The sequence below is a fragment of the Bombina bombina genome, chromosome 3 (assembly GCF_027579735.1).
Source record: "Bombina bombina isolate aBomBom1 chromosome 3, aBomBom1.pri, whole genome shotgun sequence".
NCBI classification, from domain to species: Eukaryota; Metazoa; Chordata; class Amphibia; order Anura; family Bombinatoridae; genus Bombina; species Bombina bombina.
Genome location: NC_069501.1, coordinates 732,921,724 through 732,993,812, shown reverse-complemented (window position 1 = coordinate 732,993,812; position 72,089 = coordinate 732,921,724).

Genomic DNA, 72,089 nt, shown 5'->3' with positions numbered 1-72,089 from the left:
ACTGACGTTGCTGTAAGGCTAAAAGGCTTGCGGTACAGCTATACTGACAAGACTTGTAATGGCTGCAGTGCGGTTTTAACGCCATTTTGGTTCTCATGAGGGAGAGGAGATCACGCAGGCACGGGTAAAACTAACGCTACAAATAGATACCCAGACAACAACACATACCCGTAGTCTGATATTACCAGATGCACTGAAAAGCCTCATACGAACACACGCAGGCGGGGATCGGAACCCTCTGGGGGCGCCATAACTTTATCCCTCTGACAGACAACGCTTACACAACTGCCATGTGAAGAGAAATGCATGCTAGGTGGGAGCTGTAACTGAACCCCTGACCAAGGTAAACAGTCTGACACTTAAGCTTGAATGGTGAAGATACACCGGAACGCTATCTGAGACTGACCTTCTCATCATAGAGCTTAGAATATTAGGCCCTGCTGCGCCACGCGTTCAGACAAAATTGAAATACTTAAACTTCTTCACATTTAGAGTGTGGTGATATACTTGCCTCTGGAGCCCGGGTTGTGCTGACTTTACGGTATTGACTGTTGAGATATAGTTGTCTGTGGGGGACTTGAAATCCGATTGTGCAGGGTTTTGGGGAGGCCATAAGTTACCCTAGTGAACATAGCTACCCTCTGACATGTCGCAAAGAAAGGGGCTGAAATGGAGAAAGGCAAATAAAACAGCTGCAGCTACACCCTCAGTAACTGCATTTTTCCACTCTTCTGAAACACCCCCATCCGAACCCCCCCACCATAAAGGGGATACTTCTCAAGACCCTCTAACAGAACCTCTATATCAAATCATAATACACTACAACTGCTGCGTTCACAGCTCGCAGACCTACCATCTAAGTCTGATTTTGCCTCCCTTAAGTCATTTATAAAGAGGAGATGAGAGACCTTAAGAAAGATTTAACGTATATGGGTGCACGCATGGATTACCTCGAGGAAGGCCAAGAGGCCCTCAATAATCTAGTTAGTTCCAATACAACCCAATTGTCTATACAAGACTCCATTGTTCAAAATTTGCAGGAAAAGCTAGAGGACTTAGATAATCGCGGAAGGCGTAATAACCTCAGGATCCGAGGCATTCTGGAAGAGATTCAACAAGATCAATTAAAATCTTACCTAAAAGACCTATACGCCTTTCTACTACCAAGATCCCCCAGCCTCCAAACTGAAGACATAGAAAGAATACACAGGGCTCTTAGACCCCCGACTAAACCACCCGCCACCTCCCAGTTTTTCCAAGGACACTAAACATCAAGGTTGTTCCGCCTGAAGACAACGTGCTGAAGCACCCTCCTCGCTCAAGAGCCACTAACCCTGATAACCCCAAGGAGCAATGCCCTCAATGGACTAAATCACAGCACAAGAAAAGAAAAACGGGACCCTAAACCACCAGAGGCTGCACAGCACTCTAGCTAACTGTCTTCACTATAAGTGTCTATGATCTAATGATCAACTTTACAAATATGGTTTATTATCTTGCTTGTAGCAATGACCTGCTGAGGGCCCTCTCGCAGGGACAAAAGGACATAAAAGTTGGGTAAGACGGTTGAACTCACCATTAAGTAATTTGTGGTTTTGCTTTGCACACTCACTGTCTTAAAGTATATTACGTGATACCACTATATTTGAGTTACCTAGTGCTGCACACTAATCTAACTAACTGTCTTCACTATAAGTGCCCATGTAGGCGTAGGCCATTGCCTTTGCTACCTTAAAGATTAATATGCGATTATGCAGTATTGGAAGTAACACATTGGCCTAGCTAACTGTCTTCACTAAAAGTGTTCATGATCTCATAGTCAACTATCTTCACTATAAGTGCCTTACATCTCGCAGGTGTGAGTTAATTTCTTGTTGATATTATTGTACTGATGTTGTATTTAAGTCACTGTAAAATTTTGTCCACCCTGTTGGTGTTTATCCCACAATTATGTACACATACAGGTCATTCCCTTAGGTTAGACCTCCAAATTTTTACTAATCTGACTAGTTCATATGGGGTCCATTAAATATGGAGCTAAGCCATTATAGATTTAAAGCCTTGGCTAGATTTTATTCTGAAGTGACCCTCCACTGTTCTACATTTTAAAATATACATATCGCTACTAGAGCATAACTACGGCCCCGTTTCCCCCCAATGAAGGTGTATAATTTCAGAGATACACTAAGTTTCAAAAAAAGTTTGTTATAGTTTTTCATATTATTGTTTCTTTTTAGGTGTTCCTAATGTCTCATATGTTTCAAATGTGATGCTGTGCCAAGAACCTATAGTTTTGTTTGCCACTACACTGTATTCATGAACGAGAGCCCACATACCTATCCCCCAAGATGGCACTGGATAAGTCTACTCTTAAATATTGTATCACATAATGTTAAGGGTCTTAATATCCCGCAGAAGAGGTCCATAGCTATCAGAGATTATAAGAGATTACGTAGTGATGTTGTAATGCTCCAAGAGACTCACTTCAAAAAGAAGGTCACAAACTAAATCTTCCTTTTTGAAATTTGGCCATGCTTACTTTGCCTCAAAAAATACCAACATAATGGTGTATGTACCCTGAATAATAAAAATGTCCCTCTCCGAGTCGATTCAGTCATCAGAGACAGGGAGGGAAGATACCTAATTCTTTCTGGGTCTCTCCACCATAGATGTATTACCTGTGTAAATGTATATGCCCCTAGCACTGACTCTCCCGATTCTTCCAAAATATCAGTAAAGATTTTAGAGACAGCCAGAGGCAGTTTGATAATTGGGGACGGACTTTAATATAGCTTCAGATCCCTACCTGGACTGCTCTACTGGTACCTCATCAACCCCACCTAAAGTTCTTCATAAAGTAAAAACACATCTCACTTCACTAACAGTCCACGATGCTTGGCGCTTAGGTCACCCGAATGATAAGGATTACACATTTTACTCATACCCACATCGACACTATTCTAGAATTGACATATCTTATGATAGATGTTACAACTCTTGCCAAGTTTTAGACACAAAAATATACCCCATCACATGGTCAGATCACGCTATGATTAGCTGCACGTTTTAAACTATCACCACATACTCACTGGCAACGCACCTGGAGACTAGATGAGACCCTACTAAAGACACAAGGATCTGTATCCAAGTTGGAAATAAATTAGAGGAATATTTTAATTTGAACGACACTCAGGACATTAAACCCCCAACACCTATGGAATGCCCACAAATGTTACATGAGAGGTGAGATAATAGCTCTGAAAGCGCTAAAATCAAGCAAAACAATATATATCTGTCATCACTTCTCACTGACTTAAACAAATTACAGGACCTACATAAAGTCCACCCCAATGACCGCTCCCTACTAGATAGTCTTGAACACAAACGACAACAGCTGATTTACTACTTTGGACTGATGCTAAAAGGAATGCCCTGTTCCTCAGGAGAAAGTACTATGAGGGTGCAAACAAACAAGGAAGAATGTATAGCTAGACAGCTTAGAAGAAAGATCCTTAATAGATACATATCCCACATTAAAGACGACAAGGGGCAAGGATTGGAACTCCTCAACTGACATAGCTGAAAATTTTAGACAGTATTATGAAATCATTATATAACCTAAATCAACATACTACCACACCGACAGAGGACACCATACAATCTTATTTGTCACAGCTGGGCTCCCTAGAATTACTCCTGAGCAGGGAGAAGAAATGGACACCCCATTTACAATGTCAGAAATACTGGGAGCAAATCAAGTCCTTAAAAAGAGGGAAGGCATCCGGACCTGACGGATACGGTAACGAATACTATGTCGCATTTTGTGACATCCTAACTCCATATATTTAAGATACTTTCACACTATTGATGAGAATTCACTCGTTTCCCGCGGTAGCCCTGAGAGCAAGAATTACCCTAATCCCTAAACCAAATAAATCTCCCCTACACATCCAAATTATAGAGCAATTTCGTTATTAAACGTAGACATTAAAATTTATGCAAAAATTCTGGCAAATCGCTAACAAATTATTACCCTCATTATACATTTGGATCAGGTGGGATTCGTCCCTTATCGGGAAGCCGAAGTCAACACGGTACGAAACCTGCACCTGATGTGGCACGCAGACGAACACTAAACATCCCCTCGGTCTGGCTGTCCACTGATGCGGAAAAGGCCTCTCGAGCGAGTGGGATGGCCTTTTCCTGCAAGCTGCTCTACGCACATATGGGTTCGGAGTAAAGACCATACATAAAAGTTTCGCCTATATAAACAAACCAAGTGCATACATTGCCCTTAAATGGCATTATACTCCAAAACCTCTACAAATATCAATGGAACAAGACAAGGTTGCCCCCTTTCGCCCTTGCTGTTTACCTGTTTGATTGAGGCTCTTAGCAGCCAAAATCAGACAAAACAGACAAATTCAGGGCTTCCCGCATAGAAGGGGAGACATATAAGCTGTCATTATTCGCTGATGACATCCTTTTTTCGCTAACTGACCCCACTAACTCTATCTCACACCATTACTAAATGAATTAGAATTGCTCCAAACATTAACAAATTTCAAAATAAATGAGACTAAATCTGAAATGCTAGGTGTTGCTTTAGACCGACAGACAGAACTATTGATAGCACGATAGTTGTGCGTTCAAATGGTGTAGAGGCCCACTGAAATATTTGGGAGTGTACCTTGCTGATAACATAAACACACTTTTCAATGTTAATTATATTTCAATTATAACAGCCCTGATGAGGGATCTTTCCTCATGGACAGACAGAAACCTCTCTTGGCTTGGTAGAATACATACAATTAAGATGAATGCTTTCCCACGGTTGCTTTATATTATGTACACATTACCCATTCCCATACCTAATAATTTCATTCCTCAGATGCAACGACTATTTTGGTCGTTCATATGGAACAGACGACCCCCCAGGATTAGCAAGCAGATAATGTCCCGCCCTACAAATCATGGCGGTCTGGGAGTACCAGACATTGAGAAGCTTGATCTATATTTATACAGAGAATATTAGATTGGAGAATACACAGGTCTCATAAAAGGTAAATTCCACCTGGAGGAAAGTCTTAGCCGTGAGATCACCTTCCATCTGTCTGCTGGCACTATAATCCTCACGGAGCCCACTATCAGTGTTACCAACCCCTTCACACAGGAAACCCTTAAAATATGGCATCAGGCTAATAGAATAAATCCATACCTGTCTTCCTGTCCCGGCCCACTGACGTCCCTTGTCCACAACAATGAATTTTCTCTGCTGTCTCTAGCCAGAGGTTGGGTGGAGGGGAGGGGGGGGGGAGACCTAAGATTCAATTTACCTCAAATGAACAGCTTTGCAGTCAGGACCAGCTGTTAGAGAAAGGGTCACTCATGGGCCACCAACTGGTTTTTCCTATAGGAGGGTCCACCACTACGTGACAACTCACAAGCACTACCTAAACATGACTAGACCATTGACGTTACTTGAGAAGAGTACTCTCCTCATCCCACCCCCCACTCAGACATGGTCTATCTTGTATATACAGAATTCTTACACAGCCCCCACCAGGAGACTTCATACGCTCGATAGGGACGTGGGAAGTAGAACTAGGGCTGACAATTACACCTGCTACTGCTAACAATATCTTCCAACACACCAAAAACCAGCTCTCATCATCCAGAATTAAAGAAGTAAACCTCAAAATATTACACTCCTGGTACTTAACACCCAGGAGATTACACAAGTTATTCCCTAGAACTAGTAACACTTGCTGGAGATGCAGCCATGTTGGGAGTGGAATGGGCCACATGTGGTGGTGGTGCTCCCTCTAAACATGGAGTGAGAGAGACCTAGGCCGCTGCAGAGCGTGATGCTGGGGGGGAGAGTCCGATGCTGCCTCAGCTTGATAGGGTAAGTTCACACAGCCCCATGAGGTGTAATTCTGGCGCGGCTAAGCGCAAGCCGCAGAAGTCAATAGAAAGAAAAAAATGCAGCACTCGTGGGACACTTTCGGTAAAAAATCCAAATTTTATACATATTGTTAAAAACACAGGTTAGGATCAGGGAATTAACCCCTCCCATCTAAACACCCTCTGGAGGAAATAATAGCTGAAATAGAACGTATTTTTTGCATGTCCCTCCCTCTAGATCCTTTGGTGTGGCTTCTCAATAAATCTATCAAACTTCCCAAATCACATTTTTAGACCCCTCTTGAAAATTATGATAAATAGTGTCAAAGTCTGGTGGCACAAAATTGGAAATATCCAGATGTTCCTTCTCTCAACATGTGGCAAAATAAAGTTACGGAACTTATTGAGTTAGAGGAGTACGGTTCTTACCTCTCAAACAATAGAGATAATTTCATTGAATTACAGATCACTTGGGAGCAATACTTAAAAGCTTAGGACAATAGGTCTTGGCACAATGAACAATGCATCAACTGCTTTCGCTACGCTCTCATTTCTTGGTAACATCATTTTTATACTTCATTTTATTGAAACAATGAGACTATGTTATTGGTTTGATTTAAGTCAATTTTGAGTTAAGATAAAAATTAGAATTCTTGGTACGAGTTATTATCTGTAAATCCACTTGACCATATATGCTGTATAATGTACATGAGCAATTTACCAATCTTTGTAGCTTCCAATATGCAATTGTTATAAAATTGTTTTATGTACCTTAGAAATTCTCAATAAAGTATTTGAAAAAAAAAAAAAAACAAGAACGCACAACTCATAATCTAGGTGAATGTTAACTGCATTAAGAAAAGGCCTGATTCCTGAATATCTTTATTTTTTATTTTAATTTGGCATATTTTATCTTTGAATGCATCTAGCATCCCTACTACATAATTGGGATTTATTTATTCCAATTATTTTACTGAGCGCGTTTAAAATTGATTTATTTTATCTACATTTGTGATAATCTTTTATTTTTTATCTTTGTATTCTATAGAGGTATACATAACTTCATGAGGTATTGAGAGTAATGTGCCAGTGATATTGAATAGTAGTTAGTATACCTCCTTTATGTTAATGTTTGTATACTTTATGAATCTTTGCTCAAATTTTTCATTGTTTGTTTATATCTTCTATCCTATGCGAGAAACTTGTATTACAAATGAGAATGAGTCGAGTAGTGTTCATGGCTTATATTACCGCACAATGGTTTCCACTGTAGAAGATATATTGGCATATATGAAGACTTTTGAATGGCCACCTTTTAGAAGTCTACATGTGCCACAGGGTCCAGAATTGCCCTGGACCTGTATGATGTGACTAAGCAACACCTGCAGGCAACCCCAGAGGAGACACCACTTGAGATGCAAGGTGAGTGCTTTCCCCAGAGTTTGCATACTGAACTGGTTGCTGAGCTTGTTGGGGGAATGCAGCTTTGGATATATTTATCGCGATATGTCTTGACCATAGAAAGGAAGTAGACCAATAATCCATAGTATCCTTTGCCACTTATAGGTTTGCAGGGCAAGAGGATGTGGTTGAATCAACATCACAAATATTTTTGGTGGTCATTATGAAGCTTTGCACTGCATCCTGCTGCTGAGATCAGTTTATAGTGTCAATTGACAATATTCTTGTCAAGAATCAATAAATATGCTTTCTTCCAATTGACAATATTCTTCTCAAAGCTTCCAATTAATGGGATTAAGGAGAGCTGTCTGCTTGTATTTGGTTTGTAGTTAAAGGGGACAGTACACTGTGAAATTGTTTTATATTAATGTATTTTTAATGACTTGTTATAGCAGCTGCAGAGTATAAAATGTATGAGAAATTGCATTTCGAGGTTTATTTGTGTATAGAAGTAGCTGGTTTTGTTATATCTCATTATATTATCACTTTGTGTACATACACTTGCTTCCTTTTCTTTATTTGTCTGGAAAACTAAGCTCAATACATAGAGAGAACAATGGAACATTATCAATGTATTATTTAACTATCCTGCCTACCCCACTGTGAGTTTAATTTCTTCTGCTGGCTGTGTTTACTTAGGCTATTCAATAGCTGAGACTCCAGACTCAAAATTTTCAGTATAGGTTGGGATACCACAAACTATATCAGCTATTTCAAAGGCCAAAAATTGGGGTAAAGGAGGCTACTTGTAAACAATTTAATACATTCCAGCAGGTAAACTGGATCATTGGGAAAAATTTAAATGGGAGAATATTTTTGGGGTGAACTGTCCATTTAAGGCCCATTAAAAAGAAGTGCGAAAATGCAAACAGAATGAGAACAGCAACAAATGCTTAGAAAGAAGTGGGATGACAAGCTATTCTAATTGCTCATGGAGAGAGGATGAAATACTCTCTCTGAACCATTTAATGGTTGTACTGTCTTATATTGTCTTGCTAATGTATACATTTTAGTCTGACAGGACATTTGAACATTGCTTTGTTGTACTAACCTTTTCAGACATAAAGTAGCGATGCATCACATCAGTCTAAGAAAATTCCTATTCTCTATGTTATTGCTTTACTGCCTTTGAGCTAGATTACGTGGCACGTTTAACTTTTGAGCAAAATTTATACTGTTTTTTTTTCCAGCTTTTTGCCCAAGACGGAATAGCATCTTGTATTACAAGTGAAAGTAAATGCACTAGTTAGGTTAGCACAACTGAGATAGGGGCATTGAGTTTAAAAAAACGTTCCATTAAACACAACTTAAATACGCTAAAATAAACTGTTACACACTCATATAAACACTATCTGATACAAAATATTCATATACATATTCATAAACAATATTTATAAGGGTTCAAAGGTTTTAGGTATATGGTTATCTATTTGAATGCAAAGGACCATAATATTATGTGTATGTGTACAAAAAAAGTAATTCCGTAATAATATTTATTAAATGTGTTTTACTGTGTATTTTACTATAAATTTTTCACATTCCTATGTTCTTCACATACAGGATAATTTAATTTTTATTGTAAATACACATTTCTATATATACCTATACCTGTATATCCATTCCTATTGTTATATAGGTATACATATGATGTTTTTATATAAACATTTTCAGATATGTAGAGAAATATATATTTAATTATAAAAAGTATTATTTTTTTCTAATGTGAAGAACATAGGAATTTAAAATATGCATAATACACTTTTCGTTCCGTGATTTAGATATAATGCAGTGTCAGGTTAGCGCACATGAAAAAATGTATCTTAAAGTACATAATTGAAATATTAAATATAAAATATTAAAATCAATTAATAATGATTATTAAAAAGTATTATAGACTACTGTAAAAATTCTAAATAATTCATATCTATATTTTTAATAATTATTATTAATATTTTTTTAATATAACAGATTTCTGTTTTCCTGCGTACTATCCTGACACCCACGTTTAGACCTAAGTCGCAAAACACGAAGCTGTTACACATATTTTACATTCCTATGTTCTTCAAATAGAAAAAAAACACTATATTTTTTTTTATTCAATATATATTTCTAAGTATATGATAATGTTAATTTAAAATATATATTTATACCTTATATATATAGGAATAGATATACAGGTATAGGTATATAAAGATATATATATATCTATATATATATATATATAAAAAACACGGAAGGGAACTGCACTCTCATACAGGACCGGGTACACATCCCATGACCCTGCAAACATGCTCAGCCTGGGTGCCACTGGCAACTCACAGGAAGCTGTGCTGTCTCCAGAGCCACAAGCAGTTAACCCCAGAATGTCTGGTGCAAGAACCATAGGGAAAATTACAAAAAAAATTAATACAACACACAGAGAAAACCCAGCACTCCACTTACAAGCTCTCAGCTAAGATTTAAAAGCAAAAATGGAAAGGTAGTCACGCATCTGGCCAAATGGGACAAGCTCAGGTACCACGTCAAGGTCCTTTCCAATACCTGAGACCCTAAAAACAGCCACACAATGCAAGCTTTCAAATCCAAACAAACTGAAAACAAGGGAAGGGTGCACAGGAATATGTAACCACCCTAGACATATACAAAACACGGAAGGGAACTGCACTCTCATAACCGGACCGGGTACACATCCCAATGACCCTGCAACATGCTCAGCCCTGGGTGCACTGGCACTCACAGGAAGCTGTGCTGTCCCCAGAGCCACAAGCAGTTAACCCCCCGACAGGTCTGGGTGCAAGAACCTAGGGAAAATTACAAAACAAATTAATACAACCACACAGAGAAAACCCAGCACTCACTTACAAGCTCTCAGCTAAGATTTAAAAGCAAAAATGGAAAGGTTAGTCACCACATCTGGCCAAATGGGACAAGCTCAGGTACCACGTCAAGGTCCTTTCCAGTACCTGAGACCCTAAAACAGCCACACAATGCAAGCTTTCAAATCCAAACAAACTGAAAACAAGGGAAGGGTGCACAGGAATATGTAACCACCCTAGACATATACAAAACACGGAAGGGAACTGCACTCTCATACCGGACCGGGTACACATCCCATGACCCCTGCAACATGCTCAGCCCTGGGTGCCACTGGCACTCACAGGAAGCTGTGCTGCTCCCAGAGTCACAGGCAGTTAACCCCATATTCCTAGTGCACCCTTCCCTTGTTTTCAGTTTGTTTGGATTTGAAAGCTTGCATTGTGTGGCTGTTTTAGGGTCTCAGGTATTGGAAAGGACCTTGACGTGGTACCTGAGCTTGTCCCATTTGGCCAGATGAGGTGTGACTAACCTTTCCATTTTTGCTTTTAAATCTAAGCTGAGAGCTTGTAAGTGAGTGCTGGGTTTTCTCTGTGTGTTGTATTAATTTGTTTTATAATTTTCCCTATGGTTCTTGCACCCAGACCTGTCTGGGGTTAACTGCTTGTCGCGCTGGGGACAGCACAGCTTCCTGTGAGTGCCAGTGGCACCCAGGGCTGAGCATGTTGCAGGGTCATGGGATGTGTACCCGGTCCGGTATGAGAGTGCAGTTCCCTTCTGTGTTGTATAGCATGCGAGTGATAGGTTTTATTTTTTTTTCTACTTTTGAATACAAGTGCTACCCGATGCACGCAAAAAGCCTACTCTTGCAAAGTTTATGCTTGAGCAGGAAAGTTAAATAGTGCGCCACTTTGTGAACTAGCCTTTAGGTATTGTTTTATTGCTGATATTTTTTTGTTTTATTTGTGTTAAGCATATTTATGCAATATTCATTTTTAATAAAGTGTTATACTGTGTATTTACTGTAAATGTTCACATTCCAATGTTCTGCACATAGCAGAAAATTTGTTCTATGTATTTTTAAATAGATATTCATTCATATATATATATATATATATATATATATATCATATCTGTATATATCTATTAGGGATGGGCGGATGTGCTGAAATTGTAATTCATTTGGTAGAGCGAATAGTCCTGTGGACATTCGTTTTGGACAATCAAATCTTAATAAGTATGAAATTCCATTAAAATTTGATAATCTAATGTTATTTCTGTTTTTTGAATGCTACATTCATTTTTGAATGTTCATAATTAGATCGAATATCCTCATTTGAAATTTGAATGTAACATTTGATTTAAAAAATACTATTCAGAAGTTTAGGGAATTTAGTAAATTGATACATAATATATACAAATATTGCATAATTTGAATATAACATTAAAGAAAGCATTAGAAATACTATTACAAATATATAGTTTTGAATTTTCGAATTAGAATATTTCATAATTCAAATCAAATTATTAGAAAAAATTTGAATCGAATATTACATTTAAATAAAGCATTAGAAATACTATTTCATTAAACGAATTATAGAAATAAATGTGTTTAAATTTGCTTTATTTTTCAAATGTTGCAAAACATTCACCCATCCCTAATATCTTTACCTATATATTATATATATATATATATATATATATATATATATATATATATAATATATATGAATAAATAGAACATATTCTGTTATGTGAAGAACATTGGAATGTGAAATATTCATATTTTCATGTCGGGTTAGCGTACTTGAGAAAATTCCAATCGGGTTGTACATAAGTAGGGTGCTTTTTTCACCTTTCGCACTCCATTGAAGTCTATGGGGGAATATGTTAACGTGGTCGAGACATTCTATCTTCAGCTTTTTGGCGAGCGTCGGGTTAGTGCTCAAGCGAAACATTTTACTTTAAAGGACAGTCTACACCAATTTTTTCTTATTTAAAAAGATAGATAATCCCTTTATTACCCATTCCCCGATTTTGCATACCAACACAATTATATTAATATATGTTTTACCTCTGTGATTACCTTGTATCTAAGCCTCTGCAGACAGCCTCCTTATCTAAGTGCTTTTGACAGACATGCAGTGTCAATCAGTGAAGACTCCCTAAATAACTCCACGGGGAGTGAGCACAATGTTATCTATATGACACACATGAACTAATACTGTCTAACTGTGAAAAACTTTCAAAATGCTCTGAGCTAAGAGGCGGTTTTCAGTGGTTTAGAAATTCAGTTTGAGCCTAGCTAGGGTTAGCTTTTCAAAAATACCACCAAGGGAACAAAGCAAATTTGATGATGAAGGGAAATTGGAAGGTTGTTTAGAATTGCATGCCTTATCTGAATCATGAAAGTTTAGTTTGACTTTACTGTCCCTTTAAACTTGTAATATGCACGCGAAGCAAGCAAAAAGCTTACTTTTAGCGCAGTAAGTGCACGAGCAAGAACGATAAATAGCTGTTACCACTCATAATCTAGTCCAAAGTAAGAATCAAGAAGGGGAAGTCAAAATGAGAAACCAGTGCTGAAAAGTTAGAAAACAATAAATCTGAGAAATTTCTCTATTGTCAAAAAAAATAACTTTTTATGAACGTACATTTCATTCCTTATAATAACAATATATATTTAAACTGATGTATATATGAAAAGAAAAATGTTATTATGGAGAATCATTTGAAATTCACTGATCAGAGAAGCAGGGAAAAGGAAATAGTATAGAGGAAGAGGAGTATAGAAAGGACAGTTCACTGCACAGATCTATCTTGAACCCATTTATGGAGCTAGATGGATTTTTATTGTTTTGCATATTCTTCACTTACCGGTCAAGCTTCTGTGCTATGGTATTTAGCATATAATGCTATGTTCAGTCGTACACTCTTCTTCTATTATTGCAATGTGTTGAACTGCTAAACTGCTGCATAAAAGCAGCAAACAAAATTGAATTATTAATATAAGCCCTTCAACTTTCAATAAGATCTGTGTTAAGCACAATTATACCAATAAACAGTAACAAAAGATTAAATCCAGCATTTATTGCTATTTCATTTTTGTAAACAGAGCTCCAGAAAACTAAGCCAGTGAGATGAAAGAAATTCTACAATTAAAATACATGATCTCCTCAGTTGTTAAAGGGCCACTAAAGTAAAAAATGTAATTAATTATTCAACTATAGCATGATGAATTAAAAAACAAAAAAACCAATTCCAATATAGTTACATTATCAAAAGTGCACGCTCTTTTATATGCACACATTCTGAGGCTCCAGCGCCTACTGTATAGTGCACAGTATATATGTATATGCATTTTGTGATTCACTGTCACATGATACATGAGAAGGGAAAATTGGATTAACTTGAAAATTTGCAAACATTTGCCAGAAATAACTACTGCTCATTTCAAATTCAAAGTAAATGCTAATTGCATTGTCTTTGTATTGGGTATTTGCCAATCATCAATGTCCCAGTTATACCTTCTAAAACATCACAAAGTTTTCTTCTGTGAAAAGCACACTGGTCTAAAAGAGGCTGCTTCCGGGTGGTAAATCGCCATAGAACAAGCACTGAGCTGTTGTTCGTTCCTGGTAGAGCGCTTCTCTCTTTTGTATGCAAATAATTATGACCCTGGGGAAGTCTCCCTATGGGTGATGGGGGAAACCAGACGTGGACTCCTTGCCCAGTGTGCTTAGAGGAATGTGGCTGCACCTCACTGACGAGGCCATAGAGGCCGAAATCGATCGTCTGGGGTTGTCATGTTCCCTTGTTCAGAGGAGAATTGCCTGGTATTTTGGGGCTGGACTGACTTACTTGGCGGGATCAGACTGATATACTTCAGAAAGTTTTCTTCTGTGAAAAGCACACTGGTCTAAAAGAGGCTGCTTCCGGGTGGTAAATCGCCATAGAACAAGCCACTGAGCTGTTGTTCGTTCCTGGTAGAGTGTTCTCTCTTTGTATGCATATATAATATATATATATTATATATTTATACTGTATATATATATATATATATATATATATATATATATATATAAAAAAACGGAAGGGGAATGCACTCTCATACCAGATTGGGTACACATCCCTGACCCTGCAACATGCACAGCCCTGGGTGCACAATAGCACTCTAAGGAAGCTGCACTGTCCCCAGAGTCACAGGCAGTTAACCCCAGACAGGTCTGGGTGCAAGGCCATAGGTAAAATTACAAAACAAATTAATACAGCACACAGAGAAAGTCCAGCACTCACTTACAAGCTCTCAGCTAAGATTAAAAAGCAAAAATGGAAGAGTTAGTTATCACATCTGGCCAAATGGGATAAGATCAGGTACCATGTGCATGTTGCAGGGTAATGGGATGAGTACCCAGTCCTGTCTGAGAGTGCAGTCCCCTTCCGTGTTTTGTATATGTCTAGGGTGATTACATAAGTCTGTGAACCCTTCACTTGTTCCCAGTTTGTTGGATTGAGAGCTTGCAATTGTGTGGCAGTTTAGGGACTTCAGGTTTTGAAGAGACTTGATGTGGTACCTGGGCTTATCCCATTTGGCCAGATGTTATGTTAATTTGCTGCATTGGATGCCAATCATACTAATGGAGCAACAAGATTACAAAGGGGTTGTGTTAAGACCGGATGACTACTTGGACCTAAAACTGAATGTAAAAAGGAGAGAAATCACCTGAGGAAAGCAGTCTCCTATCTCACTGATCTGTGTCACTAAAGAGGTGATGTTTTATGCATAGGACAAATTATTCATGGTCTTTACATGATATGTGCAAATGTTTTTGTTTTACTGGGCTAATTAAAAATGGTGCTTTATAAAAATTGGGTTTCCACATACTAAGGAACAGGTTTTCTGTAAGGACTGTGAATTAAAAAAATATTTTTTGACATTATGCCTTTTTTTTAATTAATAATTTACTTAGGCCTAGATTTGGAGTTCGGCGGTAGCCGTCAAAACCAGCGTTAGAGGCTCCTAACGCTGGTTTTGGGCGCCCGCTGGTATTTGGAGTCAGTGATTAAAAGGGTCTAACGCTCACTTTTCAGCCGCAACTTTTCCATACCGCAGATCCCCCTACGCCATTTGCGTAGCCTATCTTTTTCAATGGGATCTTTCTAACGCTGGTATTTAGAGTCGTTTCTGAAAGGTGAGCGTTAGAGCTCTAACGACAAGATTCCAGCCGCCTGAAAATAGCAGGAGTTAAGAGCTTTCTGGCTAACGCCGGTTTATAAAGCTCTTAACTACTGTACCCTAAAGTACACTAACACCAATAAACTACCTATGTACCCCTAAAACCGAGCTCCCCCCACATCGCCGCCACTCGATTAAAATTTTTAACCCCTAATCTGCCGACCGCCAACCTACGTTGTATACTTATGTACCCCTAATCTGCTGCCCCCTAACCCGCCGACCCTATATTATATTTCTTAACCCCTAACTTGCCCCCCACAACGTCGCCGCAAGCTACTTAAAATAATTAAACCACCCTAATCTTCCGACCGCAAATCGCCGCCACCTACGTTATCCCTATGTACCCCTAATCTGCTACCCCTAACACCGCCGACCCCTATATTATATTTATTAACCCCTAATCTGCCCCCCTCAACGTCGCCGACACCTGCCTACACTTATTAACCCTAATCTGCCGAGCGGACCTGAGCGCTACTATAATAAAGTTATTAACCCCTAATCCGCCTCACTAACCCTATCATAAATAGTATTAACCCCTAATCTGCCCTCCCTAACATCGCCGACACCTAACTTCAATTATTAACCCCTAATCTGCCGACCGGAGCTCACCGCTATTCTAATAAATGTATTAACCCCTAAAGCTAAGTCTAACCCTAACACTAACATCCCCCCTAAATTAAATATAATTTTTATCTAACGAAATAAATTAACTCTTATTAAATAAATGATTCCTATTTAAAGCTAAATACTTACCTGTAAAATACATCCTAATATAGCTACAATATAAATTATAATTATATTATAGCTATTTTAGGATTAATATTTATTTTACAGGTAACATTTGTAATTATTTTAACCAGGTACAATAGCTATTAAATAGTTAAGAACTATTTAATAGTTACCTAGTTAAAATAATAACAAAATTACCTGTAAAATAAGTCCTAACCTAAGATATAATTAAACCTAACACTACCCTATCAATAAAATAATTAAATAAACTACCTACAATTACCTACAATTAACCTAACACTACACTATCAATAAATTAATTAAACACAATTCCTACAAATAAATAAAATTAAATAAACTAGCTAAAGTACAAAAAATAAAAAAGATCTAAGTTACAGAAAATAAAAAAATATTTACAAACATAATAAAAATATTACAACAATTTTAAACTAATTACACCTACTCTAAGCCCCCTAATAAAATAACAAAGCCCCCCTAAATAAAAAATTCCCTACCCTATTCTAAATTAAAAAAGTTACAAGCTCTTTTACCTTACCAGCCCTGAACAGGGCCCTTTGCGGGGCATGCCCCAAGAATTTCAGCTCTTTTGCCTGTAAAAGAATAAATACAATACCCCCCCCCCCCCCAACATTACAACCCACCACCCACATACCCTAATCTAAACCCAAACCCCCCCTTAAATAAACCTAACACTAAGCCCCTGAAGATCTTCCTACCTTGTCTTCACCATACCCAGGTTCACCGATCCGTCCTGAAGAGCTCCTCCGATGTCCTGATCCAAGCCCAAGCGGGGGCTGAAGAGGTCCATGATCCGGTCAAAGTCATCATCCAAGGGGGGCAGAAGAGATCTTCCCATCCGATTGAAGTCATCATCCAGGCGGCCATCTTCGATCTTCTTCCATCCGGAGCGAAGCGGCAGGATCCTGAAGACATCCAGCGCAGAACAACCATCCGGACCGACGACTGAAACGACGAATGACTGTTCCTTTAAGGGACGTCATCCAAGATGGCGTCCCTCGAATTCCGATTGGCTGATAGGATTCTATCAGCCAATCGGAAAATTAAGGTAGGAAATTTTTCTGATTGGCTGATGGAATCAGCCAATCGAATCAAGTTCAATCCGATTGGCTGATCCAATCAGCCAATCAGATGAGCTCGCATTCTATTGGCTGTTCCGATCAGCAATAGAATGCGAGCTCAATCTGATTGGCTGATTGGATCGGCCAATCGGATTGAACTAGATTCTGATTTGGCTGATTCCATCAGCCAATCAGAAATTCCTACCTTAATTCCGATTGGCTGATAGAATCCTATCAGCCAATCGGAATTCGAGGGACGCCATCTTGGATGACGTCCCTTAAAGGAACAGTCATTCGTCGTTCAGTCGTCGGTCCGGATGGATGCTTCCGCGCTGGATGTCTTCAGGATCCTGCCGCTTCGCTCCGGATGGAAGAAGATCGAAGATGCCACCTGGATGATGACTTCAATCGGATGGAAGATCCTCTTCTGCCCCGCTTGGATGAAGACTTTGACCGGATCATGGACCTCTTCAGCCCTCGCTTGGGCTTGGATCAGGGACATCGGAGGAGCTCTTCAGGACAGATCGGTGAACCTGGTATGGTGAAGACAAGGTAGGAAGATCTTCAGGGGCTTAGTGTTAGGTTTATTTAAGGGGGGTTTGGGTTAGATTAGGGGTATGTGGGTTGGTGGGTTGTAATGTTGGGGGGGGGGGTATTGTATTTATTCTTTTACAGGCAAAAGAGCTGAAATTCTTGGGGCATGCCCCGCAAAGGGCCCTGTTCAGGGCTGGTAGGTAAATGAGCTTGTAACTTTTTTTAATTTAGAATAGGGTAGGGAATTTTTTATTTTGGGGGCTTTGTTATTTTATTAGGGGGCTTTAGAGTAGGTGTAATTAGTTTAAAATTGTTGTAATATTTTTATTATGTTTGTAAATATTTTTTTATTTTCTGTAACTTAGATCTTTTTTATTTTTTGTACTTTAGCTAGTTTATTTAATTGTATTTATTTGTAGGAATTGTATTTAATTAATTTATTGATAGTTAGTGTAGGTTATTGTAGGTAATTGTAAGGTAGTTTATTTAATTAATTTATTGATAGGGTAGTGTTAGGTTTAATTATATCTTAGGATGGACTTATTTTACAGGTAATTTTGTTATTATTTTAACTAGGTAACTATTAAATAGTTCTTAACTATTTAATAGCTATTGTACCTGGTTAAAATAATTACAAAGTTACCTGTAAAATAAATATTAATCCTAAAATAGCTATAATATAATTATAATTTATATTGTAGCTAATTTAGGATGTATTTTTACAGGTAAGTATTTAGCTTTAAATAGGGAATCATTTATTTAATAAGAGTTAATTTATTTCGTTTAGATAAAAATTATATTTAATTTAGGGGGGTGTTAGTGTTAGGGTTAGACTTAGCTTTAGGGGTTAATACATTTATTAGAATAGCGGTGAGCTCCGGTCGGCAGATTAGGGGTTAATAATTGAAGTTAGGTTGTCGGCGATGTTAGGTGGAGGGCAGATTAGGGGTTAATACTATTTATGATAGGGTTAGTGAGGCGGATAGGGGTTAATAACTTTATTATAGTAGCGCTCAGGTCCGCTCGGCAGATTAGGGGTTAATAAGTGTAGGCAGGTGTCGGCGACGTTGAGGGGTGCAGATTAGGGGTTAATAAAATATATATTAGGGGTCGGCGATGTTAGGGCAGCAGATTAGGGGTACATAGGGATAACGTAGGTTGCGGCGGTTTACGGAAGCGGCAGATTAGGGGTTTAAAAAAATATGCAGGGTCAGCGATAGCGGGGGGCGGCAGATTTAGGGGTTAATAAGTGTAAGGTTAGGGGTGTTTAGACTCGGGGTACATGTTAGAGTGTTAGGTGCAGACGTAGGAAGTGTTTCCCATAGGAAACAATGGGGCTGCGTTAGGAGCTGAACGCTGCTTTTTTGCAGGTGTTAGGTTTTTTTTCAGCTCAAACAGCCCATTGTTTCCTATGGGAGAATCGTGCACGAGCACGTTTTTGAGGCCGGCCGCGTCCGTAAGCAACTCTGGTATCGAGAGTTGCATTTGCGGTAAAAATGCTCTACGCTCCTTTTTTGGAGCCTAACTAGCTGCATTTGATTAAAACTCTCGATACCAGAGTTAAATTTATGGTGCGGCCAGAAAAAAAGCCCGCGGAGCGTTAGCAGCCCTTTTACCGCCGAACTCAAATCTAAGCCTTATTGTTTACAAATGCCTTAATAGTGATGGGTGTGTGTATGTGTCGTTTACCTCCATAATGATAATGGCAAGTTTTCACAAACTCACCTGTGAGTGCTTGTGTCTGCTATTACTGCCTGATTGTTGTGTGTGTGCATGTATCTGCCTGTTCCTGCCTGTGTGTGCATGTATCTGTCTATTACTGCCCTGGGTGCATGTATCTGCCTATTCCTTGCCTGTGTGTGCATGTATCTATTACTGCCTATGTGTGCATGTATCTGCCTATTGCTGCCTGTGTGTGCTTGTCTCTGTCTATTACTGCCTGTGTGTGCATGTATCTGCCTATTCCTGTCTGTGTGTGCATGTCTCTGTCTATTACTGCCTGTGAGTGCATGTATCTGCCTATTATTGTCTGTGTGTGAAATGCATGGACTCTGTCTACTACTGCCTGTGTGTGCATGTATCTGCCTATTATTGTCTCTGTGTGCACTGTCTCTGTCTATTACTGCCTGTGTGAAAAAGTCTCTGTCTATTACTGCCCTGTGTGTGCATGTCTCTGTCTGTTACTGCCTTTTGAGTGCTTGTCTCTGTCTATTACTACCTGTTGTGCATGTCCCTGTCTATCACTACCTGTTTGTGCATGTCCCTGTCTATCACTACCTGTTTGTGCATGTCTATGTCTATTACTACCTGTTTGTGCATGTCTCTGTCTATTACTGCCTGTGTGAAAAAGTCTCTGTCTATTACTGCCTGTGTGTGCATGTCTCTGTCTGTTACTGCCTTTGAGTGCTTGTCTCTGTCTATTACTACCTGTTTAATGCATGTCTCTGTCTACTTACTACCTGTTTGTGCATGTCTCTGTCTATTACTGCCTGTGTGTATAGTATATTGAAAATAACACAGCTACTTACAGTTCTTTATCAAATTATATATGTGCAAAATTCTCATAGATTTTAATAGTGAATTTTGTAAAAAAAAATTTGTTCTAACTTTTCTAAATAATTGTAATAGCTCCTAAATATGTTAAAATACACCCAGTGACATATTGCAATCCTTTAGAAAATCTTACCTGATGACTTTTTTTTGCAAAGTTAAACTTTAAAGTCTATTGGACGTTTTTTAAATACATTTTGGATAAGAATTTAAAGGATTGATATGCATTAAAAAAATAAATATGCATAGCTATAAGAAAGTATAAATATAATGGCAATTAGTAAAAGATATAAAGATATTTTTAGATAATTTCAATATATTTGGAAAAAACATTGTAGTAGAAAAAGGAAATATTTAAAGGGATTGGAAAGCCAAAAATTAAACTTTCATAATTCAGGATACACAATAGAATTGCAAGGCAATTCTATTATTCTTGTCTCTTGATATCCATTGTTGAAATGCATATGTAAATATCCTTAGCAGCAACAATGCAACTACTAGGAGCTAACTGGTGGTTGGTCGCAACACACCATGATTTGTCCATTTGCTCACCAAATGTGTTTAGCTAGTCCCAGTAGTGCACTGCTGCTTTGGAGCTGACCTTTAAATGACAGAGTGACATGCAAGGTCTAGGAGGGGGACTTTAGAATCTGTGAGGGGGGCGCATTTTGGAATTTTGCCATGGGAGCCAGATTCTCTAGAAACGGCCCTGTTTCAAGGTCTAAGAAATTAGCATATGAACCTCCTAGGTTTAGCTTTCAACTAAGAATGCCAAGAGAACAAAAGAAAATTGGCTATAAAAGTTAATAGGAAAGTTGTTTAAAATTACATACCCTATCTGAATCATTAAAGTTTTTTTTGGGACTTGACTGTCCCTTTAATATTATAAAAGATGCACAAGATTTTCTTAGGACATATCTAAAGCTCTCTGGGCTTGCAAGATTTTTTTTAAGAAATCTAACCAGTACTATAAAACTCCTATTTTAATTCTCGAAAGTTTGCTTTATAGCAGTGTGTCTCATATAGGGGTTATGTGAAGTGTTGCATACAGTACATAATGCTCACAAAAAAAATCATAATTTAAATATTTCATAGAATCTATAAAAAATCTATATAATAAAAATATACATAAAAAATTGATTTTTAACCTCATTAAAATTTGTAGCGAAATTGTATTATCAAAATGGTATTTTATTGAAAAATTTCAATTTGGAGTGAATTATACAGTAAAAAAATATTTAAGAAATCATAATAAAAGTACACTGCACATGTAAAAAGTGCTGTGAAATGCATATTTATAATACAAAATTCAAAATGTATTGTTATCCTTATTGTAAAATAAGTTGGGCTGAACAGGGGCATTCCATGGATGCAACAGAAATGTATCTACCAGGTCAGGTTTTTCTCTAAACAATTTGATTCAGATATCTACTATTGACTGCTATGTTGGACAAAGGCTCTGTTTAAAGTTCCAGATACTTTCAACAAGTTTACCTTTGAAGCAATGCATTTTTGACTTGCAAGCATACTAGTGATTTGTCTGCACAATTTCTATACTATATTTGGCATGCATTTGTTTTTAAATACACTGAGGGTGTTTTAAACTATGAAAAATGTGTCCATTTTATGATTTCTTCATTCCCCAGGGGTAACATTTAATATTTGGTGTGTATAATTTGTATGATAAAAAGTGTATATTTATTAATATAATGTAAATGTATATTTATAATGTAAATGTATATTTATTTATATTTATTTATGATTTTTGTCCCGTACTATAGTACTATATTTTTGTAAAAAAAAATCCCATGCAGATCTTACTATTTTTTTCTTGCAAACTTAAAGGTACAGATATTGATGCCTATTTATCATAGGTCTTGCGGACCTGATCCAACAGTGCGGATTAGGTCCGCAAGACCTCGCTGAATGCGGAGAGCAATACGCTCTCCGTATTCAGCATTTTACCAGTAGCTCACAAGAGCTGCTAGTGCAACGCCGCACCCTTGATAAATGGGCTTCATTGTGTCAAAATGTACAAAAAAAGTATTAATTTAATAAAAAAACATGAATGTGAAGCAACGTAATCTGATTTTTATTGGCTGCAGTAATTTTTTTATGTAATTCCCTGAGGGCTGCCCCTACAAGTGTCAATGTGGTTTTTAACATCTCGGCCAACAAAGTTTTGATTATTGTGACTTTATTCACTGCAACATCTGTGGAGATTCATGAAAGCTCATGTGAGGGACAAAAATTTCACAGAATAGCCTCTTCCTACAGTTGAGTTCTATGTGACTCACTTCTGAGAACTCCACGTGTAATTTCAAAACAAAATTTTATATATATATATATATATATATATATATATATTTATATGTGTGTGTGTGTACATATGTATGTACATACATTTATACATGTAAACACATAGGGCAAGATAACAATTCGCGCTGCAAATCATTTTCGAAAACACAGCGTGCGTTATGACTTTTTCGCATTTGGGGTTGGGCAGCTATTACAAGTTGCAAAATAACTTATTAATGCAAACAGCCAAATTGTGTGCGCGTTCACATATTCCCCATAGAAGTCAATGGAAAAGACAAATAGAAAAATAAACACACAAAAACACTATTCTGTTGCTCAAAGCACTTAAAGTATTCTCCTCGAAAAGTGTACATTAAAATGCGATTTTTTCATATTACAAAAATGTTTTCGTAATGGAATATGTTCTATTTATCTCTAAATAAATATTTCTCACAATGGACAATGGAAATTTATTGCGAAAAGACCATTTTGTAAGTGGATAAAGCGCAACTTGTAATCTTACCCATAGGCTTTCTCTGGTGTGCTTTATCTTCAACTTGTAATAAAGGTGTATGAATAAGAGTGCTATTGATGTAACTTGAGCACAGTTAGCAGTTGCTCTCCATTTGCAATCTCGACCATAATCAATAACATATGAAAATAGTCCAATATGAATTTAATCCATTTATATTATTATTGTTGTTGTTGTTACTATTATTATTAAGAATAATAATACAAGACATACAGAAGCAGTTTAATTGTGTTTATAAATATATATGTTTCGGTACTAGGCCGTAATCATAGCTAATGGGTACACCTGTTACATGACCTATGTACCCTACAACAGCTTATCATTGGTTAAAAACAACTCATGCTGTCCCCTATGATTACCATACTTAAAGGTATATTTTGCTTGAGCTATTACCTTGTGCCTGGGTTTACTACAACTAAATACTTAAATGTCTATAATGAAAATGCATTTTTCATTTACAACAGACATCAGAGGACTTTGTAAACAGATAAACACACAGATTATAATGGGAAATGCATGAAAATCTCATATATGAGAAGACAAATGACAAAGAAATCAACCTGATCACTACATTTACCCCCTTACATCAAGCACTTGAGAAATCAGTGCGGGAAAATTGGGAGATAGTGAGGACGGACAAGTCTCTCCCCTTCGCTTCAACAAAACCACCACGATTGGTTTACAAAAAATCTTCTACTTTGAAGGACATTTTGGTCCACAATGACCCCACACAGTGCTACAAAAAAGGCACTTGGATGGATACTACTAGGAAACCTGGCTGCTTTAAATGTGGCGACTGTACCACATGCAACAGCATGCTCACGGGATCTACATTTCACCATCCTCGCACAGGAAAGAAATACAAAATTTATCACAGATTGACCTGCACCAGCAGTTTTGTGATATATATCCTGACATGCCCATGTTCTTTAGTGTATGTCGGAAAGACCTCCACTACGTTCCGGGAGAGGATGGCGAATCATCGCCACGCAATAAGAACTGCGATTGAGAAGAAGGAATCGGATCAACCTGTCGCCAGACATTTTATGCAGGCAGGGCACACCGCTGCAAGCCTAAGAACAATGGTCATTGACCATGTACCACCTATGAAGAGGGGTGGAGATAGACACACTAAGCTATTGCAGGTTGAAGCTTCCTGGATATATCGCTTGGACACTGTCACTCCTAGAGGACTTAATGCCCAACTTGATTATAATGTGTTTATTTAACTGGACTTGGCTATGATTCATCAGTCTAGGTCTACGTCTGGATGTTTACCATTATTTTTGGTCATATGGACATTATTTTTGTCCTATGGACACATTTTTTTGCTCTCTGAAGGGGTAGCAGTCTCTAGGGAACCGAGGTCTCTATGTGAGTGTGTTACCAAAACAAAATAAGTTTCGCCATACCTTGAGAGATTTGAAGAGGGATTTGTGGTTTCTTTGACCCCTAACAATGATTAATTTTGATAGTGGGTCTGTATATAATAGGTTTACTTTTATTAATTAAATCTAGACCTTTCACTATTCACCATAGCTGTTAAATATGCTTGGGGATCACATTTATTCTAACTGATAATTCACACACATCAACATAAGAAATTATGTGGATATTATAATTAAGAATTTGTGCATATACTCCTCCAGTAGTGCCAAGTCTAGCCGTTTTTAATATTATATCTCCCACTATATTGGTGGTTTGATTTTTGACACTATTTGCTAATTGCGATCACCAGCCTGATGCGGTGTTATGTGCCCACTACTGCACGCTGCTGTGATGTTGCGCCTATTCATCACAGGAGGCGGGGATATGTTAATTAGCCATGCGGCTGTCTTGCCTTGTCGGCGGTAGTGACGCAACACACCCGCTCCGGCCTGGCGATACCGGAAGTGAAGAGCACGCTTAGGGGTTTAAATAGAGGGATAAGGGTGGCGGGTAGTTAGATTGTTTGTCAGAGGATTGGAAGCAGGCCCATTGAGAAAGGTGCCAGATGCGCACCGAAATGTCTGGGGTATTTATGTGATGGACTTTGTCATTTGTATGCATTAAAGAAACATTTTACTACAAGACCGGTGAGTGCAGCATTTTTTCTACTCGTAAGGAGTGAGAGCTGGAAACGATATATATATATATATATATATATATATATATATATTCACTCAAACAAATGCACTCACAGGACTTCTTTGCAGGAACAACATCTCTAGTCCCAAACAATTTCTGTGGAATAAACAGAGCTTCTGCCAACGTTGTACATGGGCCTTGAATATATTTATATAAAGTAATCATATCACCTGTAAACTGTGTTTTTATCTAGAGGAACATAGAGGAACATACCAAGTTTGGCTAACTTCTCATAGTTTAAATTCTCTATTCCCCTTATTAGTTTTTTAGCCCTTCTCTAAACTTTTTCTTACTTTGCAATGTCTTTTTTTGAGATTGGTCCCAAAAATTGCACTTCACACTCAAGGTGATGCCTTAATACCAGGTATTTATATAGTGATGCCTTACCAGGTATAGTGACCGAATTATGCTTTCCTCCCTTGGATCAATGGGTCTTTTAATACATGATAGTTTTTTATTAGCCTTAGTAGCCGCTGCCCTGCATTGTGCACCCATTTTTATCTTGTTATTTATAAGTACACCCAAATCCCTTTCCTCCTCTGTTTTGCTAAGTTCTTATTTAAATAATAGGTTTCCTGCTTATTTTAGCTTCCAAAATGTAGAACCTTACATTTCCCTGTATTGAATCCCATTCTTCCATTTTTTGTAAATCCCCTTGCAAAGCAATTTCATCCTATGTTGACCTAGTGACCTTACACAACTTTGTATCATCTGCAAAAATAGAGATGTTGCTATTTAATCCTTGCTCCGAGTCATTAATAAACATATTAAAAAGAACAGGGCCCAGTACTGATCCCCGGGGGACTCCACTGATTACCTTAGTCCAATGTGAGTATGATCCATTTACTACTACTCGTTGCTCCTTGTCTTTTTTTTTAAATTTATTTCTAAAATGTTTTACCAGGACAAAATACATTGAGGGTTTTATCATTTTCAAGAATGTACTGGGATATGCCAGCAATACATTACATATTGTACAAATAGTTAAATGTTTACAAAGCTATACACAGACATAAGGTAGGTCTTTTTATAATTTACAGTCTTTACAAGATTGATTTGTTTGAAAAGATATACAGATTTTTCTTTTCAAGGATCTCAGGTTGCTGGAGCATTTGGTGCTTTTTGGGAGGTTGTTCCACAGTTACAGTTGAGGAGTTCTGAATAAGAACGCTGACCAACCAGATTTCTTGTTGTAGCTGGTAATGGAGAGTAGAGTGGAAGAAGAGTACCTTAGGTTATAGGGGTAGTGGGGAGCAGGGGTGAATATACTGTTCATGTAGTGCAGGGGTTTCTCAGGAAGGTGGTTATAGAGAAGGCAAGAGAGGTGAAGCAAGTATCTAGAGTCAATAAAGAGCCAGTTTATGTCTTTTAACATATCACAGCGATGAGTTTTGTAATCACATTGCAGGACAGATCGGCATAACAAGTTATAGAGAGTTACAAGTTTACTGAGATCGATCTGAGGGGCAGATGCATACACCCCTAATATGATCCCCCTACACCGCCGCCAGCTACATTAAATATATTAACCCCTAATCTAATCCCCCTACACCACCGCCACCTATATTAACCCCTAATCTGAGCCCCCTAAACCACCGCCACCTATATTAACTATATTAACCCCTAATCTGAGCCCCCTACACCGCCGCCACCTATTTTAAATATATTAACCCCTAAACCTAAGTCTAACCCTAACACCCCCTAACTTCATTATTATTGAAATAAATCTAAATAATATTAATATTAACTAAATTATTCCTATTTAAAACTAAATACTTACCTATAAAATAAACCCTAATATAGCTACAATATAATTAATAATTACATTGTAGCTATTTTAGGGTTTATATTTATTTTATAGGTAACTTTGTATTTATTTTAATGACGTACAATAGTTATGAAATAGTTAATAACTATTTAATAGCTACCTAGTTAAAATAATTACCAAATTACCTGTAAAATAAATCCTAACCTAAGTTACCATTACACCTAACACTACACTATCAATACATTAATTAAATAAACTACAATTATCTAAACTAAAATACAATTAAATACACTAAACTATATTACAAAAAAAAGCAAACACTAAATTACAAAAAATAAAAAAAATTACAAGAATTGTAAGCTAATTACACCTAATCTAAGCCCCCTAATAAAATAAAAAAGCCCCCCAAAATAATACAATTTTCCTACCCTAAATTAAATTAAAAAAGTAATCAGCTCAATTACCAGCCCTTAAAAGGGCCTTTTGCGGGGCATTGCCCCAAAGTAATCAAAGTAAAAAAGAACAACCCCCATTACAACCCACCACCCACACACCCCTATTCTAAAACCCACCTGATCCCCCCTTAAAAAAACCTAAGTCTAACCCCCAAGTGGTCCTTACCTGTCCTGAAGACCGGCTGAGAAGGTCCTATTCCAGGCGGTGAAGTCTTCTTTCAAGCGGCAACATCTTCTTCTTCCAGGAACCAGCCGGCGCGGAGTGGAGGAGTTGAAGACCGATGTCCGCGGAGCTGAAGACCGTCCACTCTGGAACTGAAGACCGGCGATGCTGGAACTGAAGATCGGCGACGCTGGAACTGAAGACCGGAGCCATGGAGTATCCTCTTCATACGATCTCCGCCGTACACTGAATAGGAATTCAAGGTACGCGATTAAAAATGGCGTCCCTTAAATTCCTATTGGCTGATTTGAGCCTTCAAATTCAAATCAGCCAATCGGATAAGAGCTACTGTAAATCTATTGGCTGATTTGAATAGCCAATAGAATAAGAGCTACTGTAATTCTATTGGCTGATTAGAATAGCCAATAGAATCACAGTAGTTCTTATTCTATTGGCTATTCAAATCAGCCAATTAGGGATTGCGGCGGGGGATTGCGGTTGACAGGTAGATAGACATTGCACATGCGCTAGGTGTTTTATTTTGCAGGTAGTTTAGGGAGTTATGGGGCTCCAATACTCAGCGTAAGGCTTACTATGCCTGCATTTTGTGGCGAGGTGAAAATGGAGTAAGATTTCTCCATTTTCGCCACGTAAGTCCTTACGCTGTATATTGGATACCAAACTGCGCGGGTTTGGTATATCACTCTATGGGCCAAAAAACTACGGCCGAAGGGTGAAATATACGAGCGTAACTTCTATGTTACGCCGTATATAGGATACCAAACCAGCGCAAAATTTGGTGTCGCCGGCTTTTGCGGGCGACGCTGCATATCGGATCGGGCCCTTGAGGTGCAAAGGACAGGTTAGGATCAAGTCATATACCAATATATTTATAGGAGTTGACAGGGGCTAGTCTACAGTTTGATAATGCAATTATGTTTAACACTGTTATTTGATATTTTTAATTTTTGATTCGTCCCAAAAACCATAGTTACTGTTTTGTCAGTGTTTAGAAACAATTTATTTTTTACAGATCCATCTTTCAACATCTAAAAAATCATGCTGCAACACAGCCTCAAGTTTTGATATGCTTGGTTTTGTTGTATATATTATAGTGTCATCAGCATACATATTTACAGTTGAGGTTTTGAAAACTAAGGGAAGATCATTTAAGAATATAGAGAATAAGAAGGGCCCTAAAAAATGGAACCCTGGGGCACACCACACATTATTTTTTGTGAGCTGGAGACATTGTTAGAAATAGACAGACATTGGAATCTGTCATATAAGTAAGAGCAGAACCAATTCATTGATTCATCATTTAATCATCAGGCTTTGAGCTTGCTTATTTAGATGTTGTAATTAACAGTGTCAACAGCCTATTCCAAATCAAGGAAAATAGCTTGTTAGATGTTGTTTTCAGAATGGGGGACTGTGTCAGTCAGGGCTTGGCCTGGAGTATACCTTATCAGCTTGAAATGACTGTATTTGATGAGGATATCAATGAGAATAGATTTCAGACCACGCAGCAATGAGTCTAAAAACAATTCTGTTTATTGAAAGACACACCACATGTCTTATAGCCAACAGTTTCAGCATTTAGGGTTAACATGATGACACGTTATGACTGCGTTATATCATACCATATTTCATGAACAAAAAAAGCTTATTAAAATATATGAGAGAAAAAGGTGTATGAAGGAGTATTTCTTATAACAGTAGCAAAGATACATCTGTGCGCCTATTTCAGCTTCAAGCAAGGTCATTTAGGCCTCTTACCTAGATAACGGACTTCTGAGCGTCTCGCCAGGAATCTTTTGCAAGGCTAATACAATTCTTACTAACTTCAGCATATTTCTCACTACATAATAACTGCTATAATAAACTATTCATTATACAAGATGGATGCCTAAGACAAAATGGCGGCGAAGAACAAGATGACGCTAGTCATGCTAACAATTCCTAACATAGCTCCAGTAAGTTCACCTCGTTCCATTCCAGTCTGCACATCATTGATAACTTTTAAGAGAGGTGTTACAGTAGAGTGGTTTGTGTGAAAGCCAGATTAGAATGGGTGGGGAAGTCCATTTCCTGGTAAAACCTGCACAGTTGTCGATAGGCACATTTCTCCAATATTTTGTACAACGCAGGGAGTAAGGATATAGGCCTATAGTTTAAGACTAGGGTTTTATCTCCAAGTTTGTGGACTGGAACAACGATTGCTGTATTCCAAGCCTTGGGGACATAGTCAGATATCAGGGAGGTGTTAATTAACAATGCAATGGGAATGGCAGTAGTCGTGCACTGATCTTTAGCAGCATAGTGGGTAAGTGGTCTGGCAAGACTGAAATCTCATTTCTAGATTTAGGAGATGATCCATTATATCATTAGTGGATACAGGTATGAAATTAAATTTGTTTGTTTGGAACTTGACCTATATTTTGTTTCATTGTCTTATTTCTTACTGATAACTACTTATATGCTTCTCGTTCTACATTGTCCTTTAGAAATGATCTATTTATTGTAATCTTCCTAACAAAATCTTATAGGTGAACATATGTTTGAAATTTGTTTAGACTCCGTGATGGAGCAAGGACAAGCCATATCCTAATAATCGTTGTTCCTCTGTTTTTAGTGGTACTCCACTTATATTAAAAATATCATTCGACTGTGGCTTATTCTTATTTTGGGCTGGATATGTATTATTGCTTTTGGTCACTGAGAGACATTCTCCTTCAGTATATTGGGATTTATATATATCATCCTTACCTAATCGTTTGATGTTTTATTCTTACTCGTTTTCTTATTTCTATTCCCTTTTCTACTTTTGTTTTTTCTATTATTTTTAAAGAACTTTTCAATGTTTACTCTACTTCCTCCTCTTCTGCAAATCTCCTTTTTGATGTAGTGTTTGGAATTTCTACAAATTTCATTTTCTTGTCTCTCCCTCCTTCCACCAACTGCCAAGAATCTCCTAAAAAACTACCAGAAGTATTGTCTAGAGATTCCAAATTATCATAAGAGGTATTACCTCTGCATAGGGGAAAATCTGTTGTTGGTTTTCACCCCTTTTGCTTTCAGTCTCCATGTCTGTTGTGGATAATTAAGTTTATTTATCCCATAACAAATATCTCTGATCCCCGTATCCTTTTCTACCATTATTTCTAGGGGCATAGTATGAATGTAGATGACCTTTTCTTTGGATATTATGTATATAATATATTTCATTTTCTATGTTATATTATTGATCACCACTTAATTGGGGTCTTAGACAATGGTCATAGTTCTGATTATACTTATACCTTATATGTATTATATCTAGGGGTCATCTGTCTATTTAAGGTTCTAAATAGTTATTGGGATAGTTGAATTTGAAGTGGGGAGCGGTAGGAGGAATTGTTTAAAAGTAGATTTACATTTTTGGCATTCCAATTGTCTAAAATATTCATATCAACCAATAGGATAAGAGCTGCTTAAATCCTATTGGTTGATTTGAATATTTCAGCCAATAGGAATGCAACGGTACCCCAATATAAAAGGGGTGCCTTGCATTCAAGCTTAAGTGTCCGGTGGATGATCACATGAAGAGGATGATCCATGTCTCTGAAGACCACAGCCGCAGAAGAAGACCAGCGCTCCAAATGAGGACCAGCACTACAGATCCATGCATAGCCGAAGACTGCTCCGCACTTCTGGGAAGAGGATAGAAGATGGTGCTGCCCTGGAAGAAGATCTTGCCGTCTGGATGAAGACTTTGCTCCTCCTGGACTTCCGGGCATTAGGATTTGGGCTTTGTTTTTAATGGTGCAAAAGAGCTGATTGCCCTTTTAAGGGCAATGCCCATACAAATGCCCCTTTAGGGGCAATGGGTAGCTTAGGTTTTTTTAGACTTACGTTTTTTTATTTTTGGGGGTTGGTTGGGTGGGGGGGTTTACTGTTAGGGGGGAATTTGTAATTTTTTAGGTAAAAGAGCTGATTGCTTCAGGGCAATGCCCTACAAAAAGCCCTTTTAAGGACTATTGTTAGTTTATTGTTAGCTTAGGGGATGTTTTTATTTGGGGGTCGCTTTTTTGTTTTTATAGGGGTATTAGATTAGGTTTAATTTATATTATTTTGGATAATTTTGTTTAATATTATTTTGTAATCTTAGTGTTTTCTTATGTTTCGTAATTTTAGTGTGGGGGGGGGGGTTGGTAATGTTAGGTCTTTTTAATTTTTCGTAATTTTAATGTTTTTTTTTTTTTTAAAAAAAATGTTATGTTTATCCTATAAATAGGATATTTTAATTGTAATTTTTCATTTTTACTTTATTTTTTTAAATAGAAATGTTAGGTTAATTTATAGTTTAATCTTTTTTTTATTTCACAGGTAAATTTTTATTTATTTTAAGGTAGTTATAATGTAATTATTGATCTGGGTTTTCTGTACATTTATGTATCTTTTGCAGATAATAAAAGATAGGAATTTGTGGAAAAGCTGGAAGTAAATGTTTATCTGATGATAAGATGAATTTTGTTTTGGTTAGCATTTTATATATTTTAACACATAATTATTTTAATTTTGAAGGAGTATTTTATAATCAGGTGTTTGATACCACATGGGGACCATATTCGCACCAATTTATGTAAATCTATAGGGACGATGGGAAAATAGATTTTGGGAATTGTTTCCCATGAGTGTGGATCTGGTCCTATACAAGCGGTACATAGACAATATTTTTATGATTTGGAAGGGGTCTGAAGAGTATTTGAGTTTTATTTTAGAGGCAATGAATATAAAATACAGTAAATTTGAAGCTCACATCTGAAACAAATTCGACCCATATAAACTTTTTGGAAGTATCTTTATATATTGAAGAAGGGAAATTGGCTATACGGTGAGTATTTTTAATCCTCAGCTTTATTATTTTTTCATTTTTTTATGTGTTGCACTAGTATTGGTGTTGTAGTTTTTGTCCCACTTGTTTTTTTTTTTTGTTTTTTTGTAGATACTAAGGAGAGGACTCTTTGTTTGATTTTCATTGAATTGTTTAATCTGTGGACATTAAAGGGATAGTCTGGTCAAAATTAAACTTTCATGATTTGGATAGATCATGCAATTTTAAACAACTTTCTAATATACTCCTATTATGAAATTTTCTTAATTCTCTTGGTATCTTTATTTGAAAAAGCAAGATCGTAAGCTTAGGAGTTGGCCCATTTTTGGTTCAGCACCTGGGTAGTGCTTGCTGATTGGTGTCTAAATGTAACTATCAGGAGGAGGAGAAAAACTAAAGCTAAATATAACAAAATTGTGACTAAAACAGATTTAATAACTAAAATTTTCCCTTTCAAAAATAAAGTCCTTAAAGATCAAAACTGAAGTTTTCTACTCACTTTATCCAAAACATTCACACAAATTTCCAATCTTTTCAAATCCACCACAGATCACATCCAACACCTCAATTGCATCATCAGTTATAGGCCATCCACACAAATCAATTTTCTATAATTACCAAAAACTTTCACTTTACACTTATTCCAATTAACTCTGAAACCACTAGCCATACAAAACCATTCAATTAAAGTTTTCACCCTCCTTACACCAGCCTGAGTCTCACACACCACGCTACCATCATCCGTATACCCAATTACTTCTGAACACCTTCCATTACTTCCAGGAAAATTCACGCCTCTAACTAATTTATCCTTCCTCAAACTAGTCAACAATGGCTCAATCACACATACAAACAACACAGGAGACAAAGGACAACCTTGACATACTCCAGATTTAACACAAAATTCATCAGTCAAAAAACGATTAACCTGAACTTGACTAACAATATCACACTACAAACATTTAAACCATCAAATAATCTTACCAGAAAAACCTAAATGTTCTAAAACATGAAAGATAAAATCATGCACTACTACTGTATCATATGCTTTTTCAAAATCCACAGTACCAACAGCAACAGAACTCATTGTCTCCCTCACATACCACAGAACATCATGTAACAACAAAAAACGTTCAGAAATCTCCCCAGGAACAGCACACACTTGCTCTTCACCCACATTCTTACCAATAACTCCACATATTCTGTTTGCCAACACCTTCATAATAACCTTATAGTCTACATTCAACAACGTGATCGGCCTCCAATTCCTCAAATCTCTCTTGTCACCCTTTTTAAATAACAAAAACCTATCCTCATTTATACAGGCAAAACATTCATTCTCAAAACAAGCTTATAAACATCCAACATATCAACTCCAATCAAAGTCAAATTACATGTATAAAATTCAACAGGAAAACCATCACAACAAGGTACCTTCCTATGCTCCAACGCGGAGCATCCTCTTCCACCCGACGGCGACTGAAGAATGAAGGTTCCTTTAAGTGACGTCATCCAAGATGACGTCCCTTCAATTCCGATTGGCTGATAGAATCCTATCAGCCAATCGGAATTAAGGTAGGAAAAATCCTATTGGCTGATGCAATCAGCCAATAGGATTGAGCTTGCATTCTATTGGCTGATTGGAACAGCCAATAGAATGCAAGCTCAATCCTATTGGCTGATTGGATCAGCCAATAGGATTGAACTTCAATTCTATTGGCTGATTGCATCAGCTAATAGGATTTTTCCCACCTTAATTCCGAATAGCTGATAGGATTCTATTAGCCAATCGGAATTGAAGGGATGCCAATGTCTTCAAGATGGACCCGCTCCGCTCCGGGTGGAAGAAGATAGAAGATGCCGCCTGGTTGAAGACTTCTGCTGGTCTGGATGTCCTCTTCTGGCCAGATCGGATGAAGACTTCTGCCGCTCTAGAGGTCCACTTGTGCCCAGCTGGGTGAAGACGGCTCAAGGTAGGGTGATCTTCAAGGGGGTAGTGTTAGGTTTTATTAAGGGGGGATTGGTGGGTTTTAGAGTAGGGTTGGGTGTGTGGGTGGTGGGTTTTAATGTTGGGGGGTATTGTATTTGTTTTACAGGTAAAAGAGCTGATTACTTTGGGGCAATCCCCCGTAAAAGGCCCTTTTAAGGGCTATTTGTAATTTAGTATAGGGTAGGGAATTTTTTTATTTTGGGGGGCTTTTTTATTTTATTAGGGGGATTAGATTAGGTGTAATTAGTTTAAAATATTTGTAATTTCTTTTTTATTTTCTGTAATTTAGTGTTTTTTTTCCGTAATTTAGTTTATTTAATTTAATTGTAATTACATGTAGTTAGTTTAGGTAATTAATTTAATTATAGTGTAGTGTTAGGTGTAATTGTAACTTAGGTTAGGGTTTATTTTACAGGTAAATGTGTACTTATTTTAACTAGGCTGTTATTAAATAGTTAATAACTATTTAATAACTATTGTACCTAGTTAAAATAAATACAAAGTTGCCTGTAAAATAAAAATAAACCCTAAGATGGCTACAATGTAACTATTAGTTATATTGTAGCTATCTTAGGGTTTATTTTACAGGTAAATGTTTAGTTTTAAATAGGAATAATTTAGTTAATTATAGTAAATTTATTTAGATGTGTTTATATTATATTTAAGTTAGGGGGGGTGTTAGGGTTAGGGTTAGACTTTTGTTTATGGGTTAATAAATTTATTATAGTTGCGGCAACGTTGGGGGGGGCAGATTAGGGGTTAATAAATAAAATGTAGGGTTTGGCGATGTTGGGGGCATCAGATTAGGGGTTCATAAGTATAATGTAGGTGGCGGCGGTGTCCGGAGCGGCAGATTAGGGGTTAATAATATAATGCCGGTGGCGACGATGTCGGGGGCGGCAGATTAGGGGTTAATAAGTGTAAGATTAGGGGTGTTTAGATTCAGGGTTCATGTTAGGGTGTTAGGTGTAAACGTAAATTTTCTTTCCCCATAGGAAATAATGGGGCTCCGTTAGGAGCTGAACGCTGCTTTTTTGCAGGTGTTAGGTTTTTTTTCAGCCAGCTCAGCCCCATTGTTTCCTATGGGGAAACCGTGCACAAGCATGTTTTAACAGCTTACCATAAGCAACGCTGGTATTGAGGTGAGATGTGGAGCTAAATTTTGCTCAACGCTCACTTTTCTGAGGCTAACGCCGGCTTGCAGAAAACTCGTAATACCAGTGTTGTCTTAAGTGAGCGGTGAGAAAAAAGGAGCGTTAGCACCGCACAGCCTTACCGACAAAAACTCGTAATCTACCCGATAATTTCCAACTTCACCCATTCCCACCTTATAAGTACATTACTGAAATCACACTTTCTTTCACGTCACCTTTTATACATCCAAACAGACTGATGCTTAAACTTCTCATCTTCTAACGTTCAATTTCAGTTTCCAAATATCCTTACCATACTTCATATTCAAATTACAACTCACCTTACACATTAAAAGGGCTTGATCCGTAAAGGGCATCCACTTTAAAGAAAACTCAACAACCTTTACTATAGATAAAAAACAAACAAGAATCAATTTGAGATTTTATCTTACCCACTATCACTAAAGAAAGTAAAAGCCTGCCCAGAAAATAAAACAGACCTAAAGGCATCCTTCAAACTAAAAGATTTAAGCAGATCAACTAAAAATTGCCCTGAACTATCCATCCTACAATCACTCCAACCCTCTCTGTCCCCAGTCCTAATAAGACAATTAAAATCCCCAACCAAAAAAGTAAGATCCCATCCTGGCAGAAAATTCTTTAAGGTTTCAAAAATAAACAAATGTTCTTCTCTATTTGGGGAAGTATATAAATTAAACAAATGAAAAACAGTCCTACAAAAACTAAAACTAAGGCAAAAAAACCTGACATGGGACAATATGAACAAAATTAAAGGGACATGAAACCCAAAATTGTTCTTCCATGATTTAGATAGAGCATACATTTTTAAACAATTTTCCAATTTACTTCTTTTATCTAATTTGCTTCATTCTCTTGAAATCCTTTGTTTAAAAGCATATCTAGATAGGCGCAGGAGCTGAGAGCTAGCTGCTGATTGGTGTCTGCACATATTTGCTTCTTGTGATTGGCTTACCGATGTGTTCAGCTAGTTCCTAGTAGTGCATTGCTGCTCCTTCAAGAAAGGATACAAAGAGAATAAAGCACAATTCATGATAGAAGTAAATTAGTAAAATGTGTAAAATTGTATGTTTTATCTAAATCGTGAAAGAAAAATTCTGGGTTTTATATCCCTTTAAGGATAGAAAATGAAAAATCCTTCAAAAAAACTACCATCGCCAGATTCCTATAAAAACAACAGGACCATACTTTAGGACCATACTCCCAGTTAGCACATTTAGGCCTAGATTTAGAGTTTGGCGGTAGCCGTCAGAACCAGCGTTAGAGGCTCCTAACGCTGGTTTTAGGCTACCGCCGGTATTTGAAGTCAGTCAGGAAAGGGTCTATCGCTCACTTTCCAGCCACGACTTTTCCATACCGCAGATCCCCTTACGTCAATTGCGTATCCTATCTTTTCAATGGGATCTTTCTAACTCCGGTATTTAGAGTCGTGGCTGAAGTGAGCGTTAGAAATCTAACGACAAAACTGCAGCCGCAGAAAAAAGTCAGTAGTTAAGAGCTTTCTTGGCTAACGCCAGTTTATAAAGCTCTTAACTACTGTGCTCTAAAGTACACTAACGCCCATAAACTACCTATGTACCCCTAAAACAAGGTCCCCCCACATCGCCGCCACTCGATTAAATTTTTTTAACCCCTAATCTGCCGACCGCCACCTACGTTATACTTATGTACCCCTAATCTGCTGCCCCTAACACCGCCGACCCCTATATTATATTTATTAACCCCTAACCTGCCCCCCACAATGTCGCCGCCAGCTACCTACAATAATTAACCCCTAATCTGCCGACCTCAAAGCGCCGCTACCTACATTATAGCTATGTACCCCTAATCTGCTGCCCCTAACACCGCCAACCCCTATATTATATTTATTAACCCCTAATCTGCCCCCCTCAACATCGTCTACACTTATTAACCCCTAATCTGCCGAGCGGATCTCACCGCTACTATAATAAAGTTATTAACCCCTAATCCGCCTCACTCCCGCCTCAATAACCCTATAATAAATAGTATTAACCCCTAATCTGCCCTCCCTAACATCGCCGACACCTAACTTCAATTATTAACCCCTAATCTGCCGACCGAATCTCGCCGCTACTGTAATAAATGGATTAACCCCTAAAGCTAAGTCTAACCCTAACACTAACACCCCCCTAAGTTAAATATAATTTAAAACCTAAGTTAAATATAGTTTAAATAACGAAATAAATTAACTCTTATTAAATAAATTATTCCTATTTAAAGCTAAATACTTACCTGTAAAATAAACCCTAATATAGCTCCAATATAAATTATAATTATATTATAGCTATTTTAGGATTTATATTTATTTTACAGGCAACTTTGTATTTATTTTAACCAGGTACAATAGCTATTAAATAGTTAAGAACTATTTAATAGCTAAAATAGTTAAAATAATTACAAAATTACCTGTAAAATAAATCCTAACCTAAGTTACAATTAAACCTAACACTACACTATCAATAAATAAATTAAATACAATACCTACAATTATCTACAATTAAACCTAACACTACACTATCAATAAATAAATACAATTCCTACAAATAAATACAATTAAATAAACTAACTAAAGTACAAAAAATAAAAAAGAACTAAGTTACAAAAAATAAGAAAATATTTACAAATATTAGAAAAAAATTATAACAATTTTAAACTAATTACACCTACTCTAAGCCCCCTAATAAAATAACAAAGACCCCCAAAATAAAAAAAATGCCCTACCCTATTCTAAATTACAAAAGTTCAAAGCTCTTTTACCTTACTAGCCCTAAACAGGGCCCTTTGCGGGGCATGCCCCAAAGAATTCAGCTCTTTTGCCTGTAAAAAAAAACATACAATACCCCCCACAAAATTACAACCCACCACCCACATACCCCTAATCTAACCCAAACCCCCCTTAAATAAACCTAACACTAAGCCCCTGAAGATCTTCCTACCTTGTCTTCACCATGCCAGGTTCACCGATCGATCCAGAAGAGCCTCCGATGTCTTGATTCAAGCCCAAGCGGGGGGCTGAAGAGTGACATCCATCCTCCGGCTGAAGTCTTGATCCAAGCGGGCAGAAGAGGACATCCGGACCGGCAAACATGTTCATCCAAGCCGCATCTTCTATGTTCTTCAATCCGATGATGACCGACTGATCTTCAAGACCTCCATCGCGGATCCATCCTTCTTCTCCGACGACTTCCCGACGAATGACGGTTCCTTTAAGGGACGTCATCCAAGATGGCACCCCTCGAATTCCGATTGGCTGATTGGATTCTATCAGCCAATCAGAATTAAGGTAGGAAAATTCTGATTGGCTGATGGAATCAGCCAATCAGAATCAAGTTCAATCCGATTGGCTGATCCGCTTGGGCTTGGATCAAGACATCGGAGGCTCTTCTGGATCGATCGGTGAACCTGGCATGGTGAAGACAAGGTAGGAAGATCTTAAGGGGCTTAGTGTTAGGTTTATTTAAGGGGGGTTTGGGTTAGATTAGGGGTATGTGGGTGGTGGGCTGTAATGTTGGGGGGGGTATTTTATGTTTTTTTTTACAGGCAAAAGAGCTGAATTCTTTGGGGCATGCCCCGCAAAGGTCCCTGTTCAGGGCTGGTAAGGTAAAAGAGCTTTGAACTTTTGTAATTTAAAATAGGGTAGGGCATTTTTTTATTTTGGGGGTCTTTGCTATTTTATTAGGGGGCTTAGAGTAGGTGTAATTATTTTAAAATTGTTGTAATTTTTTTCTAATGTTTGTAAATATTTTTTTATTTTTTGTAACTTAGTTCTTTTTTATTTTTTGTACTTTAGTTAGTTTATTTAATTGTATTTATTTGTAGGAATTGTATTTAATTTATATATTGATAGTGTAGTGTTAGGTTTAATTGTAGGTATTTTATTTAATTTATTTATTGATAGTGTAGTGTTAGGTTTAATTGTAACTTAGGTTAGGATTTATTTTACAGGTAATTTTGTAATTATTTTAACTATTTTAGCTATTAAATAGTTCTTAACTATTTAATAGCTATTGTACCTGGTTAAAATAAATACAAAGTTACCTGTAAAATAAATATAAATCCTAAAATAGCTATAATATACTTATAATTTATATTGTAGCTATATTAGGGTTTATTTTACAGGTAAGTATTTAGCTTTAAATAGGAATAATTTATTTAATAAGAGTTCATTTATTTTGTTAGATTTAAATTATATTTAATTTAGGGGGGTGTTAGGGTTAAAGTTAGACTTAGCTTTAGGGGTTAATAAATTTATTAGAGTAGCGGTGAGCTCCTGTTGGCAGATTAGGGGTTAATACTTGAATTTAGGTGTCGGCAATGTTAGGGAGGGCAGATTAGGGGTTAATACTATTTATTATAGGGTTATTGAGGCGGGAGTGAGGCGGATTAGGGGTTAATACATTTATTATAGTAGCGCTCAGGTCCGGTCGGTAGATTAGGGGTTAAGAAGTGTAGTTAGGTGGAGGCGATGTTGGGGGCGGCGGATTAGGGGTTGATAAATATAATATAGGGGTCGGCGATGTTAGGGCAGCAGATTAGGGGTACATAGGGATAATGTAGGTGGCGGGGGTGTACGGAGTGGCAGATTAGGGGTTAAAAATAATATGCAGGGGTCAGCGATAGCGGGGGGCGGCAGAATAGGGGTTAATAAGTGTAAGGTTAGGGGTGTTTAGACTCGGGGTACATGTTAGAGTGTTAGGTGCAGACGTAGGAAGTGTTTCCCCATAGAAATCAATGGGGCTGCGTTAGGAGCTGAACGCGGCTTTTTTGCAGGTGTTAGGTTTTTTTTCAGCTCAAACAGCCCCATTGTTTTCTATGGGGGAATTGTGCACGAGCACGTTTTTGAAGCTGGCCGCGTCCGTAAGCACCGCTGGTATCGAGAGTTGAAGTTGCGGTAAATATGCTCTACGCTCCTTTTTTGGAGCCTAACGCAGCCATTCTGTGAACTCTCAATACCAGCGGTATTTAAAAGGTGCGGCCAGAAAAAAGCATGCGTAGCTAATGCACCCCTTTGGCCGCAGAACTCTAAATCTAGGAGTTAGGATGTTAAGAGAGGTCAAATTCTTGCAATCAAAATATATTAGCAGAACACAAATAATAACTTAAATTAAAAATTGCAGCTCTCCTTGCTATAAGCATCATTTACCTGACATTAAGTGAAGAAAGGTCAGAAACATCACAAAAATAAATTAAAAGAAAAACAAAAAATAATTAACATCATGACTTCTTTGCTTTTTCTTCTTAGGACTTAAAGGAGATACTTTCAGTCTGCCTCTTGGTCATTCTGACCTCCTAGGCTCCCTCTAACTTGCCTCATAACCAGTAACTTTTGCAAGTTGTTTCACATCTCTTTTATCTAGATAAAGAACAGAAGAGGCATTAGAAAAGTCACTGATAAGCTATCTGAATCATTAAAGAAAAAAATTGCGGCGGCCGGATAGGGAGGAGCTAGCAGCAACGTGGGACGCTAGCACCGAGCTCAGGGGATTTTGAGCTCTAGAGACCTAACCTACCTGCGTTATTCCTTGGCCGGGTGACTCACACCGGCCCGGATATCTACCAGCAGAGCCCGGCTGCCGGATGGCAGATTGACTCAGGCGCAGAGTCGCGACGCCAAGGGGCGTTCAATTTCAAGTACAAGCAGGATAACAACCGATCTGACTACCTGTTTGGAGACACGCGAGTGGGGCAGTGTTTGGCGGCGGAGCGGAACCGGCAGAGCTGATTTCACAGATTTGTACCCCTGGAGGTGCTTAAGCTCGACAAGTTCCCCACTTACCCGGAACCTAAGGATAACATCTGGTCCGGTGCTGATTCGTTTGGTCCTGACAGGGGAGCGAAGGTGAAGGAGCAGGCTGAGGGCAGGGCTGCAGCCGCAGAGGTGTCTGTATTCGGCGGCCTTAACCTACAGTGCTCCTGGTCGATCCCCCCTCCACTGAATAGAAGCACAAAGGTCCCGGCGGCATCAAACAGGACCTGGTTGCTGGAGACCGGCTTGTCTCAACAAGGTATTGTGTTTACAGTCAGACGGAGTGCCGGAAGAAGCAGGTACTACGGGCAAGGCTTGTTTGTCTCTGACTATTCTCCCCTTCTGTGGTGCTAAGTGCCCCCAATCCTTAATGACACTCAAGCTAGGTCCCCCTGGAATTTAGAGTTGGACTGCAAGTTTGGCCAGGGATAAAGGGGAAGTCTGAGTGTCGTTACCTAGTAGAAGGCTGCAGGTTAAATCCCCCTCATAAGATCGCCCCAATGCTTCCTACATTATAGTTGGTTAATTGGACTTTAAGTGGGCAAGAGCTGAGGACTGAGGGTATGGATCAAACAAAGCCATGAATAGCTGCCAAATGGTTAAATGAATAAGCTAGTAGCCTAAATCTGTAAATTCCTCTCTGGCACAAAACCCTAAAATCAAGGGACATTCTACAGGACCCTCTAAAGTAATAACAAGAGGACCACTACCTTGAGATGTGAAAAGGGGTGAGGTGGCAGGAAAGTGCGGTCCTCTGAAGGCAAAGTCCCCTTGGAAATAAGTTGTAGCTGATTACAGAGAGGATATAGTATCAGAATAAGACCTGTGACATTAAACCAATCCAGTGACTTTAAAACTCCAAAATAAAGACTGCATCAGAGTGATCTCTAAATATCAGAACTTTATAAGCTGATTGTGATGTGTTTAGAGTAACAGAGAACTAGCCTAACAGAGTTCATTTGGGCTTGTATACCCTAAATATAAACAGAAAAGAGTGGTCACACTCTTTTATGTAGCTCTTCTCATAACAACTCTGCTGCAGCTCTCGCTAAGGCTATATAAGGTTTTTCCTCAAGTGTATCTGTCTATACAGACAAGAAATAGTTTATTGGTTAAGTTTTATGCATATAAAGGGTCTGGTCTGTTTCTGTTTTTTTTCTTTCCGCTCTTCTCTCTCTCTTCTATTTTGTTTCTTAATTTTTCTCTCTCTCCAGAAGTATAAAGTTGACTGCGTGCTAAAAATGTTTGTTTTCTGATACTGTGGCAGAATACAGAATAATTACTGGGAAGTGTAACAAGGTTTTTTAAAAGCGGCAGATACACTGTTCTTTTTTTTTCTCTTTTGTCTTTTTCTTCCTTCTCTCTTCTTTTTTTTCTTATTTGCACTCCTTTTTTTCCTCACTCTCACTTTGCTGTGTTTTTTCTTTCTTTTTTTTTTATATACACATAAAAAAAAAAAAAAAAAATATATTTTTTCACTATAATAAGAAAGTCTATATTGAAAAATTGTTTTTGCTGATTCTTACTACTAATTAAGAGGTTGGAACATATGTAATTAAGTTTTGCACAGAATATCACAATTGTGTTCCGGCTGGTATTGCTTTTAACCAGCAGGAAAGGGGAAGGGAATCTTAAGAGTTTGTTTCTTCTCCTCTTCTAATCCCCCTCTCTTGGGACACGCTTACACGATATTTGTTGTTGACACCACGATATACACTCATAAAGTAGCAAGGGAATAAAAATTCTAGTTGATAAAATATCTGCACTATAAACCTAAATTTGAGAATTGGTCCCTCTATTTGATAGATTTATCTACCTATATGGAAAGATATATTTCACATTCCAAAACACTCTCACCTAACATGCCGCCTAAACCAAAGGAGAAAAAACTTAAGCCCAATGAAAGTAGTACAGAAATACACGTACAAAATGAAATAGCTTCAAGCTGTATAGATAATCCATCCCTACTACAGCAAATTTCAGAATTAATTATGCCACAATTTGAGTCCTTAAGACAAGAAGTGGCCGCAGCTACAAATGAAATTAAACAATTTACAGCACGGATGAATGAGTTAGAAACCAGAGTGTCGGACATGGAAGATAGATCAGTAGCTCAAGATCAGACAATCAATTCACATGACAGTAAACTTAACCTTATACAATCCAAAATTGAGGAACTTGAAGACAGGTCCAGGCGCAACAACCTGAGGGTTGTTGGCCTACCAGAAACGGCAGAATATCATGACCTGATAAACTTTGCATCTAGTCAGCTTCCTAAGTTGGTAGGGAGTACTGCTGAGAACGTAAGGTTACCCATAGAGAGAGCCCATAGAATAGGAGCACCCAGAAGGAACTCAGATGGTCCTATTAAACCTAGGGTTGTAATTATTAAATTTTTAAATTTCCAGGACAAGTTCCATATACTTAGATTGTACCGTAAAAATAATAATATCATGGTGGGGTCCAGTAAATTACTACTGTTTCAAGACTTCTCATACGAGACTCAAAATAAACGTAGGGAAATGGCCCCATTTTGTTCTCAACTAATTAGAGCTAATCTAAGAGCAAGACTCGTATATCCAGCAAAGATTGTAATAGATAAGGATGGAGAAATACATACTTTTACAAAAGTTGAACAGATTAAATTATATTGCCAGAGCCTAGGGATAGTATAAAAATGGAAGGACAGGGAAATATACTGTTTAAATACACATGAGATCAATAGGATGAATTTCTGGATGTTTACTTTTTTGTTTTGTTTTCTCTCTGGCTGGAGTAAGAAAGAGATAAAGAGCGGGTGGCGGAGTGGAGGGGTCATGGGGCGGGGCTGAGCTGGGAGGGGGGATCTGTATAGGGGGTCTTTTTTTGTTTTTTCCTTATATTATTAAGTTTTCTGTTCTGTACCCTTCTATAATATTTTAAATGGTTACTCTTAATTTTCTTTCTTGGAACATTGGAGGGATCTCTTCTCCAAGTAAAAGGAAATTGCTGATTAGACACCTTGGGAGACAGAAACCTGATCTAGTTTTTATACAGGAGACCCATCTTCGGCCTAAAGAGGCCATGAAACTTAAAAGTAAGTGGGTGGGGGAGGTGGTGTACACCCCCTATGATAAGACCAAAAGAGGCTTGGCTATTCTAATAAATAAACAGCTGACTTACAACATCATTTCAGTCCTCAATGATATTAACGGGAGATTTCACATCCTTGAGATAGAAATTAATAACTGTATCTTTGTCCTATGCAATGTATATGGACCTAATATGATAGACAGAGATTTTTGGGAAGATATTAGTCTAAAGTTGTTTTTACATATTGGGAAGAATATAGTGGTTGCTGGCGATTTTAATATGGCTTTCTCACATAGTTTGGACAGATCAAAGCCCAGATTCACTCCGAGAAAAGCTAGGGAAGCGGTAATCTTACAAAAATTTTGTCAAAAATTGGCTCTGCAAGATATATGGCGGACACAAAATCCAGATCAACGAGAATATACGTGTGCGTCAGGCGCACATTCTTCCTTTTCTCGAATTGACTATTTTTTAATTGCGAAACATATGCTAAAAATGAAAATTGGGTCTGCAATTCAGGACATTGTGATCTCAGATCACGCTATTATCTCATTGAAGATAAATTTGATTGATAGATCTTCAGCTGGTAATAATAGGTTATTTTTTCCGCAGTATCTGGTGAATAATGCCAGCTTTAGAAAATGGATGCAGAATAGATGGAATCTATTTCAGGCTGATAATGTAAATTACTTAGATAGGCCAGAAATATTCTGGGAAACAGCAAAGGCGGTCTTCAGAGGCGAGATTAAAGCGTACCTAGTAAGAACTAAGGCGATTCGGGCTAAGAGAGAGGAGCAACTTTCCAACACATTGAGAAATAGTTACCGTAAATATCTTAGCAACCCATCTATTGATCTTTGGACTAAGTATAAAAATAATAAGTTACTATACGACCTCTTTTTAAAACAACAATCAAATGCAGAAGAACAAAAATTGAAGGCTTTTTATTTAGGGGTACAGGGTGTCTCGGCTAAGTACATTGCGAGAATTATCAAGATCAGGCAACAAAAGAATTTTATTTCGGCACTGAAAATTGGGAACAATAGAGTGACCGATTCTGTAGAAATAAGGGAAGCTTTTTTTCAAACCTTTCAACAGCTTTATGCAACTAAACAGGTTAATACGGTAAATAAGGAGCAGTTTTGGCAAAGAGTTAATTTACCTCAAATTGAATTAGAAGATCTCCAGTGTCTCAACGAACCCATATCTGGGGAAGAAATAAGTAGCACTATAAAAAAGTTAAAACTGGGAAAAGCCCCCGGGCCAGATGATTTGCCGGCCGAATTCTACAAAATACTATCGGAACATATATCCCCTGTTTTGGGTAAACTATTTAATAAATACTTTGTAGATAACAACCCACAATCCCCCTTTTTTGCGGCATCTAATATAGTCTTGATATTAAAGAAAGGTAAGGACCCAGAACTTACATCTTCTTATAGGCCAATCTCACTCCTCAACCAGGACTATAAAATTCTTACGTACATCTTAGCCAATAGATTAAAATCTCCCCTAGGTTCCATGATACACCCCGACCAGACCGGTTTTATGATGGGCAGAAACCCAGTTAAGAATCTACGGAAAGTCCAGCTAGTATTGGACTATTACTGGAACAAGGTGGAGAAGAAAAGACAGTATACTAAGCCTGACCAAGCTATTCTCACAATTGATGCTGAAAAAGCATTTGATGCTATCATATGGGACCATCTTTTCACTTCTTTGGAGAAGTTTGGCATAACAGGTATCTTCCAACAATTTATTAGACAACTCTATAGAGAACCATATTCTTCAATAATAGTGAATGGGCAACCCACTAATAGGATTGTTCTTAGATGTGGAACCCGGCAAGGCTGCCCTTTATCCCCATTCTTATTCAATCTTTCTATTGAACCATTGGCAGTTTACTTGCGGAATGTAATGCAGGGCATTCAGATTGGAGGGCATAGATTGGTCCTTTCATTATTTGCAGACGACCTATTACTCTTCCTTAGTAACACAACTATTTCTATTCCCCAGCTTATTTTGATATTTAATATATTTAGTTCCTTTTCAGGTTATAAAATTAACTATGGGAAATCTGAGATTATGTGGATTCATAAACCCCGCAACTATGGGAACTATCCTTTCAAGGAAACAACACAGATTACTTACCTAGGTATTACACTGAGCAAAGACCCTAACCTATGGTATGAGCTTAATTTTAAGCCATGTATCAGAGGGCTTGATAGGAGTCTCAAGAATTGGGGTAATTTACCAATATCAATCTCAGCCCGAATTATACTGATCAAGGTGATTTTGTTTCCAAAGCTTCTATATTTCTTACAGAACCTACCTTTGTTACTATATAACAGAGACTTGATCGGGCTCCAGAGGAGCTTTAACCACTTCATTTGGCAAGGTAAGAAACCACGCATCTCCATCTTTAAACTATCATTACCTAAAGCCTATGGCGGTATGGCATGTCCTAACGTTAAATTTTACAATTATGCCGCCTTAGCTAAATTTGCGCTAGATTGGATCTCTGAAAGGGAATCGGTTTCCTTCTTTGAAATTGAATCATCAATAATTAAGCCTTTTAGTTTAAAGGCAGTCTTGCATCACCCTGTAAGTAGATTGCCTGGAATAATCCATCAAATGACTATATTCAAATCCATAGTACAGGCCTGGCAAAAAATATGTAGTGAACTAAGAATTGACTTTCGCAAATCAGAGTTTTTGCCTTTACGAGGTAACCCGGGCTTTTTGCCGGGATTAGACCCCTCTATATTTCGGACATGGTCGGAGAGAGGAGTGCACGATGTAATTCAGGTATGTGAAGGCAATAATCTAAGGCTTCAGTCTTTCGAGCAAATATCTCTCAATTTAACCTCCCGAGGTCCAGCTTCTTTGCCTACTTACAGCTTAGGCATTGGATAGAGACTATTAAGGCAGGACACAGGACCAGAAATCGATAGCCAAGAATTAAAAATAATTTTAAGAGAATATCAGGGGGGGGTTGCACTTCTCCCGCATCTATAACACTATTCTGAAAATTGGGGGGGAAGCGCAATATTCTGGAAATAACGAATAAATGGGCTTAAGGACAAGTTACTTTAGATATCACGACAACTTTACAGAGTATAACATTGGTTTCTTGTGCTACGATTATGCATAGCTGGAAAGAATCACACCTCAAACTATTAATAGGGTGTATTATACACCAGGCCCGATTGGCAAAATGGAACCCTGAAAGGCAAAATTGCCCCAAATGCTTTAATGAGAGTGCAGATTTGCTACACTGTTTCTGGACTTGTCCAAAAATATATCAATTCTGGCTAGAAAATAACTTTGGAGTAATAAGATTACAGGGATAAGTTTGAAATTGACCCCATTACAAAATCTTTATTCTGTGTAAATACAACCCTGCCTATTCCCAACAATAGATTTGTTAATCTACTTATTCTGATAGGGAGGAATCTAATTCTTAAAAGTTGGAGAGTGTAAAAAATCCCCTAATTTCAAAGACTTCTTAAAAGAAGTACAACATCAAGATTGGTATTCGAGCAATATAATATTAGAAATAACAATCCTAAACCGTTATCCAGGTTCTTCAAATAAATGGAAGAGATTATATTGGCTCCCCTCCCCACGGGAACACAGAGTCAGCTCTTATCTTACTGGAAGGGTCCACGTGGATACAACAACAAATTGACAGGGAAATCTCCCAAGGCTCTGGTTTTTTAGAGCCATAGTTTGGCGAGTGTGACATATAAGCTGGAAAGGGGGCAATATAATTTTTTCCTCTCTCCACCTCTCCCCTTTTCTTCCCCCCCTTCCCCCCCCCCCCCTTTTTTTTTTTTTTTTTTTTTTTTTTCTCTCTCCTCTTCTTTTCTCCCCCCTCCTTCCCCTCCCCTTTTCCCCTCCCCTCCGCCTACCGCTGCTGCTCTCTTCTGGGGTTAAACCTCAGAAGGCTGGATGGCTGGAAGTTCTCTAGAGATTCAACATATTAGGATTGAGTTTTGTTGAGAACCATTAAATAGACTTTATGCAGGTAAGGTACCCCCCCAATAAATACGGTTTATTGGTCATGGGAAATGGACATATATAGAGTTAAAACTTGCTGATCCTAGATCAGATATCCTAGGCAGTTTAAGGTTCGGAGGCATCAGAGTTAGTCCACAGCCCTTAGAAAGCTGAGTATTTTAGATTTATTTAGATTAGTAATTCGGTCCAAGGACGAATGATCATTTAAAGCTAGAGGATGCTAATTATTTAACCCAAATCGAATAGGGCTTGAGCGACAATACTGAGGAAGGACTTAAGAAAGAACCCCCTTTTCATTTCCCTTTTTTTTTTTTTTTTTTCTTTGCTTTTTTGTTCTTCCACTGCTAAACTTAGAGGTATATGATAACGATCTATATTATCTGATTATACAAGGGGTTTTCTCTGAAATGTTATTTTACTTTCTCTACGTGACAGATGCTTGATATCTGTTATTTGCAATTTTTTATCTTTCCCTTTTGTTATATTAGTTGGACCCTGTTTAGACATGATGTGGATATTTTTCATATCAATGTGCTGCAAATGAATGAAATATTTTTCTTTTCTGTAACTATAAAAAACTTGAAAAATAAAAAAAAAAAAAAAAAAGAAAAAGTCACCTGATAAACTGTCTTAAGTCAGAGGGAACCTGTTAAATAGAGATCAAGGAAACTCTGAAAATTAAAGAGTCAGCATTACTTGCAGTATCTGACTTATTAACTCTTAACTACTGGAAGATCAAAATAAGGACTTCCCCATCCATCATAATCCACAACTTTTTTCTGCTTGGAGCCAGATTTCTTTTCTGCAGTGTCCATATCCTCCCTCAGAGCCAGAGGACACAACATAAAACCAATATTGTCCCCTTCACCTAGAAACCGCATCAGGAGCAAAGACCACCAGATTATTCAGTGAAAGAAAAAACCCCTGTCCCAAGAACAAAAACTATATCCTCTGTAGAAGTGAGCAACAGGGCTTTGAGAACATTAGAAGCAGCCTAACACATTAGATGTAGCAAGATCTTCCTCCTGACTATTAGACTGGGCTTCCTCCACCTTCCAGACACTGGAACATCTACAGAAGAATCAGATACATCTCTAACAGGGACCACAACTCCAGACTACTTAGTGCAAAATAGGTATATTAGACATCAATGCTTCTTCAGAGACCTCCTCCTCCATTCTTAAATGACTCAACCACAGCACAACATCAACCATAAGAAAGACCTTCACTCCATAAAGCTGCTATAACATCATGAAATGACACAATCCTGCACAGATGACTTGAAGAACCACACAGATCACTACAGCCATTTACTACAGTGGACAAGATGAGCCCACAATTTTGACATCTGGAACCTGGACAGTTCTTAGCAATCTGACCAAACAGGTTGCAACTACGGCAAAAAAGAGGCATGTCATCAGAGTATAGAAAACCTCTATTTCCACCAATAGCTAAAGTCTATGGAGAGAGTTTCTACTTTCCACTAATACCAAATTCAACCGGCACAAACCCCACCCTGAACCTGCATTTTCCATTGAAAGTCCAAAACTGAATTCTTTCAGTTTGCTACCTCCTTAAAAATCATCAAAGTAGCAACAGAGAAGAAACAGATTAAATTTCACATCAGTGTTCCACAGACTGTACATATGTACATATTCTTCTCTCGCTCTGCACACAGGCAACACATCTCTTAGTGATGTCGCGAACCTAAAAATTTCGGTTCACGAACGGTCGGACTCGAACTTCCGTATTGTTCCGACGAACGCGCAAACACCGCCATTGAATTCAACAGGCAGGCGAACTTTAAAACCTACAAGGACTCTTTCTGGCAACAATAGTGATGGAAAAGTTGTTTCAAGGGTACTAACACCTGGATCTGTTGCATGCTGGAGGGGGATCCCTGGCAAAACTCCCATGGAAAATTACATAGTTGATTGCAGTGTCTGCTTTTAAGCCATAATGGGTCTAAATCAACTAACATTCCCAAAGTGGCTGTCTCAAAACATCCCGGACAGAAGATAGATTGATAGTGATAGATAGGATAGATATACATAGATTGATAGTTAGATAGAATCGATAGAAGAGAAATAGATAGATTGTTAGATATATAATTACCCTAATAAATTCTAATAATCAAACATGCGTTCTTGGACCCCAACTAGCTTGTGTTAATTAGTACTTTTCTTAGCACTTTAATCCCTGTCCCCCCCCCCTATCGGGGGAGTTCTATATGGCCTGCCAGATTACCTGAAAAATTATAATAATAAGACATGTGGTCTGCTACCTTATTTTAACGAGGTTGTGTTTTAAGTACTACCATTCTTAGCACTTTAATCTCTGTAACTCCCCCTATTTGGTGAGGTCTATACGGCCTGGGATGATTACCCATTAAAATATAATAATAAGACATCTGCTCTTGGTCTGTGACCCATGGTAACTATGTTGTGTTAATTAGTAATGTCCTTCGCATTTTAATAGCTGTTAACTCATAACTCACCCTATCGGTGGAAGGTCTATATGGCCTGCATGATTACCCCTTACAAAATATAACAACCAAACATATGCTCTGGGACTCATGATAAGTAGGTTGTGTTAAGTAGTACTGTTCATTGCATTTTCATACCTGTTACAACACCAAATCGGTGGCAGGACTATCTGGCCTTCATGATTAGCTGCACCCAAACCCAAAAAAAAGCAGAGTGGTCTTAGACTAACACCCATGGCTAACTTGGTTGTTTCAATTAGTTACTATTCTTAGCACTTTCATCCCTGTTACGGGCGGGTTCTACATGGCCATCATGATTAGCCGAACAAAATACTACAATCCAACCTTTGCTCAGTCTTCATAGTCCCTTCATTGTCTGTATTTTGATAGTACAGTTCTTATTATTTTTATAGCTGATACAACACCGAATGGTGGCAGCTCTATATGGCCTACATGATTAGCCGCACCCAATACAAAAAAATATCCAAGCGGTCTTGGATTAACACCCATGGCTAACTCTGTTGTTTCAAGTAGTACTATTCGTAGCACTTTCATCTTTATCATCCCTGTTACTTCCAGGACTCTCGGTGGTGGTGGTCTACATGGCCATCATGATTAGCCTAACCAAATACTACAATCCAACCTTGGCTCAGTCTTCCTAAGGCCCTTCATTGGCTGTATTTTGGTAGTACTGTTCTTATTAGTTTAATAGCTGATACGACACCGAATGTTGTCAGCTCTATATGGCCTGCATGAATAGCCGCACCCAAAGCAAAAAAAAGCCAAGCGGTTTTGCACTAACACCATGGCTAACTCTGTTGTTTTAAGTTCTACTATTCTTAGCTCTTTCATCTCATCATCCCTGTTACTTCCAGGACTCTCGGTGGTGGTGGTCTACATGGCCATCATGATTAGCTAACCAAAATACTACAATCCAACCTTGGCTCAGTCTTCCTAAGGCCCTTCATTGGCTGTATTTTGGTAGTACTGTTCTTATTAGTTTAATAGCTGATACGACACCGAATGTTGTCAAACTCTATATGGCGTGCATGAATAGCCGCACCCAAAGCCAAAAAAAAAGCCAAGCGGTTTTGCACTAACACCCATGGCTAACTCTGTTGTTTCAAGTTCTACTATTCTTATCTCTTTCATCTCATCCCTGTTACTTCCAGGACTCTCGGTGGTGGTGGTCTACATGGCCATCATGATTAGCCTAACCAAATACTACCAATCCAACCTTGGCTCAGTCTTCCTAAGGGCCCTTCATTGGCTGTATTTTGGTATGTACTGTTCTTATTAGTTTAATAGCTGATACGACACCGAATGTTGTCAGCTCTATATGGCCTGCATGAATAGCCGCACCCAAAGCCAAAAAAAAGCCAAGCGGTTTTGCACTAACACCCATGGCTAACTCTGTTGTTTCAAGTTCTAACTATTCTTAGCTCTTTCATCTCATCATCCCTGTTACTTCCCAGGTCTCTCGGTGGTGGTGGTCTACATGGCCATCATGATTAGCCTAACCAAATACTACAATCCAACCTTGGCTCAGTCTTCCTAAGGCCCTTCATTGGCTGTATTTTGGTAGTACTGTTCTTATTAGTTTAATAGCTGATACGACACTGAATGTTGTCAGGCTCTATATGGCCTGCATGAATAGCCGCACCCAAAGCCAAAAAAAAGCCAAGCGGTTTTGCACTAACACCCATGGCTAACTCTGTTGTTTCAAGTTCTACTATTCTTAGCTCTTTCATCTCATCATCCCTGTTACTTCCAGGACTCTCGGTGGTGGTGGTCTACATGGCCATCATGATTAGCCTAACCAAATACTACAATCCAACCTTGGCTCAGTCTTCCTAAGGCCCTTCATTGGCTGTATTTTGGTAGTACTGTTCTTATAGTTTATTAGCTGATACGACACCGAATGTTGTCAGCTCTATATGGCCTGCATGAATAGCCGCACCAAAGCAAAAAAAAAGCCAAGCGGTTTTGCACTAACACCCATGGCTAACTCTGTTGTTTCAAGTTCTACTATTCTGAGCTCTTTCATCTCATCATCCCTGTTACTTCCAGGACTCTCGGTGGTGGTGGTCTACATGGCCACTTATGATTAGCCTAACCAAATACTACAATCCAACCTTGGCTCAGTCTTCCTAAGGCCCTTCATTGGCTTGTATTTTGGTAGTACTGTTCTTATTAGTTTAATTAGCTGATACGACACTGAATGTTGTCAGCTCTATATGGCCTGGCATGAATAGCCGCACCAAAGCAAAAAAAAAGCCAAGCGGTTTTGCACTAACACCCATGGCTAACTCTGTTGTTTCAAGTTCTACTATTCTTAGCTCTTTCATCTCATCATCCCTGTTACTTCCAGGACTCTCGGGTGGTGGTGGTCTACATGGCCATCATGATTAGCCTAACCAAATACTACAATCCAACCTTGTCTCAGTCTTTCTAAGGCCCTTCATTGGCTGTATTTTGGTAGTACTGTTCTTATTAGTTTAATAGCTGATACGACAACGAATGTTGTCAGCTCTATATGGCCTGCATGAGTAGCCGCACCCAAAGCCAAAAAAAAGCCAAGCGGTTTTGCACTAACACCCATGGCTAACTCTGTTGTTTCAAGTTCTACTATTCTTAGCTCTTTCATCTCATCATCCCTGTTACTTCCAGGACTCTCGGTGGTGGTGGTCTACATGGCCATCATGATTAGCCTAACCAAATACTACAAATCCAACCTTGGCTCAGTCTTCCTAAGGCCCTTCATTGGCTGTATTTTGGTAGTACTGTCATCATTTTGAATAATAGATTACAGGAAAGGCATTGATTTTAGAATCCCAGAGATCATTTATATGACCCAGTGAAATAAAAAAAAAAAAATTCATTAGATACCCGTTACACAATTATTTATCCTCAGGCCTTTTTAATACGAGGGTCCCGGAGCCTCAAACGAAACAACAGCATGAAAGAGGAGATATGTCATCCTTTTGAATAATAGATTACAGGAAAGGCAATGATTTTAGAAACCCACAGATCATTATTTGCAACTGTGAAATTAGAAAAAAACATTGATTACACACCCGTGACACTTATTTATGCTCAGTCCTTTTTAATACGAGGGTCCCGGAGCCTCAACCGAAACAACAGCATGAAAGAGGAGATATGTCATCCTTTTGAATAAAAGATTACAGTAAAGGCATTGATTTTAGAAACCCACAGATCATTATTTTGCAACCGTGAAATTAGAAAAAAACATTGATTACACACCCGTGGACACTTATTTATGCTCAGGCCTTTTTAATACGAGGGTCCCGGAGCCTCAACCGAAACAACAGCATGAAAGAGGAGATATGTCATCCTTTTGAATAAAAGATTACAGTAAAGGCATTGATTTTAGAAACCCACAGATCATTATTTACAACCGTGAAATAGAAAAAAACATTGATTACACACCCGTGACACTTATTTATCCTCAGGCGTTTTTAATACGAGGGTCCCGGAGCCTCAACCGAAACAACAGCATGAAAGAGGAGATATGTCATCCTTTTGAATAAAAGATTACAGAAAGGCATTGATTTTAGAACCCACAGATCATGAATTTGCAACCATTAAATTAGAAAAAAACATTGATTAGACAAGCCGTGACACTTATTATGCTCAGGCCTTTTTAATATGAGGGTCCGGAGCCTCAACCGAAACAACAGCATGAAAGAGGAGATATGTCATCCTTTTGAATAAAAGATTACAGTAAAGGCATTGATTTTAGAAACCCACAGATCATTATTTGCAACCGTGAAATTAGAAAAAAACATTGATTAGACACCAGTGACCACTTATTTATGCTCAGGCCTTTTTAATACGAGGGTCCCGGAGCCTCACCGAAACAACAGCATGAAAGAGGAGATATGTCATCCTTTTGAATAAAGATTACAGTAAAGGCATTGATTTAGAACCCACAGGATCATTATTTGCAACCGTGAAATTAGAAAAAAAAATTGATTAGACACCCGTGACACTTATTTATGCTCAGGCCTTTTTAATATGAGGGTCCCGGAGCCTCAACCGAAACAACAGCATGAAAGAGGAGATATGTCATCCTTTTGAATAAAAGATTACAGTAAAGGCATTGATTTTAGAAACCCACAGATCATTTATATGACCCGTGTAATAGAAAAAAACATTCATTAGACACCGGTTACACTTATTTTATCCTCAGGCCTTGTTAATACGAGGGTCCCGGAGCCGCAACCGAAACAACAGCATGAAAGAGGGACATATGTCATCCTTTTGAATTATAGATTATAGGAAAGGCATTGATTTTTAGAAACACTGAGATAATTACTTGCAACCGGGAAATAAAAAAAAAATTGAACAGACACCCAGTACACTTTATTATCCATAGGCCTTTTCAGCAGAGGCTCCAGGACCCTCAACAAAAACAAGAGCAGGGAGCTGGGCATAGGAGTACAATGGAGTGTGACAATAATAATCTGAAGGTGAAGATTGCATAGTTGTGGCATTTTAATTTTGTTATCGTGGGAACTTAGTACTTGCAATGACCTTGGTCTGGTGAATCCATATCGCAAATGTGTTATTTAAGGCACTGTTTGTCTATTTTTTTGAATATCAGCATTTGGTAAATGAAGCTCAACTTAAGGCTGGTGAGAAACGACCTTTCTTCTGGCTGTTTGCAAATGTTGTGGCTCTGGACAAACATGTGAATAAGGGGCCATCAGCCATATTCTGCACGCAACCCCTTTGTTGATTGACGATAAACACGTGTCACCTGCAAGCAGAGCTCGTTACTTCTGTCTAAATCATCTTCCTGGTATGGACAGGCCACTGTTTCCCACAGCAAGTCCGAAGCTTGAACTACAAGATTGTCTTGAGTATGGTAGGAAACCAAAGTTTATTTAATTCTGTACTATCTATCACCACAAAAAATGAACTTCTTGAAGCAACGAAAATGCCAGCAATTTCATGTGCTTATGGATGACAAGGACGTCCTGTCCTGTGGTGCACAGAGATGGAGACGATTTTTGCCCTCCCTGTACACTACCCAGATGTCTCAAACATCACCAGAAACACAATACAGCCACTCTTGTGAAGTTCCTGGAGTGTTCCGGTAGCCATCTCTTTGCGCTCCTAAAGGAATACTTTATCAGTGTTTTTGTATACATCCGAGAACAGCTTCGGAGACTGTGGTGACGCACATGTTATTTACTGTTGTTCCAGCTGTGGCAATATCAATTGGCATGAAAAAGTTAAGATTTGTGGGTTGGGGAGCCTATAGCTTTTGCGGTAGGACGTGTGTTTGAGGAGCTCCAGGTCTTACAAGTTACTTTGGAGTTAGTTTTCAACCTTAATTTAATTTTCTTTTTGGGATTCATAGTCACACTTTCTGGGGCTATCCAAGAGGAGCCTGGTAAAAGCAATAGTAGTCACCCCCTTATATCAACGGGTACGGAGACCCTGTTTTTTTGCCTTTCCAATATTGCGCCGGTCCACAAACTAATCTGAATGAAAAAAAAACCTTAAAATTTGGACTAGTGACGCACATTTTATGCACACTGTGGCAATTGCAATTTGCAATAAAAATAATCTGCTAACAACCACTACCTACGACCACACCTGACTCCTGAAGTCATGCTTCAGTTATTAAGTCAAGTTAAATAAAAAAAAAAAAAATTATGCTCAGCAGAGGCTCCAGGACCCTCGACAAAACCAGCCAGCAGGAAAGAGGACATATGGCATCCTTTTGAAAAAATGATTATAGGAAAGGCATTGATTTCAGAAACACAGAGATCATTAGTTGCAAACGGTAAATAGAAAAAAAACATTGATTAGACACCCAGTACACTTATTTTTCATTAGGCCTTTTTAATAAGATTAAGAGGCTCCCGGAGCCTCAACAGAAAACAACATCATTAAAAAGTACATATGGCATCCTTGTGAATAATAGATTACAGGAAAGGCATTGATTTTAGAAACCCGTGGATAATTTTTTGCAACCATGAAATCTAAAAAAACATAGATTAGACACCCAGTACACTTCTTTATCATTAGGCCTTTTAAGCATAGGCTCCAGGACCCTCAACAAAACCAGCAGCAGGAAAGAGGACATATGGCATACTTTTGTAAATTAGATTACAGGAAAGGCATTGATTTTAGAAACACAGAGATCATTTATATGACCAGTGAAATAGAAAAAAAAAAATGATTGGACACCCAGTACACTTCTTTATCCTTAGTCCTTTTTAATACGAGGGTCCCGGAGCCTCAACAGAAACAACAGCATGAAAGTGGACATATGTCATCCTTTTGAATAATAGATTACAGGAAAGGCATTGATTTTAGAATCCCCACAGATCATTTATATGACCCGAGAAATAGAAAAAAACATTGATTAGACACCAGTACACTTATTTATCCATAGGCATTTTTAGCAGAGGCTCCAGGACCCTCAACAAAAACAAGAGCAGGGAGGTGGGCATAGGAGTACAATGGAGTGTGACAATAATAATGTGAAGGGGAAGATTGCGGAGTTGTGTCATTTTAATTTTGTTATTGTGGGAAATACTTGCATGACCTTGCTCTGGTGAATCCATATTGCAAATGTGTTTTTTAAGGCACTGTTTGTCTATTTTTTGAATATCAGCATTTGGTAATTGAAGCTCAACTTAAGGCTGGTGAGAACCGACCTCTCTTCTGGCTGTTTGCAAATGTTGTTGCTCTGGACAAACATGTGAATAAGGGGCCATCAGCCATATTCTGCATGCAACCCCTTTGATGATTGACGATAAACATGTGTCACCTGCAATCAGAGCCCGTTACTTCTGTCTAAATCATCTTCCTGCTATGGACAGCCCACTGTTTCCCACAGCAAGTCCGAAGCTTGAACTACAAGATTGTCTTTGAGTATGTGTCATATTACCACCCCTTATGGCTGCTCATTCTGACACCCTATAAATACTGACCTGTGTCTTCCTGTCATTGCTTGTTATTTTGAATTCCTCAGTCTTCTATTGCTTTGATGTGCTGTGAAATCTGACAGGCCTTCTACTGAGACACTTCTGACATCATCAGCTGCAGCCGGGTGTGGCTTCTCTCCTTCAGCTCTGTGAACACACTTCCTGCTCACTCCTGCTCTGCAAACTTTGAGAGTAATCCCTGCTCTCTCATTTTTTCTTAAGTTCTACTTGCTGTGATAACGGACCTGTAAACTCAGTGATATTCTACTCAAAGGTATTTTTTTGTGCATAACTTTGTTTATTCTATTAAGGATTATTTTGCATCACATTAGAGCTCTTACTTTTTCTATTATGCATATTTATTTTTACTATATCAGGGTACTCAGTTTTGTTATGTTATATAAAGGGTTTAAACAATTGCATTGAGAATAAGACTTTTACTCATTTGTTTAGCAAATCCTTTATTAAAATAAACACAGTGCTTAAAATACTATGACCAAAGTTGTGGTTTATGGTTAAAAGCTACTGTTACACACCTTTTTTACTTCAGCCTGAGTTTGTTCAGCAGCTGAGTTGTCTGCATCTCCTTTTTTCAGGAAATAATCTACTTGGATTATTACATAATAACAAGCCTAAAAATGCAAGTGGACCCAGCTGAACTCGCTCAAGCAGTTTATACATTATCCCAAAGAGTTGATAATATAAGCCAAGGTCTCAGAGAGACTCAATTAGATATACAAAATCTAAGAGCCTTTATTTTCTCAGGAAATTGCAGTTAAAATGTCAGCTACTACACCTGAACCACAGGTGTTACACCCTGAAATTTTTACTGGTGATAAGATCAAAGTATAGGGAGTTTAAAAACGCCTGTCTACTCCTTTTTTTCTCTAAAACCAAAAACATATAGTACTGACAAACAGAAGGTTTTAACTATCATAACTTATTTAAGGGGAGAACCCCGTGCGTGGGCTGATAGTTATTTTGAATCACAAGATCCAATACTAAATAATTTTCAGGTCTTTTTTGATGCATTGTCAGCATTGTATGAGGATCCTTATAGACAGGCAACAGCTGAAAAGCCCTAAGAAATTTAAAACAAGCTAAAAGACCTGTGGAGGACTTTATTACTGAGTTCAAACGGTATGCCAGGGATTCTGAATGAAACGAAGTTTCTTTAAGAAATCAATTTCGCTTGGGCTTAAATGAATCCCTAAAAGATGAACTTGCTAGATTAGACTTACCTGTATCCTTAGATGCCCTATATGATTTAGCAATAAAATTAGATAGGAGATATAGGGAAAGAAGGGTTGAGAAACTTTCTTATGAGTCATCTAGCAAAAGATACAACAGTATTCCTAACCCTGCTCCAGCCACATCTACTAGAAACACCTATGGATTTAGGGGTATTACGTGGACCCCTAACTCAAGAGGAGAAGAATAGAAGGAGATTGAATCATCTCTGCATGTATTGTGGTTCTAAAGAACATATTCTGAGAGACTGCCCTAATCTTCTAAAACAGAAGTCAGGTAAAACCATCACTACTAACACTACTGTCTGTACTTCTCTTTCAGATCAGATGTTTATAAAACTACCTCTATCTTTGCAGTGGGATCAAAGACGACTGAATATTGAGGCCATCGTGGATACTGGGGCAACTGGTTGTTATATAGACATAAGTTTAATTGAAAAAAATAAAATACCACATATAGCAAAAGAAAAACTTGTTTCTATACGTGTCATAGATGGTAACAAAATTAGTACTGGTCCAGTTACACATGAGACTATACCTCTACTGGTGACTTGCAATCAGACACATGTTGAATACATGTCTTTTGACATAATACCCTCACCTCTGTTTCCAGTTGTCATAGGTATGAACTGGTTAGTAAAACATATCCCTATCTTTGATTGGCAAACATTATCTATAAAACTTGATTCTGGTTATTGTAAAATACCTGTTTACAAAATCATCACATACTACATACATCCTCACTCTCATTACCATCTCACTATTCGGATTTTAGTGATGTTTTTGATGTAAAAGAAAGTCAGGTATTGCCTCCGCATAGACAGTATGACTGTCCAATTGAGTTATTACCTGGTAGCACAGTACCTATAGGGAGAATTTATCCTTTATCTAAATCTGAATTAAACCATCTTAAAGAGTATATCGATGATAACTTAAAAAAAGGTTTTATTAGGCCATCTACCTCAACAGCAGGTGCTGGAATGTTTTTTGTACGTAATAAGGATAATTCATTAGTCCAATAATTGATTATTGTCAACTGAATAAATGTACCAAAAAGAATCGTTACCCATTACCTCTCATTCCAGAGATTATAGAACGATTGCAAGGCGCCACCATATATACAAAGCTTGATTTACTTGGTGCATATAACCTGATCAGAATGAAAGAGGGAGATGAATGGCTGACAGCTTTTAGGACCCGTTACGGTCTCTTTGAATATCAAGTCATGCCATTCGGGCTATGTAACGCCCCAGCCCACATTTCAAAATTTTCATAAATGATATTTTTAGAGATATATTAGACACTTACATCATCATATATTTGGATGATATTCTGATCTTTTCTAAGAACTTGGATGAACACATAAAACATGTTCGTTCAGTTTTATCCCGTTTAAGAGCTCATCATTTGTTTGCCAAATTAGAAAAATGTATTTTTAACTCATCAGAGATTACCTTCCTAGGTTACAAATTTCACCATCTGGTATTAAGATGGATCAGAATAAGGTGAAAATTATTCAAGATTGGCCACAACCTCGGACTAGGAAACAATTACGTTTCCTAGGTTTTGCTAATTACTACCGCCAAGTTTATTAATAAATTTGCTGACATTGCAAAACCTTTGACTAATCTCACTAAAGTACAAAACACTTTCAAATGGCATTCAGAAGCTCAAAGCGCTTTTGAATTCCTAAAATCTAGCTTCACTTCTGGCCCTATTTTGCAATACCCAGACCCATTGTTGCAATTTACTTTGGAGGTAGATGCATCAGAATATGCATTAGGAGCTGTATTGTCACAAAAAAATTCCACTACCCAAGTACTTCATCCTGTGGCATTTTTTTCTAGAGTTCTTTCAGCTGCGGAGATGAATTATTCAGTAGGCGAAAGAACTCCTATCTATAAAAGCCTCTTTGAACAATGGAGGCATTTACTAGAGGGTACTACTGAACCAGTTTTAATCTATTCTGATCATAGAAATTTGCAATATTTGCAACTTGTAAAACACTGTCTGCCCGTCAGGTGGAGGTGGAGTATTTTCTTCTCACGGTTTAACTTTGTTATTTGCTATAGACCGGGAAGAAATAATGGTAAAGCAGATGCCCTATCCAGGTTGCCTGATAAACCCAGCTACGCACCACCACATCAACATATCATTCCAGAAGATTGTTTCTTAGGTATTCTACAACTTACACCTACTTCTTTAAAACAGTTACAACATAGTGACACAGAGAAACCAATGCATCTGTTGCATCAAGATTCTAATGGTATTCTTTTATATAACAACCAGATATATATTCCAAAATCTTGTAGACCCACTGTTCTCCAGATGGTATATGATTCCACTTTAGCAGGTCATTTAGGAGTGACTAAGACATTATCTCTACTAAAGAGATCTTTTTGGTGGCCTACTTGTAATAAGGATGTTAAAACTTATGTCTCTACTTCTACCACCTGGCGCAACATCAAAATACTCAAGAGGCAAACCTTATGGATTGCTGTTATCTCTCCCTGTGCCCAGTAAACCATGGTCAAACACTTTCAATGGACTATATTGTGGATTTACCCAAATCTTCCAATTACACTACCATTTTAGTAGTAGTGGATCAATTTTCCAAGATGGCTCATTTCATCCTTGCATCCTCTTTACCCACAGCAAAACAAACTAGTGATCTTTTGATAAAAGAAGTGATCAAGTTGCATGGTTTACCAACATCTATTGGTTTCAGACAGGGGATCACAATTTACTTCCAGATTTTGGAGGGAATTATGTTCTACACTTCATATTCAACAGAGGCTCAGTACTTCTTACCACCCACAAACAAATGGACAGATGGAGGCGCACTAACCAGTGGCTCGAACAGTACCTCCGGTGTTTCTGTTCTTCCCAACAGCAAGATTGGTCAACTTATTTACCTCTTGCGGAATTTTCATACAATAACACTATGAATACCTCCACCCAACAAACACCATTCTTTATTAAACTATGGCATTCATCCTTATTTCATGTATTCTCTGATATGACTAGCACCTGTCCAGCGGTGAATGATACTCTCAATTCTATTTCGGAGAAGTTTGCTATTATCAAGGATAATATTGAAGTAGCTCAAAATTCTCATAAATGTTGTTATGATTTAAGAAAAAGGCCTTCACTGTGTATAAGGTTGGACAAAAGGTCTGGTTGTCCACCAAACACTTACACTTATCCGCTCCTTCGAGGAAACTAAGTCCACTGTTTATAGGTCCATACGCTATTACAGCATTAAAGAACCCGAATACAGTTACTTTGGACTTGCCTGCACATTTTAAAATTCATCCCACCTTTCACGTGTCATTGGTGAAACCTGCCACATTATGTTTGGACACATCTTCTCCTGCATCGACTTCGACCATTGTACAACCTGAGGTTGAGTATGAGATTCAAAACTGTTTTGGACTCTAGAAGAGTAGGTGGGGTTCTGCAATATCTCATAAGATGGAAGGGGTTTACCCCCTGCTGATGACTCTTGGGAGCCTGCCCACGAACTAGCATGCTCCTCGGTTGGTGTCACTTTTTCACCGCCGTCACCTGGATCGACCTTCTTCTTCTCAACCGGAGGTTGTTCCTTGAGGGGGGGGTATGTCATATTACCACCCCTTATGGCTGCTCATTCTGACACCCTATAAATACTGACCTGTGTCTTCCTGTCATTGCTTGTTATTTTGAATTCCTCAGACTTCTATTGCTCTGATGTGCTATGAAATCTGACAGGCCTTCTACTGAGACACTTCTGACATCATCAGCTGCAGCCGGGTGTGGCTTATCTCCTTCAGCTCTGTGAACACACTTCCTGCTCACTCCTGCTCTGCAAACTTTGAGAGTAATCCCTGCTCTCTCATTTTTTCTTAAGTTCTACTTTGCTGTGATAACGGACCTGTAAACTCAGTGATATTCTACTCAAAGGTATTTTTTTGTGCATAACTTTGTTTATTCTATTAAGGATTATTTTGCATCACATTAGAGCTCTTACTTTTTCTATTATGCATATTTATTTTTACTATATCAGGGTACTCAGTTTTGTTATGTTATATAAAGGGTTTAAACAATTGCATTGAGAATTAAGACTTTTACTCATTTGTTTAGCAAATCCTTTATTAAAATAAACACAGTGCTTAAATACTATGACCTAAGTTGTGGTTTATGGTTAAAAGCTACTGTTACACACCTTTTTTACTTCAGCCTGAGTTTGTTCAGCAGCTGAGTTGTCTGCATCTCCCTTTTTTCAGAAATAATCTACTTGGATTATTACAGTATGGTAGGAAACCAAAGTTTATTTAATTCTGTACTATCACCACAAAAACTGAACTTCTTGAAGCAACGAAAATGCCAGCAATTTCAAGTGCTTATGGATGACAAGGACGTCCTGTCCTGTGGTGCACAGAGATGGAGAGGATTTTTGCCCTCCCTGTACACTACCCAGATGTCTACAACATCACCAGAAACACAAGACAGCCACTTTTGTGAAGTTCCTGGAGTGTTCCGGTAGTCATCAATTTGCGCCCCAAAAGGAATTCTTTATTGTTGTTTTTGTATACATCCGACAATAGCTTCGGAGACTGTGGTGACGCACATGTTAGTTACTGTTGTTCCAGCTGTGGCAATATCAATTGGCATTAAAAAGGTAAGATTTGGGTGGGCGGAGCATATACCTGTTGTGGTAGGACGTGTGTTTGAGGAGCTCCAGGTCTTACAATTTACTTAGGAGCAATTTTTCAACCTTAATTTAATTTTCTTTTTGAGATTCATACTCACACTTTCTGGGGCTATCCAAGAGGAGCCTGGTAAAAGCACTAGTAGTCACCCCTTATATCAACGGGTACGGAGACCTGTTTTTTGCGTTTCCAATATTGCGCCGTACCCCCAAACTAATCCTGAATGAAAGAAAAAATTAAAATTTGGACTAGTGACGCACATTTTATGCACGCTGTGGCAATTGCAATTTGCAATAAAAATAATCTGCTAACAACAACCACTACCTAGGACCACACCTGACTCCTGAAGTCATGCTTCAGTTATTAAGTCAAGTTAAATTAATTATTTTTCTTTATTATGCGCAGCAGAGGCTCCAGGACCGTCGACAAAACCCAGCAGCAGGAAAGAGGACATATGGCATCCTTTTGAAAAAAATTATTATAGGAAAGGCATTGATTTCAGAAACACAGAGATCATTAGCTGCAACCGGTAAATCGAAAAAAACATTGATTAGACACCCAGTACACTTATTTTTCATTAGGCCTTTTTAATAAGAGGCTCCCGGAGCCTCAACCGAAACAACAGCATCAAAAAGTACATATGGCATCCTTGTGAATAATAGATTACTGGAAAGGCATTGATTTTAGAAACCCGTGGATAATTTTTTGCAAACGTGAAATCTAAAAAAACATAGATTATACACCCAGTACACTTCTTTATCCTTAGGCCTTTTTAGAAGAGTCTCCGTAGCCTCAACAGAAACAACAGCATGAAAGAGGACATATGGCATCCTTGTGACTAATAGATTACAGGAAAGGCATTGATTTTAGAAACCCAGAGATAATTTGTTGCAACCGGGAAATTAAAAAAAAAAAATGGATTAGACAACCAGGACACTTATTTATCCTTAGGCCTTAGTAGCAGAGGCTCCAGGGACCCTCAACAAAACCAGCAGCAGTAAAGAGGACATATGGCATCCTTTAGAAAAATAGATTTCTGGAAAGGCATTGATTTTAGAAACACAGAGATCATTAGTTGCAACCGTGCAATCTCTAAAAAATTGGATTATACACCAAGTACACTTATTTATCCTTAGGCCTTTTTAGCAGAGGCTCCAGGACCCTCCACAAAACCAGCAGCATGAAAGAGGACATATGGCATCCTTTAGAAAATTAGATTACAGGAAAGGCATTGATTTTAGAAACACAGAGATCATTAGTTGCAACCGTGAAATCTAAAAAAACATAGATTATACACCCAGTACACTTCTTTATCCTTAGGCCTTTTTAGAAGAGTGTCCCGGAGCCTCAACAGAAAGAACAGCATGAAAGAGGACATATGGCATCCTTTTGAAAAATAGATTACAGGAAAGGCATTGATTTTAGAAAGACAGAAAAAATTTGTTACAAACGGGAAATCTAAAAAAACATTGAATAGACACCCAGTACACTTCTTTATCCTTCGGCCTTTTTAGCAGAGGCTCCAGGACACTCAACAAAACCAGCAGTAGGAAAGAGGACATATGGCATCCTTTGTGAAAAAAAGATTATTGGAAAGGCATTGATTTTAGAAACCCGGGGATAATTTGTTGCAACCGTGAATTTGAATAAAAAAAATGATTGGATGGACACCCAGTACAATTCTTTCTCCCTAGGCCTTTTTATAAGAGGGTCCAGGACCCTAAAACAAAACACCAGCAGGAAAGGGGACATATGGCATACTTTTGAACAATAGAGTAGAGTACAGGAAAGGCATAGATTTTAGAAACCCATAGATAATTTTTTGCAAATGTAAATTTGAATCAAAAAAATGATTCGATGGACACCCAGTACACCTCTTTCTCCTTAGGCCTTTTTATAAGAGGGTCCTGGACCCTCAAAAAAAACACCAGCAGGAAAGAGGACATATGGCATACTTTTGAAAATTAGATTACAGGAAAGGCATTGATTTTAGAAACACAGAGATCAGTTATATGACCGGGGAAATAGAAAAAAAACATTGATTGGACACCCAGTACACTTCTTTATCCTTAGTCCTTTTTTATAAGAGTGTCCCAGAGCCTCAACAGAAAGAACAGCATGAAATAGGACATATGGCATCCTTTTGAAAAATAGATTACAGGAAAGGCATTGATTTTTGGAAGACAGAAAAAATTTGTTACAACCGGCAAATCTAAAAAAACATTGAATAGACACCCAGTACACATATTTATCCTTAGGCCTTTTTAGCAGAGGCTCCAGGACACTCAACAAAACCAGCAGTAGGAAAGAGGACATATGGCATCCTTTGTGAAAAAAAGATTATAGGAAAGGCATTGATTTTAGAAACCCGGGGATAATTTTTTGCAACCGTGAATTTTAATTAAAAAAAATGATTGGATGGACACCCAGTACAATTCTTTATCCATAAGGCCTTTTTATAAGAGGGTCCAGGACCCTCAAACAAAAAACCAGCAGGAAAGAGGACATATGGAATACTTTTGAACAATAGAGTACAGGAAAGGCATTGATTTTAGAAACCCATAGAAATTTTTTTTTAAATGGAAATTTGAATCAAAAAAATGATTCGATGGACAGCCAGTACACCTCTTTCTCCTTAGGCATTTTTATAAGAGGGTCCTGTACCCTCAAAAAAAAAACACCAGCAGGAAGAGGACATATGGCATACTTTTGAACAATAGAGTACAGGAAAGGCATTTATTTTAGAAACCCATAGATAATTTTTTGCAAATGGAAATTTGAATCAAAAAAATGATTCGATGGACACCCAGTACACCTCTTTCTCCTTAGGCCTTTTTATAAGAGGGTTCCTGGACCCTCAAAAAAAAACACCAGCAGGAAAGAGGATGTATGGCATCCTTTTGAACAATAGAGTACAGGTACAGCATTGATTTTACAAACCCAGAGATCATTTTGGTCAATTGTTAAATAGAAAAATAAAAATGAGTGGCCAACCAGTACACCTCTTTCTCCTTAGGCCTTTTTATAAGAGGGTCCTGGACCCTCAAAAAAACACCAGCAGGAAAGAGGACATATGGCATCCTTTTGAACAATAGAGTACAGGTACGGCATTGATTTTACAAACCCCGAGATCATTTTGTTCAATTGTTAAATAGAAAAATAAAAATGAGTGGCCAACCAGTACACCTCTTTCTCCTTAGGCCTTTTTATAAGAGGGTCCTGGACACTCAAAAAAAAACACCAGCAGGAAAGAGGACGTATGGCATCCTTTTGAACAATAGAGTACAGGTACGGCATTGATTTTACAAAACCAGAGATAATTTTGGTCAAATGAGAAATAGAAAATAAAAATGAGTGGACACCCAGTACACCTCTTTCACCTTAGGCCTTTTTATAAGAGTGTCCAGGGACCCTCAAACAAAATACCAGCAGGAAAGAGAACATATGGCATACTTTGGAACAATAGAGTACTGGTACGGCATTGATTTGTGAAACCCACAGATAATTGTTTGTAAAAGTGAAATAGCCCCAAAAACCATGCTTGGACTCCCACTCCAGGTCGTTCTCCTTCAGCTTTTTTATAAGAGGGTCCAGCACCCTCAACAGAAACAACTGCAGGAAACACCACCACATATGCCATCCTTTTGCACAAGCGAGTACAGGTATGGCATCCCATTTTAGAAACCCAAAGATAATTGAGAGGAACCAGGAACATTTTTCTAAAAACTGGATGGGGCACCCATTACTACAGGTCGTTCTCCTTCGGCCTTTTTATATCATGGGCCACGACCCGCAACAGGCACAACAGCATGAAACACAACATATGCTACGCTTTTGCACAATAGAGTACAGGTATGGCATAGATCGAACACGGAGATAATTTAGAGCAACCAAGAGACCGATAAAGATGCTTGGTCGGTCCTACTCTTTCAAATTTGTTGCATTTTGCGTTCAATTGAATGGTCCACCGGATATGAATGGTGTGTAAAGTTGTACAATTTGTAACAGTTTAATCACTAGTGTTATGTGCCTTATTTTTTTTATTTGAGTTTTGTACCCACAGAGATGAAGCAGAGGCCAGAAAAATTAGGAATGTACAAATGACTGAAAAATTGGGGTATTGTTGTAGCAACTGCTGTAGCTGCGGCCAGAAAAATTGATGTTAGTAAAACATTTATAAAGTGCCCTAAAAGCTTGTGGCTTGAACACTAGTTGTTGGCGGATAAGTCAAGCAAGTCCTCCGTCTTTATAACCAAAAAAAAAAAGGCCAGCCTGTGTACCAGTTGTAGCCCACGCCAGCTCATATCATCATCAGTAGTTTTTTATTCAAATGTATCGCCCAATGTCAGTCCCTTCGGGATCCAGCCCTCATTCATTTTTATAAAAGTGAGATAGTCAAGGCTTTTTTGACCTAGGCGACTTCTCTTCTCAGTGACAAAACCTCCTGCTGCACTAAAAGTCCTTTCGGACAGGACACTTGAAGCGGGGCAGGCCAGAAGTTCCATTGCAAATTGGGATAGCTCAGGCCACAAGTCCAGCCTGCACACCCAGTAGTCAAGGGGTCCATCGCTCTTGAGAGTGTCGAGATCCGCAGTTAAAGCTAGGTAGTCTGCTACCTGTCGGTTGAGTCGTTCTCTAAGGCTGGATCCCGAAAGGCTCTGATGGTGCATGGGAGTTAAAAAGGTACGCATGTCCTCCAACAACAAGACGTCAGGAAAGCGCCCGGTCCTTGCCGCCGTGGTCGTGGGAGGAGGAGGATTAATTTCATCTCTTCCCATGTTACATTCCCGTGGTGCTGTGACATCACCCTTATACGCTGTGTAAAGCATAGTTTTTAATTTATTATGAAAATGCTCCATCCTTTCCGACTTGCGGGAATTTGGTAACATTTTAGGCACTTTATGCTTATACCGGGGGTCGAGGAGCGTGGACACCCAGTACAGGTCGTTCTCCTTCAGCTTTTTTATACGAGGGTCCCTCAACAGGCACGACAGCATGAAAGAACCCATTTGAACAAGGTTGGATGCTGAGCTAATCATGTAGCGTTCCTCCTCCTCACTGATCTCACTGATGGTATCTTCTTCCCCCCAGCCACGTACAAAACCACGGGTACCAGAGAGGTGACAACAATGAGCACCCTGGGATGACTGTTGTGCTCGGTCTTCCTCCTCCTCATCCTCCCCAAAGCCACATTCCTCCTCTGACTCCTCTTCCTCACAATCCTCTTCCTGCGTTGCCGCAGGTCCAACAAGCAATGCTGATTCGGCTGTTTGCGGGGGTGATGGACACCACAACTCTCCTGCTTCCTCTTCACACTCATCTACTGCCTGATCCAGCACTCTTCGCAGGGCACGCTCCAGGAAGAAAACAAATGGTATGATGTCGCTGATGGTGCCTTCGGTGCGACTGACAAGGTTTGTCACCTCCTCAAAAGGACGCATGAGTCTACAGGCATTGCGCATGAGCGTCCAGTAATTTGGCAAAAATATCCCCAGCTCCCCAGAGGCTGTCCTAGCACCCCGGTCATACAAATACTCATTAACAGCTTTTTCTTGTTGGAGCAGGCGGTCAAACATTAGGAGTGTTGAATTCCACCGTGTCGGGCTGTCGCAAATCAAGCGCCTCACTGGCAGGTTGTTTCAACGCTGGATATCAGACAAGTGCGCCATGGCCGTGTAGGAATGCCTGAAATGGCCACACACCTTCCTGGCCTGCTTCAGGACGTCCTGTAAGCCTGGGTACTTATGGACAAATCATTGTACAATTAGATTACACACATGTGCCATGCACGGCACATGTGTCAACTTGCCCAATTTCAATGCCGCCACCAAATTACTTCCATTGTCAGAAACAACCTTGCCAATCTCCAGTTGGTGCGGAGTCAGCCACTGATCCACCTGTGCGTTCAGGGCGGTCAGGAGTGCTGGTGCGCTGTGACTCTCCGCTTTCAGGCAAGTCAACCCCAAGACGGTGTGACACTGCCGTACCCGGGATGTAGCATAGTACCTGGGGAGCTGGGGGGGTGCCATAGATGTGGAGCAAGACGCAGAAGTTGAAGAGGACTCAGCCGAGGAAGAGGTTATGGAAGAGGATGGAGTAGGAAGAGTAGAGGAGGTAGCAGCAGGCCTGCCTGCAAGTCATGGCGGTGTCACCAACTCTTCTGCAGAGCCACGCATTCCATGCTTGTCAGAAGTCAGCAGGTTTACCCAATGCGCAGTGTAGGTGATATACCTGCCCTGACCATGCTTTGCAGACCAGCTATCCGTGGTCATATGGACCCTTGCCCCAACGCTGTGTGCCAGACATGCCATAACTTCCTTTCTCACAACAGAGTACAGGTTTGGGATTGCCTTTTGTGAAAAGAAATTTCTGCCAGGTACCTTCCACTGCGGTGTCCCAATAGATACAAATTTTTTGAAAGCATCAGACTCCACCAGCTTGTATGGTAAAAGCTGGCGGGCTAAGAGTTCAGACAAGCCAGCTGTCAGACGCCAGGCAAGGGGGTGACTTTGAGAAATTGGCTTCTTACGCTCAAACATGTCCTTGACAGACATCTGACTGTGGGCAGATGACCAGGACCTGCTACGTAAGAGAGACTGAGTGGAGGATGGTTGAGAGGGGGCAAGGAGGACAGCACTGGTTGACGTGGCTGAAGATGCTGGAGCAGGAGGAGGAGGGCGGCTTTCACTTTGTGTGCTGCTTCTACTCATGTGTTCTTCCCATCGGCCTTTGTGATGGGAGACCATGTACCTTCGCAAAGCAGTTGTACCTAGGTGGCTGTTGGACTTCCCACGACTCAGTTTCTTTTGGCACAGGTTGCAAATGGCATCGCTGTTGTCAGAGGCAGACACACAAAAAAAATGCCACACTGCTGAGCTCTGCGATGACGACATTCTGGTGGTGGCAACAGCATGCGTTGATGGGCGTCGGCGGGCTGTCTGGCTGACCCCTGGTGACGATGCATGCTGTCTGACTGTGCCACTAGCTCCTTGAGACGACCTCCCCGTGCTTCCAAATCGTCTCCTCCTCCTCTCTGTCTCCCCATCTGAACTATCCCCCTCTTCTTCTTCTCTTCTAGCAGGCACCCACGTGACATCCACCGACACATTATCATCAACCGCTTCACTTGTATCTGAAACATCAAGAAAGGAAGCAGCAGCGGGTACAACATCATCATCATCATCACACCATACCTCCATGTCGGTAATGCTGCCTGACTGAGACTGATCACTATTATCTACATCCTCTGTCAATGATGGTTGCGCATCACTCATTTATTCCAAATGATGTGTCAATAACTCCTGTGACAGATCAAGTGAAGCAGCTGTGGTGCTAGTGTTGGTGGTGGCGACAGGCGGCGGAGTGGCACTGGTCACTTGAGACCTGCCCAAAGCACAGCTGGACTTAGATGGTGCATCAAGGTTAGGAGGACTAGCAGCGGAAGCTGAAGAAGATTGGGTTTCCTGTGTTAGCCATTCAACTAGGTCCTCCTCAGAAGTTTTTGCATCCCCCCTGGCACCCGGCATCTGAACAATGTGCATATTTGTAGGGTCTAAAGGAATCACAGCACCACGACCACGACCACGGAACCTGCGGGGTGGCCTGCCTCTGCCTGTCATTTTTTTTTAAATGGACACTAACAATACTATTACACCAATTGAGTGGTGGCACTGTGAAAGTGGGCACAGTATACGCTCTGAGACTGACAACAACAAAAAAGACAGATGTTTTAAAAATCACAAATTGTTAATTTTTTTAAATATTACTAGTACTGTGGCAACAAATATGATTGTTTGGCACTATTTGGCAAATGGGTCTGTCTGGCACACACGCTGGGAGAAAGGAAACTGCAATTCAATGGCACTAGGAGACTGAAGAATCACAGTCAAAACAGTTATGATTAACAAAAATTCCAATCCTGTTACAATAAATTTGAGTGGTGGCACTAAATGGCTAGTTGGGACTGGCACACAGGCAGGCAGGCAGGAGGAAAATGCAATTTAAGGGCACTAGTAGACTGCAGATTGACAGTCAAAACAGTGTTGATTGACAAATTTTGCAATACTGTTAAAAGAAATATGATTGCTAGCACTAATTGGATAGTTGGGCCTGGCACACAGG